Here is a 63719-nt window from a genome sequence, read left to right as displayed (position 1 = left end):
AAACAAAACAAATTCCCACATAGGCCATGTCCAACAAACAAATGCTTCAGTCTGTACCCTGAATCCATCGCTTCTCTGTCAGGAGGTTTGTAGCATCCTTCATCATGAGATTCTCTGGAATCATAGTTGGATAATGAGTTGATAAGAACTTCTGAGGGAGACAAAAGTCTCTGGGTATGTCCATGGCTCAGGAAAAGATTTTGTTCCTTTGTCCTCAGCATAGGCCAATTCCATTATATAGGGGGAACCTACTGTTTTTGGAGATGGTCAAGACTATGACATCACTGGCTTACTCCACCTGGTGGGGGGAGCAACCTCAGTATCCCATGCAAGATTTTGACCAAATGAAAAGTAACAGGTGCTCCTCAACTTGACTTTACTTCTCAAATCTGGGGTTTTTATTCTCATTTTTGGAGGCTCAGGAATTCGATTTATCAACCACCTCATGCATAATTTGGTTCTGGGGAAAGTAGTCATGCTAACCAAAATTACAAGATATTGTTTTATAAGCTAACAAGAGAAGAAATATATTTTACTTATTGTTACTCTCAATTATAACTTCTAAGCTGTCAATATTCAATCAATAAGCACTTATTAATTATTTACAATGGACTAATGCTAGGCATTGTCAGCATAATCTTCTGCCATGAAGAAAGGCTTATTAGAAAACCAAATTACTAGTGAAATGGTGCTTGATGAAAATAGATCAGAACAAAATAAGCTACAGGAAGATGAGGGGTATTTTTCTCCAGTGGTACTAGTCCAAGGCATTCTTCTTCACCAGAAATAGATTTGTTGAGGAAATTGGAATACTTGGGTTGAATGGTCAGGGTGGTCTTCTCCCAGTGCAGTGATGGGTCTACAAAGACCCTACAGTAAATAAAAAATAATTAGAAGATTGGATGGAGACAATGCTAGAATTAGGGTTCATGAGAGATATGTGATCATCAAAAAATGTTTCTCAAGCAAAGAGAAATATGAATAGTCAAACAAAACAAATTCCCACATGTCCAACAAATAAATCTCTCATTCTGTACCCTGAGCCTATCACCTCTTTGTCAGTAGGTGGGTAGCATGCTTCATCCTGAGTCCTCTGGAATCATGGTTAATTACTAAGTTGATAAGAGTTCTTAAAAAACCATCCTTGTCTGAGGAAGACAAAAGTCTCTGGGTGTGTCCATGGTCTACAAAAAGGTTTTGTTGCTCTGCCCTCAGTAGAGGCCATAGATGACCCTACTGTCTTTGGTGGTAGTGAAGATTGTGATATCATTGACTAACTCCACCTGGGGGTGGGTTCAACCTCAGTGTTAAAGGCAAGAGGGAATTTGTGGCCCCATTCTGATGTGATGGACAATGCATGGACAGATGACTGCTCCATGCAAAACACTGGAAAATAAATGCAAATATGACTGTCTGAACACAAAGATCATGTCTTTCTGAAGGAGGCAACCATTTCTGGGTGTAGCTCTGGCCTAGGAAAACATCTCTGCTCCCGTGCACACAGTGCAGACCAGTCTCTCAGCTAAGAAGACCCTAGTATTTTTGGAGCTGGTCAATTGTGACATCATAGATTTACTCCTCCTAGGGCTGGGCACAACCTCAGAGTTCTTGGTTCTCAGCCTATTCTAGAGTCAAGAATCCTGCATTCAAGAGAGAGCACTCTCTCCCATGACCACCATGAGCACTAGGTTCCTCTACTATGTGACCTTTTGTCTCCTGAGGGCAAGTGAGGCTGCTTGGGCATTGAGTAAGACACAATCCTGCTCTTGATGGGCTTAGATCCTAGTTTTTCCATTGCACTTTGAATCTCAGACTAATTCTCAACATCTGTATCCCATCTTTTTCTTTTTCTTCTCCACAGTCCCCTTGCATGCTGGAGTCACCCAGACCCCATGACACAAGATCACAAGGATTGGACACAAGGCAAACCTGGGATGTGAGCAGGATATGGGCCATGACACTCTGGACTGGTATCAACAGGACTCTAGGATGGGACTTCAGACGACAATAAAGTACTTATTGAGAAGGCTTCTATTTCCAATCACTTCAGATCAGAGTCTCCAGAAAATTCTCCCTTGTATTTTTACATCGAGTCACTCCAACTGGAGGATACAGCCACATATCTGTGCAGCAGCAGCTCAGCCACACACAGCATTGTAAAGTCATGTGCTTTCTGTGCACAAACTTCCCTAGACTCCAGCACAAGAAGCAAGTGGAGGTGAAATGAGAAAAAAAATATTAATAAAGGAAGCCACAACTCCTCAATCGAGGTCTCACACACAGGAAATGTCCAAGTTGGGTTACATAAGATACAGTGTTTGCATCTTCATTTTGTAGGCTCAGAAATTTGACTCTACTATGGTAAGTAGTCACACTAACTTAAAAGGGACTGATTTTTAAACAAGAAAAAGTCTTTATTAACTGATAATTAGCAATACAGTGAGATAAGATGAGTCTCCTGTTTACTCCAAATGTTATCTCTTCCCAAGAAGTAGGTCTATCAGAACACCAAATTGCTAATGAACAGGTGTTCAATTAGAAGAGATCAAAACAAAGAATGCTGCATGACCATGAGGGCTTTTTGTTTTCGAATGTACTCAAGCAAGACTTTCTTCTCCCCTAGAAATATACCTGTTGAGATAACTGGGGTATTCATTTTCAGGTCAGAGTACTTACTTTTTGATAGAGAAAGACCATCTTTGTTTTTCTGTTTTTGGCAGTTGTCAGTTATTTCCATAGCCATCAGATTGTGAACTCCTCGAGGGCAGGGACAGGGTTTTGCCTCTTTTTGTATCTCTTCTGCTTAGCCCGGGTCATGGCACATAGTAGGTGCTCAATAAATATTTATTTATTGACTGTGCATAGTGAATGTGACAGTACCATAAGCTCACACATTTAGAACTAGATGGAAGGAACTGATAAATATTAGGAGGCATGGAGAATGAGAATTGTTCTTGGTGTGCCAGATACTACCCTGGCTAGAGTAGCCAGTATAAGTACTTTAATAGGTTTAATAAATCCATCCCAGCTGAAGATTAATGTCTTGATTTAGGACAGACTGGAGAAAAATACTCATGGTTATGTCATTTTCCTAGTTCTGACCTATTGTTTCCAAGAAAATGTTTTACTACAAATTTGGCTTTTTGAGTTTGTTTTCTTGGAGATCATCTAATATAAAAGGGAGAAAGAGAGAGAGAGAGAGAGAGAGAGAGAGAGAGAGAGAGAGAGAGAGAGAGAGGGATGGAGGGAGGGAGACTTAATGAAGATTTGGGGGTAAATTATAGCTCAAAAGAAACATGCAAATCTATCTAAAGGAAATTCTATATATTGGGGATATTATTATTAACAATAATCTTTAAACACACTGATGTATAAATGTTCTTGAAAACAGGATAGAAATTGATTCCAGAAAGAAAAGACAAAGGAAAGAACCAAATATTACAGCTGCTGCTCCTCTGTGCTTCAGAATCTGTGCATAGGCAGGTATATGGATCTATCATTTCTGGAGTCTATTCCATCACCTTTGGGGAAGGAGAGCTAACAGAGAGAAATACTGTCTATACTTCTTTCTATCATTCTTGCTATCACAACTTTGAAATTGCTCAAAAGCAATCCCAGACTGCCATTAAAATTCTGTTGATTATACTTAGCATGGATTTCTTCTGTACTTGATAAGGTAAAGTCTCTCTTCCTGACTTCATCTTCTTAAGTGAAATTGACATTACTTCACAATGTATAGGTTCTGAGGAGTTCAAGTACAAGCATGGAGTTATACTGTCGTTGCTGATTCAAAGAGACAGTTTAAATACTGTAGATCTTTCTGACTTTGTGTGTATTGGTTGTTTACTTCTGCTTAGCAGATAAGGCTCAAGGAAGCATTAGCAACCAACATAACAAAAGTCTGTTTACCCCTTTTAGACTATTTACAACAAAACTGAGCACAGAAGGGCATGGAAGAAAAGGATGGAAAGAAAAAGACATCCTAGAAAGTCACAAGCCATGGAGCTATTTGGGTATGAGACAAGGAAATGAAATAAATAGAAAAAGAAGAGAGGGGTCAGTAGGGACCATTTGGAAATACACAATCCTATGACTAGCTTCTTAAGTCTCTAAAGATAGTTTCCAGTGAAAACCCAAGTGGAGTGGCACAGGATAAAATCTTTCTATGTAAAGAAGTATCTCAATGAGGGTTTTATCTGTAAATCTATCTGGAAATTTACACACATACTGATACATATAATTTCCAGATAACAGTAAGATATGTGTGTATATACATTTATGCATATGTATATATATATTTATATATATAGACATATATGTGTGTGGGTATATGTATGTGAACTGCTGAGGGGTGTGTAAGGGTGTGTGCACATGCTCATTTGAGATAGTAAGAAAGCTTTAGACAATGTAGTAAACTAATGCTGTCACTTTTAGCCTGTTATCCAATCCAAATGTGAGAACCACTGGGCCACTAAGAAACTCACATTCTGGTCTTAGAAAGGGGCTTTCCTTCCTGTTCATCTGAGGTGTTCCTATCCTATTTAAGAAAGTTACCCTTGGGCTGGGAGTCTCTGGAGAGAGTTATAGCACAGATCAAGGCATCTTAAAAGGGAGACAGAAGATTCTAAGAAGAAAAATATAGTTTATTAACAGGTGGTAAGAGTTAAGAGTAGTTCAGACCTGTTATATGTGATTCCACATTCTGTGAACACATCATGAGGAGCCGGTTCTTTTGCTACACGGCCATTCTTCTTTTGAAGACAGGTAAATTCTGGGTACAGATGAGAAATCGTCACTGAATTTGTTAAGCCCTAGCGGCAAACCTTTCTCTATAACAGAAGTCCCCCTTGAATTCAGCCTTTCTCATTCTCTCTCTCTCCCCACAGGCCTACTGGATGCTGTAATTACCCAGACCCCAAGACACCAGGTCAAAAGGAAAGGAGCAAATGTGACATTTAGCTGTGACCCTATCAAAGGACATAGTGTGGTTTATTGGTATCAACAGCTTTTAGAAAAAGAGGTTACATTCTTGATTTATTTCCAGGGTGGCTCTCCCCTGGATGAATCGGGGATGCAGAAACATCGATTCTCAGCTAAATGTCCCCAAAGCTTACCCTGTGAGTTTTCAATCAAAAACACAGAGTCTGGGGACTCAGGCGTCTATTTCTGTGCAAGCAGTGCCACCACAGTGCTGCAAAGTCTTCTCATGTCTGTGCAGAAACCTCCAGCAGTACCACACAGGAAACAGCAGTTTTTAACATGGAGTCCATGAACTTGGTTTTTCTGTTTCAAAATATATTTTGTCAACTGTATTTCAGCATAATCAGATTTCCGTTGTAATCCTATATATTTTATTTTATGCATTTAAAAACATTATTCTGAGAAGGGACCCATAGGATTCACTAGACAGCCAAAGGAGTCCATCACACACACACACACACACACACACACACACACACACACACACACACACACAGAGAAACATTTACATTCAAGGTTAAGAACTCTTAAGGTAGAGGGTCACTTGAGGAGACACAGGAGTTAAGGCAAGCACTGGACACAGAAACCAATCCTATATTCCACAGTACATACAGAAGTAAAGGAATTTTGTGGAATAACAAAAATAAGCTCCTGTCAGTTCTCCATCTTTGCATGATCCTCTAGTGGAGCTGTGATTTCACCCATGTGAGTCCTTCTAGCCAAGCAGATTGAAACCTACCCTTGCCGTCCCTGCTGCAGGAGGGTGCAGAGGGGAAGAGAAACTGGAGACATCAGGACCCATCAATATCAGTGAAATACACAAGGGCTATCACTCACAGCACAAGAAAGTCAATCGTATTTATTTCTTTTTTATTATTTATTTAACAATTTATTTTAGTTTTCAGCATTGATATCCACAAGATTTTCAATTACAAATTTTCTCCCCAATACTACCCTCGCCCCCACTCCAAAACGGCATATATTCTTATTGCCCTGTTCCCCAGTGAGCCCTCCCTTCTGTCACCCTATTCCCCCCCATCCAATTTTCCCTTACTTTCTTGTGAGTAAAGATAGATTTCTATGCCCTATTTCTTGTATCTTATTTCACAGTTGCATGCAAAAGCAACTTTTTTTTAAACATCTGCTTTTAAAACTTTCAGTTCCAAATTTTCTCCTCTCTTCCCTCCCCATCCACCCTCCATAAGGGGGCAAGCAATTCAACATAGGCCACATGTGTATCATTGTGCAAAACCCTTCCACAATACTCTGTTGCGAAGGACTAAGTATATTTTTCTCCCTCCTATCCTGTCCCCTTTTATTCAATTTTCTCCCTTGACTCTGTCCCTTTTCCAAAGTGTTTGCTTTTGATTACCTCCTCCCATCTGCCCTCCCTTCTATCGTCCTCCCTTTTTTATCCCCTTCCCCCTTTTTCATATAGGGTAAGAGACCCCATTGAGTGTGTCTGTTATTCCCTCCTCAAGTGAAATCTGATGAGAGCAAGATTCATTCATCCCCCCTCACCTGCCCCCTCTTCCCTTCCAATGAAGTGCTTTTTCTTGCCACTTTTATGTGAGATAATTTAGCCCATTCTATCTCTCCCTTTCTCCTTCTCTCAATATATTCCTCTCTCATCCCTTAATTTGATTTTATTTTTTTAGATATCATCCCTTCATATTCAACTCAACCTGTGCCGTCTGTCTCTCTCTCTATATATGTGTGTGTGTGTGTGTGTGTGTGTGTGTGTGTGTGTGTGTGTGTATGTATAATCCCTTCAGCTACCCTAATACTGAGGTCTCATGAATTACACACATCAACTTTCCACGTAAACAAAATAGTTCAACTTTAGTAAGTCCCTTATGATTTCTCTTTCTTGTTTACCTTTTCATGTTTCTCTTGACTCTTATATTTGAAAATCAAACTTTCTGTTCAACTCTGGTTTTTTCACAGAGAAAGCTTGAATATCCTCTATTTTATTGAAAATGCATATTTTGCCTTGGAGCATTATACTCAGTTTTGCTGGGTAGTCGATTTTAGGTTTTAATCCTAGCTCCATTGACCTCCGGAATATCATATTCCAAGCCCTTAGATCCCTTAATGTAGAAGCTGCTAGATCTTGTGCTATCCTGATTGTGTTTCCACAATACTCAAATTGTTTCTTTCTGCCTGCTTGCAGTATTTTCTCCTTCATCCTGCAGCTCTGGAATTTGCCAACAATATTCCTAAGAGTTCTCTTCATGGGATCTTTTTGAGGAGGCAATCGGTGGATTTTTTCAATTTCCATTTTACCCTCTGATTCTAGAATACCAAGCCATTTCTCCTTGATAATTTCTTGAAAGATGATATCTAGGCTCTTTTTTTGATCATGGCTTTCAGGTAGTCCAATAACTTTTAAATTATCCCTCCTGGATCTATTTTCCAGGTCAGTGGTTTTTCCAATGAGATATTTCACATTGTCTTCCATTTTTTCATTCCTTTGTTTCTGTTTTATAATATTTTGATTTCTCATAAAGGCACTGGCATCCACTCGCTGTAATCTAATTTTTAAGGTAGTATTTTCTTCTGTAGTCTTTTGGACTTCCTTTTCCATTTGGGTAATTCTGTCTTTCAAGGCATTCTTCTCCTCATTGGCTTTTTGGAGCTCTTTTGCCATTTGAGTTAGGCTAGTTTTTTAAGGTGTTATTTTCTTCAGTATTTTTTTGGGCCTCCTTTGGTAAGTTGTTGACTTGTTTTTCATGGTTTTCTCACATCACTCTCATTTCTATTCCCAATTTTTCCTCTACTTCTTTTACTTGCCTTTCGAAATCTTTTTTGAGCTCTTCCATGGCCAGAGACCAATTCATATTTTTCTTGGAGGCTTTTGATGTAGGCTCTTTGACTTTGTTGACTTCTTCTGGCTGTATGTTTTGGTCTTCTTTGTCAACAAAAAAAAGGATTCCAAAGTCTGAGTCTGAATCTGAGTCCTTTTTCACTGCCTGTTCATGTTCCTAGTCAACTACTTGACCCTTGAGCTTTTTGTAAAGGTATGACTGCTTGTAGAGTACAGAGTACTTTGTCCCAAGCCTGAGGTTCTGTGCTGCTGCTTTCAGAGCTACTTCTACACAGCAAGCTCTGCCACAGCAGTGCTTTTTCTCCCCCAAGAACCACCAACCAGGATTGCAGCCCAGATCTAGGCAGGGCAAAGCAGGCTTTGCACTCCCACTCTCATCTGTCACTTAATTCCTCCCACCAGGGGGGCCTAGGGCTGGAAACAACTCTGGAAGCTCTGGAAGCAGCCTGAAAGTTGCACCACCTCCACCACCCCCAGAGCTGTGGCCAACTGCGAACTCCTTTCACTCTGTCCCAGTAGTTATTCCTACTAACCTGCTCTGTTGTCTTTGGCATATGTGGATTGAGAATCTGGTAAATGCCACAGCTCCATGATTCAGGGCCCTATGGCCTGTTCTGCCTGGCTCCCGGTCTGTTTGGTCCTGGTGTGGTCCACACTGAGGTCTGCTCTGCTCCACTCCCACCTCCACTCAATAGACCCTTCCCAGGGACAATCCAGGCTGTCCTTGGCTGAAGCCCTGCTTCCCTCTGCTATTTTGTGGGTTCTGAAGCTCTAGAATTTGTTCAGAGCCATTTTTTATTGGTATTTGGAGGGGCCTGGGGGAGAGCTTAAGCAAGTCCCTGCTTTACAGCCGGCATCTTGGCTCCACCCTCAATGATATTTATTTCAAAAAAATCGAATTTTAGAATTTTGTTCTTGGAGGCAAAAGGACCTCAGTTGCAACCACACCTCAATCCCACAAGGGCTACCTATGTGACCCATTAGCAAGTATCTTAAGGTGTTCTGTGCATTTAAATACAACTCTTTTGGGGGGATAGAGTCATTCTGGTACAATGGAAAGAATACTGGGTTTGGAGTCAAAGGATTCAAATCTTAGCTCTGCCACTTCCTGCTTATGTGGTCTTGGGCAAGTCACTTATTTCTCTGAGCTTCAATTTCATCAACTGTAAAATGGGTAATGTTGGAGCAGATGAACTCAAAGGTCCTTTTCATCTGTAAATCTATGGTTTCCTGACTAATCTCTGTGCTCCAGAGAGACAGTCAGAAAGAGACAGAGAGATTGACTAATGTAAGAATACAGACACTACATTCACTGTCATTTGAAGTTTGGAGCATAGAAAGGTAATACAAAGGACATAACTTGGTCACTTTTCATGGAATGTTGGGAGTGGTCTCTGGATTCTTCAGATCATTCAGAACATTTACTTATACCCATAAAGAGAACAACCTTGGGCAACCCATTTAACCTCTTGAAGTTTTAATTTTTTTTTCTTCCAGAAAATGTGGAGAGTAATCCCTAGAGTACATTTACTAATCCTTTTTTTCAATCTTCTACTTATACAACTAGAGATAACTTTTTGGCAATCATTTCAAGTTTAGCCATTTCAGATTTTTCCCCTTCTTTGCTCATGTCTCAACCAGAATTAACTATAATATATTCTATGTTGGTAAAAGGGGCATGTGGGAAGAACAGCATAATTTTTAGCCTATTCACTTATTGTCTTCAGTGATTAGAAAAGTAGAAAAATAATTACCCCAAGTAACAAATTATCTTATTTTATGTGAGTCTGAGGATTCCTCTGTGGATTTTTTTTTCCAAATCACTGAATCAATGATTAGAAAAAATTCTGCTATTGGCACTTCATGTCAAGCAATGATTAGACCACTTCCAGGTAAGTATCCCCTCAATTATAGTCATTAAAAATAAACACGCATAATTAACACCCCTTTTCAGCATCTCAGGGTTCTATAATATTGCCTAGCATTAGCCTGGGTAGTCCAAGTGAATGTTGGGACAGCCTTGGTGAAGTTGTCATGGTGCTCCACCAGAGGGCAAACTGATATTTCCCTGGGATAATTTAGAAATACACCATTCTTCTACAGAAATGGAGTAATGAAAAGTTGAGAAGTTTTGGGACTGTTGATCTCAGTCTCCAAATCGAGGATGCTAAGCCATCTGTTGTTCCTGGGGCCCAGTATGCGCCATACATCCTAGGGAGCTGGGAGGAAATACTGATGATGCTAAACAGAGGAGTGGAGAAGAAACATCCTCAGCAACATTCCTAATAGTTGGTGAGTGCTGGGTGCAAATGATAATCCCTGATCTATTCTGACCAGGCCTCAGCTCCAAACATGTTCCCCAAGCTTCAGTTTCCAGAGGCTTCCCAGGATAAGTATTCTATCTTCTCTCTCCTATCTAATAGGCTCAATGGATGGCAAAATCTCTCAGACCCCGACTGGTTGTAGGAACAGGATGGGTGGCGACCTTGAGATTTGACTAGGATCAAGGAGATGACATTATGTCCTGGTCCCAAAAAGGCCTAGATCAAAAATCCAAAAGGCTTCTCTATTTCTACAACAGATACATTACAAAGGATAAAGACATCCACACTAACTTCCGTTCTAGCCACCAAACGCCTCCCTCCATTACCTTCACATCAGCTCCCTGGCTTTGGGGGACTCAGCAACACATCTCTGTGCCAGCATAAAATTCACAACCACACCCCTGTAGAGGAACTTCCTCTCTATGGATGAACTCTCTTAATTCCTACACATACCCACTAATTTTCAGGATCCCTGTGCATGGCATTTTCCAGGTTTCATGCTTTCCTACACTCCAGGGAAGGGAAGTAGCCTTGAGCCTTCAGCCAGTCTACTTTGTTTCAAGGGATTGAAAGGTTTGAGACTGAACAAAAAAGTAAATAGAAAGCAGTTGTCAATTGACCTTCACTGTCCCAGGGAGTGGCCACAGTACTCACTTTACTGACATCAATCCCCCAGCTCTGAAGAATTGTAGAAGAGTTATTCAAGAAACAGAACCTGGTCACTCTTTGTAGAAGTCTGAGAATACGAGATCTCTGTCTCCCTTTAGTCATTTAGGGTTTAAAAATTTTAATTCAAGGGTTCTTAGCCAGAGATCAATGTATACATTTCATAGAGTTTGTGGCCCTAGACGGGGAAAATTATCACATTTTCATTGTCAGTAACCTCTAACTAAAATTTAGAATTTCCTCCAATTGTGATTAAAAGACCATTATTCTGATATGTCCCTAGGTTTCACCAGACTGCCAAAAGTGTATATGATACAAAGAAGGGATAAGGAGTATATATTTCATAGATTACATGAATTGTGATGGGACAAATATTCCATATTTATTTTCAGTGACTTCTAGCTGAAATTGTGATTTAAAGCACAAACAACAATCCATTATTCTGATGAGTATCCACTGGTTGCACTAGACTGTCTGAGGAGTGTATAACAGACAAAATGATTAAGAACCTCTGTATTATATCCATGATAGGAATAATCTTGGGCACCTCATTTGTCCTCTCAGGGGTATTATTTCCTCATCTGAAAAATGAGGATTGTGATCTCTGGGGTCTTTTCCTCTTGGGTGTCTTTCTATGATATAGCCTGTCTTGGAATAGGTAGTACTAGTGAGTGGAAATCTTAGGGGAAGAGATGCACCAGCAGCCAAAGAGGTGCTTCCTTGGGATAAAATGGAAAATCTCCATTATCCAAGTAAAAAAGAGGACCAAAGATCAAGGATTTCTAGTGTCTTTGGGATATCCTCTCAGGGAAGAAATGAAGATAGAAGGTGCCGGGCTTCTAATTGCTCCTGGGGTCCAGCATACACTATGGGTCCTGGAAAGCTAAGAGAAAAATATAATGGTACTGAGCAAAGCAAAGTTAATCTCATGGTCTCTGGATGATGCAAAAGGACATCAAGAGGTCTCAGAGACACATTGTGATCGGTGCTGATGGATTTGTGTGGGGAAAGATTGGAGAAATGGTGGGTGTGTGAGGATAGGTATTGAAAATTTCAAGTGTAGCAAGAATTATGGAATCTGGTATGGAATATACTCATTTGCACACAGTCCCTAGGTTTGCTACTTAATACTGCCTACATTTAATCTTATCAGCCTGAGCTCTAGAGTAATCCAAGGGTATCTCTGTATATCTTTTAATTAATTAATAAGATTTCAACTTATGTCTCAATTATTTCTCAAGTAACTAAATACAGAACCCCCACTAGCTGATAAAATGTTTATTTAATAAATTGCAGAAAATTTTTTTCTCAATATTACATACTCACATTTTCCTAAATATTTAATATCATCTCCTAGGATTTAATAATTACTAAAGTTACTGAATATACAATTCAAAAACAACAAAAGCAATGGTAACATAAAAACATAAATTTTGTTGCTGTTCAGTGATGGTCAGTCATATCTGACTTGTGACCCCATTTAGGATTTTCTTAGCAAAGATACTGCAATGGTTTCCCATTTCCTTCTCCAGCTCTGAGGCAAATGGGGTTAAGTGACTTGCCCAGAGTCACAAAGCTAATAAGTATCTGAGGCCAGATTTGAACTCATGGAGATGAGTATTAAGGTCTAGCACTCTATCCACTGTGCCACCCTGCTCCCCCACCCCCCCAAAAATGCCAAGTACAGCTAGTAAGTGTTTGAGAGTAGATTTGAAATCAGGTCTTTCTAACTCTAGGTCTGGTGCTCTATCCGCTGTGCCACCTTGCTGCTTTTAAAATACAAATATTTGCAATGATTTAGCTCTGAGAAATGTCAGTTGATCAAACATTTATTAAGTGCCTACTATGTGCTGAGCATTTTGCCATGTTGAGAGTCACTTCAAATTATCACTGAAATTGCAGGTGACTTGTCTTCATTTATGAAAACACAATTCCTCACCTGAAAAATTGTCTTAGCAAAATAAAGCTTAAAAAAGCTTCATCAGAAAACAGATCCTTCCTCTTTTCTCTCTCTCTTCTCCAGCTTTTCCTCAGGTAGGACAAGACTCATTCCTCATTAAATTATCTTTAGAAAATTTCTTCGCAACATGAATTAAAACAATTCTCACAAAAAATTTTACCTCATCCCCTTTCTCTCTGTCTTCTCTAATTTTTCCTGTCACCGACATTACAGGTTTTCTCAGTCTCCTCACTGGATCCTCAGGTCTTTCCAGAAAGACAGCTAAGAGACTCGAAATTAACTATACTGCAGGATTCTATTATGTCTTAAGATATAGTAACAGTATTTGGCATCTCTAGGGGAATGGCTGGTAAAACAGGTCTTTGACTAGGGTAGAGAATTGCCCTACTCTCTGTACTCATTGTTCCACAGGCTCCTTAGTTTCATGCTCTCATCTCTGAAAGGGCACACAGAGGAATCTGGAGGAGTGGGACTGAAATATAGAACAGTTATCAGATGAGTGGTGGATTAACACTTCCTCATGAAATGCTACCATTAGCTTTCATAGCAATCATTTATTAAGAGCTTAATATGTGGCAGGTCAGATCCTGTAAGTAAAGCAGACTTGAAAAAAAGGTGAAAGGCTTAGGCTCGTGGCCATATTCCAAGGAAAAGTAATGACCTTTGCCTGGGGCCATCAGGAAATAACCAGGAAGCTTTTACGGAAGTAGCTTTAAAATGTGGTCCTAAAACAGGATGCTAGAGCACAACATTAACTGAGGTAAGGAGATCTATTTCTCTGCTTAGCTAAAACAAGTGAAGGGAAAAATTCAAGAGAGGAATGTTTTTCCTTATCTCTAGGGATTTGTTGGTGTCTGCTAGTAGGACCAGAAGGAGAGATTGGTTTTCTCTCTTCAATACTCTCATCTTTTCCAAGAGCTCTCCGTGGAACATTGGAAACAAGATAATTCTACCCCATTGGCCACTAGGGGCACTATAATTCCACTGAAAACCAGAGGTCTTTGACGGGGGCAGAAAGAATTGATTGAGGAGGGGAAAATAAAAATTTGATTAAGAGATTATTTACCTATTTCTGACTCCCCATTCATGTGTAGGTTGTGAGGATTTAAACTGAAGCAATTCAGTCATCTAAACCTAGACAATTTTGGGCAGCTATACAGAGTAGTATAAACCACCATTACAACTTAGAAAATTGTATGTGTTTTGGGAAGCCAGTTTAATGAGGAAAAGGAAGTAGGAAACAAAACTTACTTCGGGTGACAGCCCATTAGACACTAGACTGTACTGTAGTTCCATTGAAATCTAGAAGCCACTAGGAATGGGAAAAGAGATTAGATCTGGGTGGGCAAGGGCAAAATACATGTCCATCAAGTTGTAGAACAGGTGTGTGTGTGTGTGTATGTGTGTGTGTGTGTGTGTGTGTGTGTGTGTGTGTGTGTGTAGATATTTCTGTCTTATCAAACAGCTCCAAACCTGTCATGTCCAAAAGATTTCTTTTGAAAGAGAGAAGAGTTTGTAGGAAGAGAACTGAGTGGTCATATGGTTGATGCAGGAAGAGGGATCATCCATCTCAGATAAGTATATGTGAAAGTATTAATGAGTAGACCTACTCCTCATAGCCATCCCACCTCTCTCCAACCCATTCTAGCTATCATTGTAGAAGACTGGTTAGAATATGGAATAAAAAGGAAGAGTCCAGTTAGAGGATGCTTTGGGCTTCAGGGCAGGGAGACATGATGTCACATACAGACATATCTCAATGGTGATAGGAGATTCCCTAGAGCTCCAACCCTCCAATTTCTGAACAGCCTCTGAGTTAAGCATGTCCTGTTGCATTACCACGATGGGAATAAAGATATTCTGCTGTGTGATCATTAATCTCCTGGGAATGGATGAGTCTAGGGATCATATGGGAATTTCCTGACCTAGACTTGGAGGACTCCAGCTCCAAACCTTTTCTTCAGGGTTCCAGCATGAAGTTCCTTCATAAGATAGTTTCCGGCTGGCGGCTGGTAAGCAGGAACTAGTGCGAGCTCCATACCGAGTGCCTCCAAAAACCTATAAAAAATGGCTCTGAACCAATTCTAGAACGGCAGAACCCACAAAACAGCAGAGGGAAGCAGGGCTCCAGCCCAGGACAGCCTGGATGGTCTCTGGGTGAGGTCTATCCCACACGGAGCTGGGAGCTGGGAGCTGGGAACGGAGTGGAGCAGAACCCAGCCTGAACGGCGTGGACCATCCAGACCAGAAGCCAGGCGGAGGGGGCCCTAGCGCCCTGAATCAGTGAGCTGCGGCAGTTACCAGACTCCTTAACCCACAAACACCAAAGACTGAGGAGAAGGTTAGTGGGAAAAGCTGTGGGAGTAGAAGGAGTTCGAGGTTCGGCTTCCAGCCCCGGGGGCAGTGGAGGTGGGGCAGCTACGGCTGCTGCTGCTTCCGGCTCCAGGCCCACCTGGTGGGAGGAATTAAGTGGCGGATCAGAGCAGGGGTGCACAGCCTGCCGAAGATCTGAGCCCAGTTCGGGTTGGGGGTCCTTGGGGAAGGAGCAGTGCTGGTGTGGCAGAGCTGGCACCTCCCCCCCAAACGTGGAACATAGAACTCTCTAGTCTACAAGCAGTCATACCCCACTGAAAAACTCAAAGGTCAAGTTAGTTGGCTGGGAATATGGCCAGGCAGCGAAAACACAACCAGATTCAGTCTCAGACTTTGGATTCTTTCTTTGGTGACAAAGAAGACCAAAACATACAGCCTAAAGAAGTCAATAAAGTGGAAGATCCTACACCAACAGCCTCCAAGAAAAACATGAACTGGTCCCAGGCCATGGAAGAGCTCAAAAAGGATTTGGAAAAGCAAGTTAGAGAAGTAGAGGAAAAATAGGGAAGAGAAATGAGAGGGATGCAAGAAAACCATGAAAAACAAGTCAATGACTTGCTAAAGGAGACCCCCAAAAATACTGAAAAGTACACTGAAGGAAACAACACCTTAAAAAACAGACTAACTCAAATGGCAAAAGAGCTCCAAAAAGCCAATGAGGAGAAGAATGCCTTGAAAGGCAGAATCGCCCAAATGGAAAAGGAGGTCCAAAAGACCACTGAAGAAAATACTACTTTAAAAATTAGATTGGAGCAAGTGGAAGCTAGTGACTTGATGAGAATTCAAGATATTATAAAACAGAACCAAAGGAATGAAAAAATGGAAGATAATGTGAAATATCTCATTGGAAAAACCACTGACCTGGAAAATAGATCCAGGAGAGATAATTTAAAAATTATTGGACTATCTGAAAGCCATGATCAAAAAAAGAACCTAGATATCATCTTTCAAGCAATTATCAAGGAGAACTGCCCTGATATTCTAGAGCCACAGGGCAAAATAGAAATTGAAAGAATCCATCGATTGCCTCTTCAAATAGATCCCAAAAAGAAATCTCCCAGGAATATTGTCACCAAATTCCAGAGCTCCCAGATCAAGGAGAAAATACTGCAAGCAGCCAGAAAGAAACAATTTGAGTATTGTGGAAACACAATCAGAATAACCCAAGATCTGGCAGCCTCTACATTAAGAGATCGAAGGGCTTGGAATACGATATTCCGGAGGTCAATGGAGCTAGGATTAAAACCTAGAATCACCTACCCAGCAAAACTGAGTATCATGCTCCAAGGCAAAATATGGATTTTCAATAAAATAGAGGACTTTCAAGCTTTCTCAGTGAAAAGACCAGAACTGAATAGAAAATTTGACTTTCAAACACAAGAATCAAGAGAAGCATGAAAAGGTAATCAACAAAAAGAACAAGAAAAAGAAATTGCAAGGGACTTACTAAAGGTGAACTGTTTTGTTGACATTCCTACATGGAAAGATGATGTGTATGATTCATGAGACCTAAGTATTAGGGTAGCTGAAGGGAATATGCTTACATATATGTTTATGTATATATATGGGTGAATGTGTATGTATGTGTGTATGTATATATATATATATATATATATATATATATATATATATATATATATATACAGAGAGAGAGAGAGAGGGAGGGAGGGAGAGAGCAGACACAGGGTGAGTTGAAGATGAAGGGAAGATATCTAAAAGAAATAAAATCAAATTAAGGGATGAGAGAGGAACATACTGAGAGAGGGAGATAAGGAGAGATAGAATGGGATGGATTATCTCCCATAAAGGTGGCAAGAGGAAGCAGTTCTGTGGGAGGAGGGGAGAGGGCAGATGAGGGGGTGAATGAGTGAACATTGCTCTCATCAGATTTGGCCTAAGGAGGGAATACCATACATACCCAATTGGGAATCTTACCCCACAGGAAAGAAGAGGGAAGAAGATAAAAAAATGGGGGGGGATGATGGAGGGGAGGGCAGATGGGGGTGGAGGTAGTCAAAAACAAACACTTTCGAAAGGGGACAGGGTTAAGGGAGAAAACTCAATAAAGGGGGATGGGTTGGGAAGGAGCAAAATATAGTTAGTCTTTCACAACATGAGTATTGTGGAAGGGTTATACATAATGATACACATGTGGCCTATGTTGAATTGCTTGACTTCTTAGGGAGGGTGGGTGGGAAGGGAAGAAGGGAGAGAATTTGGAACTCAAAGTTTTAAAAACAGATGTTCAAAAACAAACAAAAATGTTTTTGCATGCAACAAGAAAATAAGATACACAGGCAATGGGGCGTAAAAATTTATCTTGCCCTACAAGAAAGTAAGGGAAAAGGGGATGGGAGGGGAGTGGGGTGACAAAGGGGAGTGCTGACTGGGGAACAGGGCAACCAGAATATATGCCATCTTGGAGTGGGGGGGAGAGTAGAAATGGGGAGAAAATTTGTAATCCAAACTCTTGTGAAAATCAATGCTGAAAACTAAATATGTTAAATAAATTTAAAAAAAATTCCTTAAGAAAAAAAAATAAATGATGTGCAGTGATAAAAAAAAAGAATGTAAGATAGTTTCCCAAATTCTGCATCCTTCCTTTACACATTCTGCTAACAATGAAATCATGAAATCTCCAAGATATCTGGTTAGAGGGACAGGGCAGAAAGTAACAATGAGATGTGACCAGGATCAATACCAATATATTTTATACTTCTACTGATGGGACCTGAAGCAGGAACCAAAATTGATTCTTTATTACTATAACAGTGATCTCCAAAAAGGAAAAAAGCATTTCAGAAAACATCCAAACTAAACAAACAGGCACTTACCTCTGTTATCTTCATATGAGTTCTCTGAATTTGGGGCACTGGGCCATATTTCTCCATGTTAACAACAAATACATAGCACTGCAGAGTCATCCTCACCCACCAATCTCTGTTGTCAAGAGCCTCACACATGACCACTAGCTTGCGCAATCATCTTCCAGGATTTGTTGTTGTTATTGTTGTTTAGTCATTTCAATTGTGTCTTACTCTTTGTGACTCTCATTTAGGATTTTCTTGGGAAAGATTCTGGAGTGTTTTGCCATGTCCTTCTCCAGCTCATCGTACAGATAAGGAAACTGAGGCAAACAAGGTTAAGTGACTTGTCTAGGGTTACACAGCTAGTAGCTGTCTGACACCAGATTTGAACTCAGCAAGATGAGTCTTCCTGACTCCTTCCAGGTCCAGCACTCTACCTACTTTACCATCTAACTGTCCTTCCACAGGTAGGATGTGGTTTTGATGTATTACTGCTCTATTTATATGGGGTAGTCAGGGAACAGCCTTGAAAGGTTTGGTGTGAACATGCTAGCTGGGACTATTATAGAATCAGTGATGATCAGACCTGATTCTCCCAGTTGTCCTCCTGCCCCCATCTATCAGTGTGGCTAGCTATGACTTAAAGATGCCTAAGGTCTCCTTTGGCTAACTATTTCTAAGTAATTTTGTCAGGGGCATGATAGAACTAAAGACAATACCTGGATATAAAGCTAGAGAGCTGAAAGGCTCTTCTCTTTTAGAATTGTAGATGAGGTGCAGCAGATGGTAGCAGAGACCAGCAACAAGAGAGATATCTAGTAGATACACCCTCATAAAAAAAGGAACTTACCCAGTGGCATCATTGGAAGACCTAATAAATTCTGAATTTGGAAGTTGTGCAGCATTAGAGGTATGTACCTAGATGTGTATGTAATGTGGCCATATGAACCTTCTGTTGCTAAAATGAGTGTGCCATGCTATGCTCCCTGCATTGTCATCCCACAACATTGGTAGCAAGTTAACATATGGTAAAGTACAAGATAATTTGAGGAAGGAGAAGGGGAATTAAGAAGATTGCAACTGACTTGATTCTTGAAGGAAGCGAAGAATCCCAAGAAGTAAAAAGATATTCTAAAAATATATAAGGGACAGGCTGTGCTAAAGTAGGAGGCGGGAAATAGAATCACAGGATGATTGGCTTTAAGTCCCAAGAAGAGAAGTTAGAAGCAGAATGAAAGGCTTTTAATTTTAAATTTGGAAGTTTTTATTTTATTTTATAGGTAATCCAAAACCCCATGGACAAGGGACAAACAGGACAGTGACATGGAGAGACATGTGCTGCAAAATCACTTTAGTATTTAATTGGAGAATCAGTTTGAGAAGAGAGAAGCTGGGCAAATGCAGAACAATTTAGAAGGCTTTTATAATTGCCCAGTCAAGAGGTACTGAACACTTCTATCAGAGTGGCTGTTCAGTTGTTTTTCAATCGTGTCTGACTCTTTGGGACCCTGTTTGGGGTTTTCTTTTTTTTAAATAATTTTTTTTAGTTTTAGTTTATTTTTGGTTTTAGTGTATTTTTAAATTTTATATATTATATATGAATATATATTTATATATACTAATACAATATAATACATACTATGTAGATATTATTTTATTTATATTTATTTTAGTTTTAGTTTTAGCTTACAACACTCAGTTCCACAAGCTCCTGAGTTCCTAATTTTCTCTCTCTCTCCTCCCCCCTCTCCTCCAAGATGGCATGCAATCCAATGTAGATTCTACATATACCTTCACATTGAACCTATTAACACAAGAGTCCAGTTGTAAAGAAGAATCACAACCAACGGAATGAATCATGAGGAAGAAGAAACAAAACCAAAAACAAGGGAAAAACAAAGAGAGCCAATTGTCTACCTCAATCTGCATACAGACTCCAAAATTCTCTTTCTGGATGTGCACAGCCCTCTCCATCATGACTCCCCTGGAGCTGTCCTTGAACCTTACATTGATGGGAAGAACCAAGTCTATCAAAGGCAGTCCCCACAGATACTGTGTGTCTTTATTCGTGTACAGTAATCTCCTGGTTCTGCTTCTCTCAGTCAGCATCAGTTCATGTAAGTTCCTCCATGTCACACTGAAGTCTGTCTGCTCCTCATTTCTTATAGCACAATAGTATTCCATTCCATTCATATACCACAATTTGTTTAGCCATTCCCCAACTGATGGTCATCCCCTCGATTTCCCGTTCTTTGCCACCACAAAAAGAGCTGCTATTAATATTTTTGTACATCCCGGTCCATTTCCCACTTGTGTGATCTCTTTGGGATACATCCCTAGAAGTGGTATTGATGGGTCAAAAGGTATGCATATTTACATAGCCCTTTGGGCATAGTTTGTTTGGGGTTTTCCTGGCAAAGAAGCTGAAGCCATTTCCTTCTCCAGCTCATTTTACCGATGAGGAAACTGAGGCAAACAGGGTTAAGTAACTTGCCCAGGACTACATAACTAGCAAGCATCTAAAGCCTGTGACTAATGAAAAACCCTAGAGACAGAGTTTCTGGGTAATTAATAATCAATGTATTAATTATGCTAGCTAATAATCAATACATTTTTGGGCAGTGGCTTCTCTCAGAAAACCAAAGACTCCCAATGTAGACACTGAATGCTTTAAATACCTTTGTAAAAGGGGATGCCCTTGGTAAGTGAAAAGCATCTCTGATGGGTGGACACTTAATTGGTGGGTTAGGCATGTTCAGCTTCTCCTGCTGAGAATATGGCTTGATCATGAAACTCATCTTCCCCCAGTAATCTAGACAGAGGAATCTATTTCTAGCCAGAGCACTCTGATTGGTTTTCTCCTTCATGAGCTGGGTCACCCTAAACTCTAATGGAGGATTACAAGGGCAGGGACTCATTACCTTTGGTCAGGAGCTCACCTAGACTAGACTCTGCTTATACTCTAAACACTCCTGTTTACATTCTAAACTGAAATATGGTCTCCTACCTGGGTAGGATCTAGTCCAAGATTGAAAAGCATGTTCCTTGAGGGTGAGGAACATCTCATCAATCAATCATGTTTCTCAGAGACTAACTGACCCTCTGTAGCTGTTGAGCCTTAAATAAGGAAATAAAAGGCCTGGATTCTAACTTAATAGTAGGTTTTTAAAGTAATAGAAAAACAGTAATTTCTCTCAAGCCACATTTGAACGCAGAAAGATGAGTCGTCCTGAGTCCAGGTCCAGAACTCTATCCACTGGGCTACTATCTGCCATTTCTATTAAGGTTATGACCATGTAAATGAAAAGACATCCTTGGAGAAAAGCTCTCTGCCTTCTTCCTTTTCTCCCAAGGAATAGTCTCAGCCTTTATTCTCAGGTTGGAATAGGTGGAGGTTCATGATCTGAACATCCATGGATTAATCTGTTCAAGGAACCAAATCTGGTTGTTCTGAGTAAAAGGGTGAGTGGGTGAGAGCTCTCTCTCTGTTCAATAAGCCATCCAGGACACTACCTTAGACTCATAAAAGGAATGACCTTGAGCAAATGACCAAACCTTTAAGGGCTCAATTTTTCTAATCCAAAATGGGTCCATTCCTATTCCAACATTCTAGGGTTCTATAGAGATACATGGGATGGGATAGGTAGAGAGGTCTTGTGAATGAGGCTGTTTTCTAGGTGCAATGGTCACAAAATTCCACTAGAGGTCATACCATAGCTTCCTCTTGTTTCTATAGGAAATATATTTGTAGGGGACCGAAGAGGAGAGGAGAGAAGAAAAGAGGAGAACAGAAAAATACTCAGACTCCTCTTCATCTCAGCCTCTTCAAAAAACAAAAGAGTGAAGCCAAGATCAGAAAATGTTGTACCTCCTCTTGCTCTTGGGGCCTAGTATGTTCTATGAAATCTACTGATTTGGGGGTCAGGATGATGGTGAAGGTGCTAGAGTAAGAAGGGGGAGAGTAGGTGCATGTTCTTTAGAGGGTATGAAGGGGTACCAAAGGGTATTAAGGCCCTGGCTCAAGTAGGTGAAGTATAGGGTGGAGGAGACTCCATTCTACCCTCCAGGGAGAAAGTTCTAGAAAGGTAATATGACAGTGTTTGGTTCCCACAGAAGTAGCAGTTGGAGAAAGGCAAAAATAACATATAATTCCCCAGTTATGACTTTGTCGCAGTCCAGAACTGGCTGCTTTCTCTCACCTCTCCATTCTCTGTTCTATTAGGTGCTGGTCTTGGGGTGCTCATCACTCAGAAGCCGAGCAGAGGAATCTGGAGGAGTGGAGCCTCAGTGAAAATTCATTGTGAACAGGGAGGTCAACTCTCTACCATCTGGTACCTCCAGCTTCAGCAGCAGGGCTTGGAACTTATTGGGACTGTCAACCAGGGCTACCCAGCCACCCACGAGAAGGGATTTAATGAGACCAAGTTCCCTATTACTCGAGCAGATTTAAAATCCTCCACTCTGACAATGACTGTTGTGAGTCCTGGAGATAATGGCATCTATTTCTGTAGTGCGAGTGACACAGTGAGAGAAGTGGATCGAAGTCTGCAACAAGAACCTTTGCTTTTTCTCTCCTAGTCACATCTGGAGAGGTTAAGGGATTCTGAGAAGAGGGAAACCACAGCTATGGCTCAGACAGCAGGGTGTTGGGCAACCAGTGAAACAGTGGTGGAGGTGGGTGGGAAGAAGAGACAGAGGATGTATGGCCTGGGGCATCTAAGTAGTAGGAGATGCAATCATATAACGCAATATGAAAGACTGATTTAATATATTGGTCACCATAACACTAAGTTATTCCATTTATAAAGAGGATGTCGTCAGGGACAATGGGGGTCAAGACCTTAGAGAGGAGAAAATAAAAGAGAGATCTGATGTGATTTTGTGTCCCATTATATAATGAAACCAGTATGCCAGCTGTCCCAAATCCATATTCTCCTCTCCTTGCTAGCCCTGCCACTGTGAAAACAAATAACCCCTTCCACAGTTAATCACGGGATTAATCAATATATATAATTTATATAATTAAATTAATAATACATAATTAATTATAATTTAACTTTTCCAATATGGATAGGTATTGGACCTGTGATTTCATTTGTATAGAAAATTCCTAAGTGAGTAAATACCCTCTACAATTTAAACCAGCACCTTCCATATAACAAAGAGTTGTAGAGAGCTAGTGATAATACTGAGAGCTAAGTGACTTGCCCAGGATGACTGAAGAAGTCTGTAGCAGAAACCAGGGTTTCCAGGCTTTTTGACCGGCTTGCTTACCCACTAAATCAAAGGTGTCAAACCCCAACATTCTTGAGTTGCATTGAACAAGAAGAAAATGTAATTGGGAAATACTTAAAATAAATAAAAATACAATAAAATATGATACAACATTTAAAAACTAAATTAATACACAGACCACAGGAACCCCTAATGCAAGTTCTTGTTCAGTCATTTTCAATGTCTGACTCTTCATGACATTATTTGGGGTTTTCTTAGCAGACATACTGGAGTAATTTTCTATTTCCTTCTCCAGCTCATTTTACAGGTAAAGAAACTGAGGCAAACAGGGTTAAGTGACTTGCCTGGAGTCACACTGCTACTAAGTGCGTGAAGCCAAATGTGAACTCAGGAAGATGAGCCTTCCTGATTTCAGTCCCCGTGCTCTATCTATTGTGACACCAGCTGCCCATGATTGGTGGCCCCTGTTTCGTTTTGAATTCGATACCACAGCACTATGTCACCCTGCCTCTCAAGACGTGAGGGGAAAAAAAATACAAAGGAAGCTTTAGAAAGGTGGATGTCAAACCTGATTAATATATAAAAATGTTGGAGTTATAACTGCATTATATAAATCATAATACTAGGTTGGAATTATAAGTGTAATAAATAAATCTGCTAAACTAATTCAAACTGGATTCTGGATTCTAGGGTTCAAATTTTCTACCAGCATATCATTTGTATCTTCTAAATCCTACATCCTATAGTAGAGGGCTTTTCTTTTTTACCAGCTTATGGTTGAGCATGAAGGATTGTAGATCCACTATGGAGAAGGAACCCTGAAGAGAATAAGATGTTCAGAGGTCAGGCTCAAGGTCAGTATCTAAGGCAGGGATGGTGAACCTGCAGCCTTGAGGCCACGTCTGGCCCTCTAGGTCCTAAAGTGTGGCCCTTTGACTGACTCCAAACATCAGAGAACAAATCCCCTTTAAAAAAGGGTTAGTTTTGTAAAGCTTGGACTCAGTTGAAAGGCTGCAACTTAGACTCTAAGGAGACCATCTCTGATCATTTTTTGGATCCACAGGAAATTACTAGGGTGGCTTAATTCAGGCTGGTATTTGAGAGGGAGTAATTCAGTTCACAGTTTTATCTAAGTTTCTACATTCCTTAAGATAAGACATTAGAACACGCAATGAGGGAAAACAGGAAGTTTTTCTTTCTTGTGCAAACAATACAATTCAATAGAAGAAGGAAAAACGATAGCATGAGTCTATGGCCCTTGCTCTAGAACTTCAGATTCTTGTTGTCATTGTTTAGTCATTTTTCAGTTGTCTGACTCTTTCTTACACAATTTAGGGTGTTCTTGGCATAACTACTAGAGTGGGTTGAAATTTCCTTCTCCAGCTAATTTTACAGATGAAGAAACTGAGGCAAACAGGGTAAGTGACTTGACCCAGGGAGACACAGCTAGGAAATGTCTAAGGTCAGATTTGAACTCAGGAAGATGAGTCTTGTTGTTAGCAACACAAAAAGAAGCTATTTGACCTTTAAGAAGTGGTTTCCAATCTCTTTTCTTTCTTCTCCTAAAGCTAAGGGCAGCATATTGTACAGTGGAAAGAACCTTGAATTTGGAGTCAAAGGTACTGAGCTTAAATCTTGAATCTACTATTTATTTATTAATATCAGAGTGGCCCAGGGCAAGTTTATTTAGTTTCTATGAATCTCAATTTCTTCATATGTAAAATGAAGGGTTATATTAGATTTCCTCTGATGTTCCTCCCAACTCTATATATTATGAACCAAGGGCTATGAATACTTCCTTCCTGGGTTACCTTGCAACAAGGGGAGCAGAAGTCTTGGCAGCTAGCAGTCACTGTGGTTCCACTGAAAATCAGGTGGTCTCTTAGGAAGGTAAAGAAATCTGGTCAGAATTAGGAGAGGAAAACCAGATGTGCAACTCTTTCTAGAGAAGAACTCTTTGTGCTCAATCAATCAACTCTCATGTACTATTACATATGACAGAGGTTTCGGTTGGATGTTCTTGAGATATCAAGGGATGTGGGAGCTCATCCATCTAATTGTCCAAGTAGTCAACATGGAGCAACCATTTCAGAGAAATATATATGAAGATATTAGGGAGTCTGAATTTTTTGGCAATCAGTTCAGATCAGCCCAGCCCAGTCCATGCCTTCCCAGTCCGACTCTGCTTTACCAACATGACAGTGTAGACATCTGTGGAGAACATGATATTTCTTTTAATGGCAAAGTCAACTCTGTCCTTTTTAAAGAAAATACTCTTGGGTACGGAGACCAGTAGGGTAAGTGACATACAGGCAGGCATTATCTAGTGGTCATGAGACATTCCACCTCTCTCACTTCAGATGACAACAGTCCTGAAGTCCAGAACCCACTATGGTAATAGCTGTGTCACCATTTGTCTCTTAGAAGCTAGTGAGTCCTAGGCATAGGTGGGAAGTCTCTAAATGAGGCTACAGGTTTAACCTTTAACTCACAAGCCCTCATCTGAGGATCAGCCTCCTAGCTTCTCTCCCCCTCTTCATGGGCTTTGTTGCCAATGAAATCAACCCAATCCCAAAATGTCTAGTTGCAGGAACAGTCCAGACAGTGACCCTGTGATGTGACCAGGATTAAAAATACGATATTATGGACCAAAATCAACAGTACCTAGGGAAGGAATCAAGGCAGCTTCTCTATTTCTATGATCCTGATAATTCCTGATCCTTCTCTGATGGATTATGCATGTAGAGACCAAGAGAATTAGAACTCAACTCCCTCCTAACTCCTAAACCCCAGCATCTGAAGCTAATGTAAGAAATTCTTTAATGGAATGGTCCATTTCTCCCTAGATCTTGCCAGGAGCATCAGATTCCTCACTGGGTGACTGTTATTTCTGCTGAAAGCAGATATGGTCTGAGCCCATAAGAATTCCTCATCTTGACTTTGCTGAAGGCTGTCTCTAAACCTTATCTTCATTCAGTGATATTCCTGTCTTTTTAAGAGGCCCTATAGATGCTGAAGTCCCTCAGCTTCCCAGAGAAAAGGGGAAAAAAGAAAGTTCCATGATAACTTTATTATATATCTAAAAGGAATAGCTAGTTTTACACAATGGATTTGCAGTTCCATGTATGAGCATCCTTTTTTCTCTTCTACTATGTTTTGGAAATCTTTTTTTTTAATTTCATTAAATTCCAAATAAAATAAATAGAAATTTGAAAAAGAGTAGATTTAAACAATGAAGTTCAAGGCAGCTAGGGGGCATAGTGAGTAGAGCACCTGTTGCATCAATCCGGCTAGCAGCTGCTGTGGGGGTGAAAAATCAACACAAGCCCAACAACAAGAACGCTGCAAGCATGGGTTCCTTTGCTCTGCTTTACTAAGAAAAGCAACGTCAAGGGGTTAACAGTTTTATTTCAATCCAACATACAAATATCATTCACTAGTTCAGGGGGAAAAGCCAGCACCCTGAACTTCAGAGCAAATACAAAGAAACTACAAACATCAACAGACAAACCCAATACAGTGCATGGTCACCAAGAAGCCAGGAGGCCCTTAGAGCCCTTAGAGTGGCTACCCAGAGTCCCACACCTCCAGGAGTGAGAGCCTCTCCCAAATAGCTCTGTTCTTGCTTTTTATACACTCTTTAGCCATCAACAAATGTCATCTGAGCAACCAGAACTCAGTCTCCTACTATTGGCTCTGGTCTTAGCAACTCCTCTTAGGACTCTGGGGGCTTCATGCCCACATAGGCTTAAGCACCTAGTAGATTGGGGTTTGGGCCTGGGGCTTTGCACCAAGTAGGGCTCAATCAAAGACACTTAATTAATCTATCATTCTAAAACAGTAAAAAGTCCCAATTTAATTGCCTTCCCTTCTCCCCTCCAAAAAAAAAAAAACAACGTAAACCCCAAATAAACAATGAAGCTCTGTGTAGATGAGTTGTTTCTTGAATTATTGCTTATTTTGGGAAAGTAAGATCCTCTATCCTAAGAATACCTTTATTCTGGAAATTTAAAAAAAATATTAAATGAGCCAAAAAGGTGTTTATAACTCATTTCTAAGAGCAAGGAAATATATCATTAATGGAAATATTTGCTTAATTAAGAAATCTGTTAAGATGATGTTAATAAATCTAGTAAATTTTCAATTTTTTTTTAAAAAGAGGGGCTTAGATCGGATGGCCTCTGCAGTAGAGCTATGACCCAATGACCTTAACTAGGACTAGGCTCCTGCTTCACTCAGACTTGTCTGCTACTTTACTCATCTTTTTCCTTCATTTGTCTTAAGTACTTTCTATAATGAAACCTTGACTTAGTATTTGTATTGGTGCCTGTATCTCCTGGACTCAAGCTCACTTTCCAATTGAAGTAGTGCTTTTGCATTTCCTTCTGTTTTGTCTGCATGTGCTGTCTTGATATTTAGCTATTGATATTACAGCTCAGAGATCTTTTGTGCCCTTTTCTTTACATGGCATGTTGGGAGAAGGAAAAGAGAGATGATTTCATGTTGTACAAACGCACTTTGACTCTTGATTTTCTAAGGTATGTTAGAGGTGGTTTGACCTTTTCAAATACACATCCAATTTCAAATCCACTGGATTTTTTCCATGATGATAACTTTTGAAAACTCTAACATTTTCCAAACTTATAAAGAACTTTTAAAAAGTTTTCGGCTTTTCCAAAACTTGCTTTATTTCAAAATTCAACCTTTATCACTTACCCTTCTCTAGTGAGACAAAGGATCAGATTTTGAAAAGGTCTTTAAACATTGTAAGATATTTCTTTGGAGTTCATCTAATTTGTTTCCTTTTTCTGGAAGAGAAGTTTACTCAAGTCATCTCTGAATGACGTGTGTCTAGATGTTGGCCTAAGAAATCACCAGAGAATTAGTTCCATGGGGTTCAGAAAGTGTTGGGTTGGAAGTGAATTTCATAGTAATAGTTGGACAGAAGCTATAAATTCTCTATTTTGTCTCCCAGAATGTGTCCCAAGCATTTACTTTCAGAGGATGGAGTTGAATAACCAACTCTGAAAGATCGTGACCTAAGGCAGATAATTTTGGATTCATTGAGTCATCTAGAGGAGAGAGTACTAGATTTGGAGTCTAAAGACATGTTTGATTATCAAGTCTATTATTTCCTACTTGTGTGGACAAGTCATTTGACCAGTCTAGGCTTCAATTGCTGTTGTTGTTTGTCCTTCATTTTCGAAGAGGACCAACGACATCATGAGGATGATGTCTTGATTTGCAAGTGAATTGGATTTTAGTGAGGCAGAGCTGTGCAAAATCATCAGCCTCACTGTCTCCTCCAGAGTCATTAGAGTCTAATAACAACACAAAAGTCAAGATGACTGGTGATGGTCCAGGGTTTCAACTACCTCATCCATAAAAGGAGAGGATGATTACACATGTAGTATAATACTGCCAAATAAGAATAATGACCTTGCATTTAACTTCTCATAGTGTTCCACCAGAGGGCAGACTGGTACCTCCCTGTGATTTTGTAGAAAGCCACCATATTGCTAGAGAAAGAGGAGGAGCAAGGAAGAAAGAAGAGCTGAACAGAAAATAACTCAGCTGCCTCATCCACAATCTTTTCTTTAATAAAAATGAGAGAACAAGGGAGACCAATAATAGAGATGCTGACGTTGTTGCTTCTTGGGCCAAGTAAGTCCACAGAACTTGGAGAACTGGTAGGGTAAGAGGGAAGAAGACCTATGTGTTGTAGAGTATACAAGGGGTCCCTGAGAAGACTATACTCACTAGCCAGGAGAGAAGCAGAAGTATAGGAAAGATCTGATAGGGAAAACACCCCCTGAAGCTAAGATTGAATCATGGCCCTAAGTTCTTAGAAGACAATTTGGTGATGGGAGAAGAGTGAGGAATACAGGGAGGAAGGAGAATATAGAGGTTTTAAGATCTAGATTTGTTTGACTCCAGACCAACTATGCTTATTGACCTCTTCTTCACCAGGTTTTGGGTTTGGAGCTCTTGTCTCACAAAAGCCACACCAAGGGATATGGAGTAGTGGAGATTCAGTGCAGATCCAATGTCATCTGATTGGCTTCAACGTTCCAGTCACTATGTGGTATCAGCAGCTTCCAGGGCAGAGCCTGGTACTGATTGCTCTTGTCAATCCAGGCTCTCTCGCAGACTATGAGAAGGGCTTTGATTCAGCCAAGTTCCCCATCAAGCAAGAAGGTTCAGAATCCTTCCTAAACGTGACTGGTGTAAATTCTAGTGACAGCGGCCTCTATTTCTGCAGTGCCAGGGACACAGTGAGGAACCTGGCTCAAATGCCAAAGCAAAAACATTAGCTTCTTCTCTCCCAGCCACCTGAATAAAATTGCAGAGGAAGGCAAACCACAACTATGGCTAAGATAGTTCTGTATGCTGGGACATGGGCTTAGGCAAAGATAGAGTCTGGTGCCTATAAGGAGAAAGAAGTGCAATCAGACAATAGAAAGCAGGGACCTCAAGGGAGTTTGGGATAAGGTTTCTTCTCACACAATATCTTAGAAACATTGCTCAACTCCCAGAATATTTCAAACACATGAGAAAGAGACTTATGCCTTCATCATAGGACTAATCCATATAACTCTAAATATACTACTAGAATTAAATTTATATCTACAAGATTCTTTCACATTGCAGTATGTGCCTTTCCACTCTAATCATTAAATATGTTATCAGCACACCATTTCAGCACAGCTGATACATGTCAGAGGCAGGATTTCAACCCAGCTCTGATTCTTCCTCTAGTATTTTGTCTATTACATCTCACAATCTTTAAAAAACTGAATCTTAGAAAGTTTTCCATTGTTACACAGTTGCTAAGTATCTGAATGCTGCATTCTATCCAGTATGTAACACTTCCTCTGCCATCTTGTAACATTACATGTTATAACCTAGACTGCCATCTGCTTTGTCAAACACTACTCCAGGCTCTTCCTTAAACTCTTCCAAACAAAGAGTCTGGAAATAATTTCTTAAGTGCTCCCTCCTGTGACAGACGGCAAGTAGCCCAGTGTTTATTGGTGAGAGGAGCTGAGCAAACACACCTAGCAACTTAGGTGAATGTAAGGCTTCCAGGTGAGGGAAGCTCTCTATATCATTCCCCTGATGGGAAGAGAATAAGATTGAGAAGTATAAATTCACCCTTAAGTATCAAGCTTAACTGTGCCAAGAGTGTCCTTACTCAGAGAGAACTAAGGGATGTTTGAAAGCATTATGCTTTCTAAACTTTTTAACATGAAAATGTATCTTTTGGTATTTTGATATTCAGACTCATAACATGGGAACACTGGAGCTTTGTTTGAGAGCATTGAATTTTAGAGGTCTGTTATTCCTTTTGAAGGGCAAAAAACCCCCTGTTCAGCACTTATTTAGTAAAAGCAGTTAGTGAAAACTGGAAGCTACCACATGGCATTCTTCTGTACCTCATATGAGTTTCTCTCCAGCTTGGTGCCTTTTATACCTTCTGCCTGGGTGGGAAATTCCCAAGCAGCCGCATGGTGTCCCAGGGTATCCAACTCTCTGACTTAGGGTCATTTCCCTAGGACTCTTGCTGCATTGGTCTTTTGTGCCCTGAGACCTGAGGTCTCCCTTATTTAGCTGAACCTTCTTAAAAAGGTGGTTTAAGGGTGCCTTTCATGCTTTTTGCCTACTGATGGGTTTTGAGGTACTTGCCCCAGGAACCAGAATTGTTAGTCATGGTTTCATTCATTCATTCATTCCACAAATGAGAACTTATTAGATAAAGATATTGGATAAAAGGCTTTAACTATGGTGATAGCAGTGAAAATAAAGAGGGGAAGGTTATTAATATTATGGAAAGAAGATAAGGGAGGGACATGAAAAAATTTTCTGCATTTTGAAGTCAAAGGCCCTGGATTAAAATCCTATCCTTTTCCTTATCATTTGGGTGACTATGGGTGAGTCATTCAACCACTTTAGAATTCAGTGTGAGGAGGTTGGAGTAGATCCCAGGTGTCAAACAAATGGCCCAGGGGTGTCCTGGGGTACACAAGCCTTCCAAGGGCTGCCTGAACCAGATTAAAAGGTAATAGGGAAATATTTAACAAAATAAATAAAAATAAAATAAAATTTATATAATATTATGTGTGGTTGTCTAAGGCATTATGCAGATAATGGAGATCCTTTCGTAGGGATTATTGGCCCCTGTTTCTATTTGAGTTGAACATGCCAGGTTAGATACCTCTAAGGTCCCTTCCAGCTCTGAGCAGGGCTCCGAAGAGTCTTACCCTACACAACTCTCTTGGGGAACATTTTAGTGACAGTTTCTCACTTTACCGAGTGCTGAGAGGTCAAGATATGCCAGTTCTTATCCATGGAAGGGGAAGAAAATGATAAAGGAAGAGAAGTTGTGAAATCATAAAAAGAATGTGTTGGGGAGATTTTTGGTTTGGAGGCGGCTAGAAGATGAACAGCTGAGCCAGAGGTGACTGTGGGAGTGGGAATATGGGTAGTGTTGGGAGAGTCCGACAAAACTAATACGGCATGCTGAGGTAGCTCAGATGGCCATGGAGGAAAGGCTGGCATAAAAGGATTCAGGCGAGTCTAAATGATGTGGTTTAGGAGTGCAAGAACCCCAAAACTATCGAGGTATAGGGCAGAGTCACCTGCAAAGAATTCTCGGCCTCAAGCAGTCTTCCAGTAAAGTGACAAAAAGTTTATTGTAATACTACATAGTGGGCAGAGTTCCTTAGGGACCTTGCAACTTAATATATGCTAGGGTAATGCTTGTGTTTATATAGAAAAAGTTCTGTGAGTGGTAAGCCAAGTATGCTAATTAGACAGTGAAACTAAAGTTTCTATACCTCGAGCACTGTGACCTGAGTGTGGTGGGGTGCTTCTGAGAGGTGTGTCTTTGGTCTGTTAGATTTGTTATGAGATAGGCTCAAGAACTGAACTCTATAGCTTGACCTGTGGATTGTATACAGTATCTGTGGGAATCAGTACATGATACTTCTGCTGGCATAAGATAGTCCTGTTCATACAAAGGAGATCACAAAGGCCCACTCATGAGTTATTTCTAGAGGTAGGGTCTTTGGGCTTGGGAGAGATATAGTCCTAGCCCTAGGGTCCAAGCACAAGTACCCCATCAAAAGGTGGAGTGTTCTGTCAAAAGGTGTTCTGTCCCTGGAGACACAGCTAGTACAGAGCAAGAAACAGACTAGTCCTTGGTGACTCTGCCCTGCTGGCCACTAGGAGGCTCTATGGTTCCACTGAAAATGCCGAGGGAACTGGGAATGTCCCCCAGGGGAGATAGCAGTGTGATGTGGGACAGGGAGATTAGGTCTGGGTGAAGGAATTAAAAAAGGACCCTTAGTAGTAAAGGCCTAATCATGTTTTAGGAATTCTAAAGTCAATTCCAGGATGGGAGAAATAAATACAATCAATACAAAGGACAAACACCCATTACTGAAGGGGCCTGGCAGAGAACAGTAAATGACTCTTTGTGGGAGATAAAGTCAATGGTGGGTAGTGACAGAACTTGTAAGTAAAGAGAGAGTTGAGTCCCATTTGCTTCTGGAATCCACAGAATTCTGAGAAAGAGCAAAGAAAGGAGCTTTGGATAATGAAGGGGAAAACACATGTGTGTTGGTTGGGAGTAACTCTGGGGACTTGTCCCTGAAAGGAACCCTAAACTTCAGTCATGAATGACAAGGGTGTCCATGGAATCTACACAGAATCCTGAGTGACAGGGGAGATGATCCCTCTTGGTTATGGTGATTTCCATTTCTTAATTATTTCCTATTTATCCTGTATACAGCATGTTTCTATATCTTTGCAGATTGTCTTTTCCATTAGATTGTGAGCTCCTTGAGGGGAGGGATTGTCTTTTGCCTCTTTTTGTATCCTCACTTAATAAATGCTTATTAAATTAATGAGTCAATCAACAATCCTTTAATTAAACTCTTACTATGTGCCAGGTGCTGTAAAGACTAGTTTAATTCCATATTGCTCTGTAAAAGGCAGTGAAGAGAATGACACAAGAAAGATGGTTAACAAGGCCAGTGACATCACAGGTAGATACCACCCAATAGAGACAAGAGATTCCCAGTGCTCCAGCCTTCACACAAGCAATGTCAAATGACTGGCCATAGTCCACGCAGGCATGCCCCTATTGCAGCTCTGATCCTACCATGGGCTCCAGTCTTTTCTGCCGTGTGGTTGTTTGTCTCCTCAGAGTAGGTAAGTCTGGGCCAATGAGAGAAAATCCCTGACCTTAACTGGCCAGGACCCAGTTTGAAAGCTTTTCCTCATGGTTTACTGTTAGTCTCCTCGCTTCTGTCTCTTTCCATCACAGATTTCACAGATGACAAAGTTACCCAAACCCCCAAATACCTGGTTACAGTGGCCAGTCAGCCTGTGGTCCTGAGATGTGAGCAGGATCAAGAAGAAGACAATATGTATTGGTACCAACAGGAAATGGGACAAGAACCAAAATTAATCTTCTACTATTATAACCAGTATGAAACACGGGGAAACAACACTCCTCATAACTTCCATGGCAGTCGACCAAGTGCTTCCCTCTCTTACCTTCACATCACATCTGCAGGTGTTGGGGACTCAGCCACATACTTCTGTGCTGGTGGCAGCATAACACAGCACTGCAGAGTCACCTCCTTTCTTGGCCCAAACCTTCTGTATCTCCAACAATCAACGGCTACTCTCAGGGACCTTAAATGTGGCTTTTGAGGAGCTCAATCAATCTCTAGAACAAGTCTGTGGCTGCACCTACTCCACTTGGAGGGGAAGAGGGAAGATGGGCATGAACTCTTAAAAAACTGGCATGAGCATAATAAGGACTATGGAGGGCTCCCAGTTGAGCCACTGAACAATATTGGATAAAGTACTGAGGTCAGGGAGTTCTGTGGGTCTGAGCAAGAGAGGCAGAAAGGGTTAATGGAAATATTAAATGAGAGAGTGAATCACTCTATGAATATTTCCGGAAAATTCACAGATCAAAGGGAGGACACCAGATGGGATGAAAGGATTAGAGAAATGAAGGTGCGGAAGAATTGAAGCAATCCGGTGGAAGGGGTGGGACAGAGTTCGACCTTTTTTAAAAAGAAAACCAGAAGAGAATAAAGAACACTGGGTGCCCAGGTGGGCCAAGGAATCTGCTGGTGATTTTGAAATCTTAGGCAAGAAAGGAAAGACCTTAGGGAGACCAGGTACCCCACAGTGTCTCCCCTCCCCTTCCAGCTTCCTTTTATGTATTGTCTTGCCCCATTAGATTGTAAGCTCTTTGAGGGCAAGAACAGTCTTTCTTTTTCTTATTCATGTCTCCAGCACTTAGCACAGTTCTTGCCACAAAGTAGGCACTTAATAAATGTTTATTCAATTGAATTGAGTTGGTAAGGAGTAAGTTAGGATCTTTTTAGATGGAGAGATTTGGAAATGATGCCTTCAGTTTCAACATACTCTTCATTCTAGATTTCCTGTTTTTCTCTAACACATGCCTCTCTTCTGTCTCCTTATGCCTAGGCTTCCAACAACATCCGATTATCCAATCCCACTGCTTAAAGCTCCAACTTTTCATACTGACTCCCTCTCTTTGGTCCCTTACAAATGTCCTCTCACCCATTCTCACTCCACACCTGTGCTTCCGGTGATATCTTCATCTTTCTCTTACTGCTTCTTTCTACTGTTCTTTGTGGCATACTACACTTTTGGTTTTGTTATATTTTGTGGGCAAACTGCCTTACATCTTCATCCAATTTCTCCTATTTTCTGTCTGCTGTCACTTCGTTGCTTTAACTGCAACATGGCTCTATGATGAAGAGAACACATCTTCTCTTGGGCTATTCCTTTGAAAGTTTTCCTTTCTCCCTCTCCCCTAGACTCTATGAAAAAAGACAGGGAATGGGCCTTTTTGGACACTCTAATGAAAGATTTGAATTCTCTCCCTGGTCCCCATCTTTTGAATCCTAGGCTCTTTTTGCCTATCTTCTCTTACAATGACTGAAAGTATCCATTGCCCCCTCCTGCCATTGACCCTGGTTTTATCTTCCCAGATGACTAAGACCAGGTTCATATTTCTCTACAACCTGTCTCCCACCATCATCCTCACTGGTTCCAACTTTGTCATTGGTAGCCCATCTGATGACCCAATGTCATCACTCCTTGGATGGCTTATTTTGTTGACTTGACAGACCTTTGTCTCTACTCCGCCTCAGGTGTACTTCAAGAAGATCCCATACTGGACTATGTTACAGGACACTGCTTTACTGCCAGTATTTCAACTCTCTCCCCTCACCACCCCACCTGATCATAGCACCCTTACTTTCCAGCTTTCCTTCATCCCCATCACTCCCTAAACCAGTTCTTTACTGATACTGGGACACTTTTAGGCACTCAATCTTTCGCAATTTACTCCATCCACTAAACCCCTTCTAGGCAGATTTAAATCCTTATTCATCATGGATTCCAAGGTGAGCCATTTTAGTGGTGCTCTGGCCAATGCAGACTCCATCACCTATCTGACTTGCCATCATAATACAAACAGACAACATATATAATGCTATATGCCCATAACATGTACTTAGTAATTATTAATTGAATAATGATGAATACTAAAAAATTAGATTAAAATATGATTTTATTGATGTAGGAAGATACTAGGGGATACTTTGTTGATGGTACTAAAATAGTTTCCTGGAAGCATAAGAGGTGAAGTGATTTTTCGTAGGGTCAGCCTACGTGTGTACACAGACAGGCACACATTCACATATGCACACACACATAGAGTTGTCCCTCAACTTTTACCAGGGTTAGGGTTATAGGACCCCTGTGAATGTGAAAAATCATGAATAACTCTAGGCCCCCCTCAAAACACTTAATTTTAAAAAACAATTCTGATCATATTTATTTAACATACAAAACAAATAAAGTGATACATTAAACCCATAATAGTTGCCCTTTCTACATGATATTAGTATCTTGCACAGCATACAGAGTCTTATAAGTCTCAGGTGTAGCTGTAGCAACTTCTTCATGGTTTTCTGTCTCCTGTGAAAAACACAAGGTACAGCCATCACTGATGGATAACTGAGTCCGGATGATAGCAAGACAAAGAGGAGGTGTTTCTGAAGAGAGTATGTAGCCCATGTTTCCTTTGTGCACTGAAACTTTTAAGAAAATTTACCTGTTAAATGTAGGTGTTTTATGTAAATTTTGGTAATAAATGATAAACTTTATGAAAAATATACATTTATGACTTATTCATTTGGGGTTTTTTGTTGGTATGTTGCACATCTCCAAAAGTTCCCATTTATTTATTGATGGCCAACAGAGGCATAACCAAATCTGTGAATGTGAAGCCCTGGAACTTTGAGGGATGACTCTGTGTGTGTATGTGTATGCAAACACATACATACATACATATATATATATTGTATATACATATACACATGTATCTATAAACATGGAAACACACATATATAAGCATAGATGAAAATGTTATTTTCTCTCTCTCTCTCTCTCACACACACACACACACACACACACACACACACAGCTAGGTGGAACAGTGAGTGGAGTAGAGGACTGTGCCTGAAGTCAGGAAGACCCAAATTCAAATCCAGCCTCAGACATTTATTAGCGATATGACCCTGGGCGAGTCACTTAACCCTGTTTGCTTCAGTTTCCTCAGCTATAAAATGAGCTGGAGAAGGAAATGGCAAACCACTCCGGTATCCGTGCCAAGAAAACCTCTAATGGGGTCACAAGGCGTCAGATGTCACTGAAATGATTGAATAGCAACAATAACATAAACATACACACACACATACACACACACACACACATATATATATGTATATATATATATATATATACATACATACATACAAACATGCATGCATGCATGCATAGCATGGTTGTTTGTTTGTTGTCCTTGGTTCTTGAAGACGACTGAAATGACATCACTATGTTAAAGTCAAGCTATGGTGCATCTGACTGTGGCTGATCAGACCAACATGACCTCAGCATGCTCTACCACAGGGCATGCACAAATAGTCTATGTTTGAACATTTGGCGGGGTTCTCTCAGTTTCTGCCTTTTGCATTTCTTTTGAGCTGTTTTACTTCTACTTTGGTCATAGAGCACAGCACCTTCTCTGATGAGGGCATGCCATGCTGAGCTGACCTGTGCCTGCATCTCCTATGTCCCACAATCAATGCCAGAGTTTTTAAGAGAGACCTTGGGAGTGTCCTTCTATCGTTTTTTTCTGACCACCATGTGAGGACCTTCCTTGTGTGAGTTGTCTGTAAAATAATCTTTTAGGGAAGTGTACGTTTGTCATTTGAACAACATGGCCACTGCCTGGCAGTGTAGCTTGAGAAAGGACCTCAGTGTCTGGTCCTTTATCTTGCCAGACAAGAGTTCAAATGCAATTTACTGGCATGGTGCTGGTAGACTGTTCAGGTTTCACAGGCATGCAACCATGAGGTCAGCACAACAGCTCTGTAGACCTTCAGTTTAGTAGTCAGTCTAATACCTCTTCTCTCCCACACTTTCCTTCAGGCCTCCCAAACACTGAGCTAGCTCTGGCAATGCACACTTCAACCTCATTATCAGTGTGTACATCCCCGAAAAGTATACTGCCAAGGTAAGTGAACTTATCCACAGTATTCAAAACTTTTCCTTTTGCTGTAATCAGTAATTTCATGGTGAATGGTGTGGTGCTGGCTGAAGGAGCACATGGGGATTTTTTTTGGGGGGGGGGTTCATTGTTAGGCCAAATTTATCACAAGCAGCAGAGAATCAATCTATACTTTGTTGTATCTCCACTTCAGAGGCTACACTGAGTGCACAATCATCTGGGAACAAAAAAAAAATCACGCGGCAACTCTCGCTCTACTTTAGTCTTGGTTTGTAGCCTTTCCAAGTTACCTAAGTTATCATTGGTGTGACAGCTGCCTTCAACTGGAAGAAACTCATCTGACAACATTGTTGGGAACATCATGTTAAAAAGCTTGGGAGCAGCACACAGCCTTGTTTCACTTTATTGATGACTGGGAAAGCATGAAAGCATTGTTCACTATCTAGAAACACACACACACACACACACACACACGCACATACATATGGACATATATAATATATACACACACATAAAGTCCATATATATGTATATGTGCATTTATGTACATGTAACAGAAATGGGACCCAGTCTTCCTGACTCAGAGTAAAGCTTCTGTCTTTCCTGTACAGAGTGCTATGCTACTCATATGCATTATAGAACTCCTTGAGGGCAGAGATTGTCTTTTGCCTCTTTTTGTATCTTCAGTGATTATCATGGTGCCTGGCACATAATAGGTACTTAATGAATGTTTATTGATTAAGTAACCAGTCAATCAATGAACGATCATTTAATTAAGCTCTTACCACGTACCAGGTGTTGTAAGACCAGTTTAGCTCCATGCTGCTCTGTAAAAGGCAATGAAGAAAATGACACAAAAAAGAGGAGTGACCGCTAGTGCATTTCCAAGGTGGGTGGGGTTGAGGGAGGGGAGACTGCAAGGCCAGTGACATCGTAGGTAGATACCACTCAGTGAAGACAAGAGATTCCAGGTGCCCCAGCCTTCACACATGAAATGCCTCATGACCAAGCATAGCGCATAGAGGCACACCCCAATTGCAGCTCTGATCCCACCATGGGCTGCAGTCTTTTCTGTTGTCTGGTTGTTTGTCTCCTCAGAGTAGGTGAGTCTGGGCAAGTGAGAGAAAATCCCTAACCTTTACTGTCCAGGACCCAGTTTAAAAGCTTTCCTTCATGGTTTACTGTTTATCTCCTAAGTTCTGTCTTCTTCCATCACAGATTTCACAGATGGCAAAGTTATCCAAACCCCCAAGTATGTGGTTTCAGCGGCCAGACAGCCTGTGGTGCTGAGATGTGAGCAGGATCAGAAAGAAGACAATATGTATTGGTACCGACAGGAAATGGGGCAAGAACCAAAGATAATCTTCTTCTTTTTTAATGAGTTTATTGCTCAGATAAACACTCCTGGCAACTTCAATGGCAGTAGACCAAGTGTTTTCATCTGTTATCTTAATATCGCATCCTCACGTTTGGGGGACTCAGCCACGTATCTCTGTGCTATCGGCAGCGCGCCACAGCACTGCAGAGCCACCTCTTCTCTTGGCACAAACCTTCTGTACCACCAACAACCTACTTTTACTCTCAGGGACCTTGGTATGTGCTTTTAAGTAGTTCAACCCATCACCTGGGTAGGTTTGTGGCTATAGGAGAGGGGAGGATAGAGAGAGAGAGAGAGAGAGAGAGAGAGAGAGAGAGAGAGAGAGAGAGAGAGAGAGAGAGAGAGTGGGGAGGAGAGAGAGGAGAGAGGAGAGAGGAGAAGGAGAGATGGAAAGGATGAGCATTATCCCTTAAAGATTGGCATAAGCGTACTAGCTAGGACTAAGGTAGGCTCCCTGTTGAGCCACTGAATAATATTAAGCAAAGTACTGAGGTTAGGGAGTTCTGTGGATCTCAGCAGGAGAGGCAGAAAGAATTGATGGAAATATTAAATGATAGTGTGGATCACTCTGTGAATACTTCAGGAAAATTCAGAGGTCAAAGGGAGGACAACAGGATGGGATGAGAGGATTAGAGAAGTGATGATGCTGAAAAATTGAAGCAATCCAGTGGCTTTTGACAGGAAGGGGTGGAGGTGGTGGGGCAGAGTTCTACTTTCAGTATTTTTTAAGAAAGCCAAAACAGGTTAAAGAACACTGTGTGCCTAGGTGGGCCAAGGAATCTGCTTGTGATTATGAAATCTGTGTCAAGAAAGGAAAAACCTTAGAGACAACAGGAATCCACGCCCCCCCCCCCCGCCCCCATGTCTCCCCTCCCCTTCCAGCTTCCTTTTATGTATTGTCTTCCTCCATTAGATTGTAACCGCTTTGAGGGCAGGAACAGTCTTTATTTTTCTTATTTGTTTCTCTAGAACTTAACACAATTCCTGGCACATAGTAAACTCATACTTAGACACACACACACACACACACACACACACACACACACACACACAGTTGTCCCTTGACATTAGACAGGTTAAGGGTTCAAAACCCCTGCGAATCTGAAAAAAGATGATTAACTCTAGGTCCCAAACCCTTATTTTTAATACTTTTTATCGTACTTATTTAAGAAACAAAACAAAACAACACACTGCACCCTATAAAAAGATGCAGTTTTATGCAAGATTAGTGTTTCACAGAACATGAAAAGTCTTTGCAGTCGTAGTATAGTCGTAGAAACTTCATGTATCTCCTTCTTTTTGAAAAGCACAAGGTACAACCACAACTTATGGAGAAAATCATGTGATTGAGTCTTAATTGTAGAGAAACAAAGAGATGTTCCCAAAGACAGTGCATAGCCCATAGTTCTCTAGCATACTGAAACTTTTAACTGAATTGAACTGTTCACAATAAATTTACATATGGATAAAGAACACTGGGCACCTAGGTGGCCCAAGGAATCTGCTAGTGATTATGAAATCTTAGGCAAGAAAGGAAAGACCTTAGGGAGACCATGTAACTGCCCCCCCATCCCCTCCCCTTCCAGCTTCCTTTTATGCATTGTCTTCCCCCACTAGATTGTAAGCTCCTTGATGGCAGGAACAGTCTTCTTTTTTCTTATTTATGTCTCCAGCACTTGCACACCTCTTGGTACATAGTAGGCACTTAATAAATGTTTATTGAATTGAATTGGTAGGGTGTTGTTTGGATTTTTCAGGATGGGGAGATTTGGGAGCAGTCCCTTCAGTTTCAACATACTCCTCATTCTAGATTTTCTCTTGTTCTCTAACACATGCCTCTTTTCTGTTCCCTATGCCTAGACTTCCAACAGCACTCAATTATCCAATCCCACTGCTTAAAACTCCAACCTTTCATACTGACTCCCTCTCTCTGAAGCTTTACAAAGATCCTCTCACCCATTCCCACTCTACACCTGTGCTTCCTGTGATAACTTCATCTTTCTGCTACTATTTCTTTCTACTGTTCTTTGTGGCATACTAAATTTTTGGTTCTGTTATGTTTTGTGGGCAAACTCTGCCCTATATCTTAATCTAATTTCTCCTATTTTCTTTCTGTCTTCACTTCCTTGCTTTAACTGAAATATGGTTCTCTATGATGAAGACAACACATCTTCTCTTTGGCTATTCCTTTGGAAGTTTTACCTTCTCACTCTCCCCTTGACTCTATGAAAAAAGGACAGGGAATAGGCCTCTTTTTAATAATCTAATGCAAGATCTGGATTCTCTCCCTGGTCCTCATCTTTTGAATCCTAGGCTCTTTCTGTCTATCTTGTCTTACAATGCCTCAAGCTATCCGTTGCCCCCTCTTGACACTGACCCTCATTTTATCTTCCCAGATGACTTTGACACCAGGTTCATATTTCTTCTCTACAACCTGTCTCCCGCCATCATCCTCACTGGTTCCAACATTGTCATTGGCAACCCGTCTCATGATCCAATCTCATCCCTCCTTGGATGGCTTATTTTGTTGACTTGACAGACCTTTGTCTCTACTCCACCTCAGGTGTACTTCAAGAAGATGCTATACTGGGCTGCTACAGGGCACTGCTTCACTTCCAGTATTTCAACTCTCTCCCCTCACCACCTCATCTGATCTTGGCACCCTTACTTTCCAACTTTCATTCAACCCCATCATGCACTAAACCAGTTCTTTACTGATACTGAGACATGTTTAAGTACTCAACTTTTGCAATTACTCCATCTACTAAACTCTTTCCAGGCACATTTGAATACTTGTTCATTGTGGATTCCAAGGTGAGCCATTAATGGTGCCCTAGCCAACACTTTGACTCCATTACCTATCTGACTTGTCAGCATAATGCACACACATACAAGATGTATAACAGTACATCACACATAGCATGTGTTTAATAAATATTTGTTGAATTATAATAACGCATGCTTTAATGTAGCGAGGTACTAGTGGGGACTTTCTTTAACAATATAGATTACAATTTATGGTATTGAGAGAGTTACCTGGAAGCACAAGAGGTGAAGTGATTTTTCCTAGAGTCATCCTACGCACATGAATAGACTCATACACACTCACATACACACACACATACAGAAACACAGAAACACACAGAACACACACCCAGTTGTCCCTTGTCATTCACTGTGGTTAGGAGTACAGGACCCATGCAAATGTGAAAAACCATGAATAACTCTAGGCCCCACCAAACCTTTATTTTTAATAATTCTGATATTTATTTAACACAGAAAACAAATAAAACAATACCTTGCACCTATAAAAAGTACAGCAGCACTTAGAGTCTTCAAAGTATTGGATGTAGCTGCAGCAACTTCTTCATGGCTTTCCTTTTATGAAAAGCACATGATACAATCACCACTGATTGACAAAGTCATGTGCCTGGGTCTGGAGGGTAGAGAGACAAAAAATATGTGTCTCCAAAGATCATGATTCTTTAGTACAATGAAATTATTAACAATATTTAACTATTTATAAGAAATTTATATATTGATACTTATGTAGTAAATGATAAAATAGATTAAAAACAAACAGTATTTATGCATTTATAACTTATTAAATTTTCATTTTAGTTTTCTGTCATATGCTGAAAATGCCCCAAAATTCCCATTTAATTATCGTTGGCCAACCCAATGAATAACCAAAATCACAAATGTGAAACCTGGGAATATTAAGGCGTAACTGTGTGTGCGTGTGTGTGTATGTGTGTGTGTTTGTGTTTTTGCACACCCACTACTGAAGGAAGCTGGCAGAGGACAGCAAATGATTCTTTTGGGGAGATAAAGTGAATGGTGGGTAGGAGAAAGAACTAAATGGTGATAGAACTAGCACAGATAGAGACTTGGGTCCCATTTGCCTTTGTATTGCACAGATTTCTGAGAAAAAGAGCAAGGGGAAAACCGATGTATATCTGATGCTGGGAGAGGGTAACCCTGGTGACTTGTTCCTGCAATCATGGATTAATTTCAGCCACGGATGACAAGGATGTCCATGGAATCTATGTAGAATCCTGAGTGAGAGGGGAGATGATAAAGGAAGATCTGATTGGCCGCATTCTAGAGGGGACTAAAATGGAATCTGTGATGAGCTATTAAAGAATATTAGATAAAGTGCTGAATTCAGGAAACTCTGTAATTCTTTAGTAGGAAATATGAACAAGGATGGTGGGAAGATGAAATGGAAGGGTCATGTGAAACCATGCAGACATGTCTGTGTTTGTCATGATGCAGACAGATGGAGTCAACCCATTAGATATTTGGGAATGGGACCTTTCTCACACTGACCACAACTCAGTCCAAATTTGGATTCCTTTAATTTCCAACAGAAATCTCATCTTCTACAAAAAGATTTTCTCAATTCCTCATGGTTATAGTGACTACCTTTTCTTAATTATTTCCTATTCATCCTGTATATAGCTTGTTTGTATATCTGTTCCTATGTTGTCTCTCTCTTTAGATTGTGAGCTCCTGGAGGGCAGGGATTGTCTTTTGCCTCTTTTTGTATCTTCAGTGATTATTACAGTGCCTGGCACATAGTAGGTACTTAATAAATGTCAGTCAATGAACAATCATTTAATTAAGCTCTTACTAGGTACCAGGTACTGTGAAGACTAGTTTAGCTCCATGTTGCTCTATAAAAGGCTAAGAAGAGAATAACACACAAAAAAGAGGAATGACAGCTAGTGCATTTCCAAGGATTGCTTAGGTGGGTGGGGTTGGGGGGAAGGGAGACTAATAAGGGCAGTGACATCACAGGTAAATACCACTCAGTGAAAACAAGAGATTCCCAGTGCCCTAGCCTTCACACATGAAATGCCTCATGATCAACCACAGTTCACACAGGCATGCCCCAATTGCAGCTCTGATCCCATCATGGGCTCCAGTCTTTTCTACTGTGTGGTTGTTTGTCTCCTTGGGATGGGTGAGTCTGGGTCAATGAGAGAAAATCCTTGACCTTCACTTGCCAGGACCCAATTCAAAAGCTTTTCTTCGTGGTTTCCTGTTTATCTCCCAACTTCTGTCTCCTTCCATCACAGATTTCACAGATGGCAAAATTACCCAAACCCCCAAATACCTGGTTACAGTAGCCAGGTAGCCTGTGGTACTGAGATGTAAGCAGGATCAGGAAGAAGACAATATGTATTGGTATCAACAGGAAATGGGACAAGAACCAAAGTTAATGTTATTCTATCATAATAAGTATATGGTACAGATAAACAACAGTTTTGACAACTATCATAGTAATTCCCTCCGTTACCTTGACATCATATCTGCAGACCTTGGGGACTCAGTTACATATATCTGTTCCTGTGGCAGCATAACACAGCACTGCAGAGTCACCTCTTCTCTTGGCACAGACCTTCTGCAACCCCAACAACCCAACTCTACTATCAGGGAACTTGTACGTGGCTTTTAAGAAGTTCAGCCTATTTCCAGGGCATGTTTGTGGCTGCAGCTACGAGAGAGAAAGAGAGAGAGAGAGAGACAGGGACAGAGAGACAGAGAGGGAGACAGAGAGAGATAGAGAGACAGGGAGAGAGAAAAAGAGAGAGAGAGAGAGAGAGAGAGAGAGAGAGAGAGAGACAGAGACAGAGAGATAGACAGAGACAGAGAGAGACAGAGACAAAGACAGAGAGACAGACAGAGAGACAGAGAGGGAGACAGAGACAGAGAGGGAGACAAAGGGAGACAGAGAGACAAAGAGACAGAGAGACAGAGAGAGACACAGAGGGAGAGAGAGACACACACAGAGAAAGAGAGAGAGAGAGACAGAGAGATAGAGAGAGAGGGGGGAGAGAGAGAGAGAGAGAGAGAGAGAGAAACAGAAACAGAAACAGACATAAAGAGAACACAGAGAGAGAGACAGAGAGAAAGAGAAGGAGACAGAGAGAGACAGAGAGACAGAGACAGAGACAAAGACAGAGAGACAGAGAGACAGAGAGGAAGACAGAGACAGACAGACAGAGAGGGAGACAGAGAGAGACACAGGGGGAGAGAGAGAAACAGAGATACAGAGAGGGGGAGAGAGAGAGAGAGAGAGAGAGAGAGAGAGAGAGAGAGAGAGAGAGAGAGAGAGAGAGAGAGAGAGAGAGGATGAGAGGACGGGCATTAACCCCATAAACCCTTAATGAATTGGCATGAGCATGATAGGCACTTGATACATGATTATTTCCTCCCTGCAAAGAAAAGCTTTTTTTCAAAGGATAGAGAAGACATATTCTCATTTGTAGGCAGCAAAGAAAAAACTAGTAGATGGAAAGAATGAGATTAGAGAGAGAGAAAGTTAGGGGAAGATAGAGGAGGCAATCTTGTGTAGAAGATGGGCTCTGTGCAACCATTCAAGTTTGAGTTTATACTTTACAACTAAGCTTATACTTTAGAGTGCCAATTCTATTTCCTTTCTGAGGTTGCCTGAGCCATTTCTAGGGGAGTCCCCAGTCTCCACAAATGGATTCTTAACCAATTTGAGCCTGATTACTCTAGCACGGCTGTGTTAGACACGGATTACTCCAGATCTTAAGAAACAATTAAAGGGTCAATACAAGTTTCCAAAGCTTTTGCATCAGAATGTTATTGGAATATGTTCTCTGCCACAAATGAAGGCAAACATCTTTCTCTTTGGTCAGGGGAACTTTCATTTTTGATGCTCCTGAGCCAGAGGATTTTCCATGGCTGCTTTTTTTTTTTAAACTCCACTCTGTGCATTTAAATTCTTACCAGGAACAGCTTAAGTTTTGTTGTCGTTGCTGATGTTTTAACTTTCAGTTCTGTAGCATTCTTTGATCCTTCCTTTCCCCCATTTTTTACTGTCCTGTGCTATGATATAGGAAATTTCCAATGAAAAAACTTTTTTGCCAATTCAGATTAGCACCTGACCTACATTTCTAGTCCTAGTGGATTGTTTGGGGACACCAAGAGGTGAAGTACCTTGTGAAGGGCCACACAAGGGGCAAGTGTCAGAGGTTAGACTTGAACCCAAGGCTTTCTGACTCCCAGGACTGGCTCTCTAGCCACTAGCCCACCCAGCCTTTCTTCTTCTCTCTTGTAGCCGAGAAAATGTATTTTGTTTTTGGCTTTCCCTGCCAGCCTTATCTTGCATTTTAGTGACATTATTCTGTACCAAGCCCAAAAATTTCCCCCATTACTTTAAAATAGGTTATTTCTTCAGGAAGCCTCAGTCTTTGTAAATTGTAAAGAATTTTACAATTAACTCCCCACTCCTTTGCCCAAGAGTGTGTTTTTGGGCAGTGGTGGCATAAAACATTGTATATAATGGCACATTTTTGCTTGTGTTTTGCATGTTAAGTTTTACTGATTTTTTTTCTTTCTGTTTTTGTTTTTATTTTTTTTAAATTCTTTGTTGTAAGGAAAGGCTCTCTGGGAGCAGGAAGGAAAGGAATATAGAGGGAAATTTAGATGTCAATAGATACCCACAATGGGCTTTGGATGTTTTCATGAATATTTCTACAAAGCAACTAAGTGGCACAGTGGGTAGAGTGCAAACCTGAAGTCAGGAAGACTCATCTTCCTGAGTTCAAATCTGGCCTCAGACACTTTCTAGCTTTGTGACCCTGGGCAAGTCACTTAACCCGGTTTGCCTCATTTTCCTCATCTGTAAAATGAGCTGGAGAAAGAAATGGCAAACCACTCCAGTATCTTTGCCAAGAAAACTCCAAATGGGGTCAGAAAGAGTCGGACACAACTAAACAACAACAGATTTGTACAAAAAATGAAACGAGTTATGCAGACAAAAACTCAGCCATGAAACCTTTGTTCAAAGATCTAAAGCTAGAAAGGACCTAGAAAGGATAGAAGGAAACACATATTAATTAAGTGCTCACTATGTGCCAGGGACCTTCAAATACAAGCAAAAGAAAACCAGCCCTTGACCTCAAAGAGCTTATGTTCTAATGGGAAAAGGCAATTTCCAAAAGGGAGTTGAGAAGTGGGGCAGGGAGGAGGGACAGTTTATCCGGAAGCCAGGAACAGGGCTCGAAGAAGAAGGAGGACCAGACAAGTCCCTCCACAAAACAAAGGCTTCAGAAGGAACCTGCTGTTAAGTAGAGCTCAGATTTCACTCAATCAAAGCCCTCATTTTGCAGATGAGGAAGCTGAGGCCTTGGACAGCTAAGTGACTTGTCCAGGGTCACATAGAGAGTAAACATCACAGGCAGGGTTTGAACCCAGGCCCTCTGATCCCAGGGGCAGTACTTTCTATAGTATGATGCTACCTCTGACTTTGTTGTTTGCTGAGCACGTCCCATAAATGCAACCCCATACATCCATGGCTGATTGAGGGGACTGCTCCCCTTCATATCTCAGATGCTTCACCCTTGTTCTGGGTAGTAGGCCAATCCCTCCCTGTGTACTGAGGTAGAGAAAGACCTTAAGTCTTTCTCAACAGACAAGCCACACCTAGTGTGCAGGAGGAACCCAAGAGCCCTGAGTCCTACAGACACTTGAGCCCAACAAACCAGAGCCCTGGCCAGCGGAGATGTCTCACCCCTGCCCTGATGCCACCATGGAAACCAGACTTCTCAGCTGTATAGCCATTTGCCTCCTGGGAGCAGGTAAGTCCTCAGCCCAGAAGAACAGGTCAGGCCTGAGTTTTGAACTCTTCTCTTTTGGCTGCAACATCAGATTTCCTCCTGAACTGAGTCTCTGAGCTTCTTTCTCTTCCCCTCACAGGTCTGACAGATGGCATCGTTCTCCAGACCCCAAGATACCTGGTCAAAGGCACAGGACAACCAGTGGAACTGAGATGTGACCAGGACCAGAATTATGATACGGTGTACTGGTACCAACAGAAACTAGGACAGGAGCCAAAGCAACTTCTCTATTCCTATAAGTTGTCAGATATTACCAAGGAAAAGGGCACCTCTGATAACTTCCAAGCCAGCCGGCCAAACATTAATCTCTGTTACCTTAATGTCAGTTCCCTGAGTTTGGGAGACTCAGCTGCCTACCTCTGTGCTGTCAGCATACACAGTGCAGTAGAGTCCCCTCCTCTCTGAGCATAAACCCCACTCTTAATCCATGCCCAATAACCAAGTCTTGTAAGGAGTCTGCTCCATGCTACTTGGATAGGAAGTTGGTTTGTGGTTACAGCAGCCTCTTTTATAAAAAGCAGTTGGGCATTAACCCTTAAAAGCATGGGTGAGTCATGTGGAGCACAATCGATAGAGTTCCAGGCATGAAGTCAACATTGGCTACTGGTGAGGTCACTCTAAGCTTTGGTATCCCTGAGTATAGTGATCGAGAATTGCTGTGGGTCTGGGCTGGGCAGCTAGGTGGTACCGTGGTTAGAATGCCAGGTCTGGAGTCAGGAGAACTCATCATTCTCAGTTCAAATCTGGCCACAGATACTTACTATCTCTGTGACCCTGGGCAAGTCACTTAAACCCTTTTTGCCTCAGTTTTCTCATTTGTAAAATGAGTTAGAACAGGAAATGGCAAACCATTCCAGTATCTTTGTAGAAAAAAAAACACCAAATGGGATCAGGAAGTCAGACACGACTGAAAAAATGACTGAATCAGTTGGGTAGACAGTGAGTACTGGATGAAAGTGCTAAGGGAGGCCAGAATCTGATATCAAATCAAGCAAAACAGGAGGGCAGAGTTTGTGAATCTCAGAACTAGAGAACATCAGAGACAAAAGAGCCCTAGTAGATCACAGATTTAGAGCTGTTCAGTACCTTAAATGTCATCCATGGGGCAGCTAGGTGGCACAGTGAGTAGAGTACCAGCCCTGGAGTCAGGAGGACATTAGTTCAAATCTGGTCTCAGACACTTGACACATGTACTAGCTGTGTGACCTTGGACAAGTCACTTAACCCCAATAGCCCTGCCAAAAAGCAAAAAAAAATGTCATCCACCTATTGCAACCTGTTCCATTTACAAATGTGCAAAATGGAAGCCCCCAAAGATACTAAAATGTCTAAGATCACAAAAAAAGCTATTTATTGTCAGGATTAGGGTGAGGACCTACATGTTTCTATTCCCAGTGTGGAGGGACCTTTCCATTCCTTTCCATTCCCACTCAAGATGGAGTGGGGCAGGGACTGGAGAGGAGGGAAGAAGAGTTACAGTTTATCTCTGCAAAGGAAGCCAGGGAAAAGAAATGAGTGCTTTAGTGGAGGAACACACAGGAAAATGTTTCTCAGTTAATACGTTTTGGGAAACTGTAGGGAGAGCCTTCTCTCTCTTGTGCAGTACACTGTAGACAAGGTTATAAGGAATATGGTTAAGGTAAGGGCAATGCAAAAAAGTCAGGAAATGAAACCTGGTATAGACATGGAGAGGCAGGCTGGGACCAAAATTGGGGTCAGATAACTGCCTGTCAGAGAGTTTAAAGTTTATCCTCCTAGGCACAGGAAGGCCACTAAAATATTTATTAGCATAGAAATGGGGAGGGGTGTGTCTCAGGGAGAGGAACATTTCAGAAAAGATGAGAAGAGATCAAGCCCACAGTATCAGTCTGTTTCCCTACCAAACACAAGAACCAGTAAGAACCCTTATAATGTGTGTTTTAACTGGTAAAGTATCTCCCCTCCATTTTCCTGTGAGATACAAAGCATCTAAATGGACATGGGAGTCTATAGGAAGTGTCATGTCACAGAGAGATGCAGCCAATTGCAGACTAGGAAGCCTCAGACAATAGTTATAGTCTAGAAACTGGGAGATACCTCACTCCTTTCTTGCCAGCACCATGGATGCCAAGCTCCTCTGTCATGTGGCCATTTGTCTCCTGGGGGTAGGTGAGTCTTGGGCACAAGTGGGAAATCTTTGTCTTGGACTTGCCAGACTTGGCTTCTAGGTGACGTCTATGATTTACTCCTTACTCCACAGGCCTTGGAGATGCTGGAGTCTTCCAGACCCCAAGAAGCCTGGTCACAGAGAGGAAAAAAGTTGTAGTGCTAAGATGCGACCCAATCAAAGGACATAATTATGTTTATTGGTATCAACAGCTCCCAGGACAAGAATTGAGATTGTTGGAATATCGTGACAACAATCAAGTCATCCATAGTTCAGGGATGTCCAAGCCCCTATTCTCTGCTGACTGGCCCAGAGGCTCACTCTCCAGTCTGAAAATCCAACCTGTAGAATTAGAGGATTCGGCCCTCTATTTCTGTGCCAGCAGTTTACCCACAGTGCTGCGAATTAGCCCATCTCTATGCATAAATCTTCCCCAACTCAGAAAAGGGAGAAGTGTGGATTGGGCATGTGGATGGGGATGAATCACTAAGAAAAAATTCTAGGTATCTAAACTAGTCTTGGGCTACTGGGTCCTGGAGGAGACAGAGAGGGAAGTTGAGGAAATGGGAAGGTTTGGGATTCAGTACAGTGTTAGGTGCTCAGTGTTAGTGGTAGTGGAGCAGCTAGGTGGCAAAGTGGATAGAGTGCTGACCCTAGAGTCAGGAAGACTCATCCTCCTGATATCAAATCTGGACTCAGACACTTCCTATCGGTGTGACCCTGGGCAAGCCACTTAACCTTGTTTGCCTCAGTTTCCACATCTGTAAAATTAGCTGGAGAAGGGAATGGCAAACCACTTTACTATTTCTGCCAAGAAAACCCAATATGGGGTCATAATGGTTTGAAAATGACTGACTAAATGCCAACAATAACAATTATTGTGATAAGGGATTCAATATTGGGGTTCCGTATTCAGGACTGTTATTAGGAGATATGCACCAAGGATTGCAAAATTTTCACATTGATGGTGGAAGCCCCAGATATCTTCACCCTCAAATGCCTGAAAGCATGACATCCAACTAAGCAGATGCTTCTCTTTTGATGCTATTGACCAGAGCAAAGAGCTCCCCTCTCTTCCCCACCCCATAACTCTGAGTCAGGGGCACACAAGTCAGAGCCAGCTCCTTGGCTCGATCCCTTCAGTGACTTATTCATTTCTTTCTCCACATGGGGGCAGCAGAACATTTTTAAATGAATTGTCTCACTATATCAAAACTCTTACATTTCCATTTTTATAGATCATGTATTGTTTCCAGCTAGAAGGAACATCAGACACCATCTGGTACAACTTTTTAATTTTATAGATGAGGAAACTGAGTCCTCGACATCTAGTGACTACAATCCCTTGCTTCCAAATGGTCTTCTCCACACTACTCAAGACAGTCAGTTTGCATATTTCACTCTCAACGAGATCCTGGCTGTTCAATCATTTTTCTTTGTCAAGTCATCCCTCCTTCGGCCGAACCCAAAACAACTTTATTTCAGTTGAAATCTACTTCCTCCAATCTTGGTAATCAGTAAAGACATCTCTTTGTTAGGCAGATTCTCCTGAATTATTTGCTAACAAGAAAAGAAAGGCAAGAGATTCCTTACTATTCTTCCTCTTAATTCTGCCTATGAGACTGGCATTGCTTTGAGTTCTGGAACTTCATACAATTTCTCTGTCAATCAATCAATGAGCATTTGTTGCAGTGTCTGTGATAAGTGCTGGTGAGAAAAATACAAGAATGATATATTTGAATGCAAGGATCTTACATATGATCAGGAGAGACAAACTAAATTAGCACAAGGTCATTGCAGAGAGGGCACTATGTAACTTGGCGGAATCAGCTGAAAACTTCAGGGGTATATTACAACTGTCTTTAAGTATTTGAGGGGATGTCATATAGAAGAAGGAAAATGTATATTTGCTTGACATAGAAAGTAGAACGAGGGGGGCAGCTTGGCGGTAGCAGTAAGCAGAGCACCAGCCCTGGAGTTAGGAGGACCTGAGTTCAAATCCGGTCTCAGACACTTGACACACTTACTAGCTGTGTGACCTTGGGCAAGTCACTTAACCCTAATTACCCTGCCTTCCCCCCTCCAGAAAAAAAGAAAAACTCTGTGACTCTGGCAAAGATAACTTTCTCCCTCTGGGACTGAGTTTCCTCCCCTATAAAGGTGGTGGTGATGGTGGTGGTAGTAGTCTTGGATTAAGTGATCTTGAAGGTATCTTTAGGGTTTAAGTCCTTTGATCTCTTTGAGTGTGCTCCTAACAATGTTGGTTATGGCCAAGAGGCAGATATTGGAGGGATACCCAGAAACTTTCTGTTCTGTAAGTAAATATATAACAACAACAACAACAACAACAAAATAAATGCAAAGTGATTTAGAAAGGCAATACCATAGAATGAATTAGGAAAGTCTTGAAGGAGATGGAATGAGTTGAGCCTTGATGAAGTTCCAATGACTACCACAGATCCCACAGCTGATACCATTTATGTTTACAAAGGGACTGAAGTTTCCCTACCTTGTTCCATAGAGTGTGTGTGCTGTTCTCTGGAGATGTTTGTAAGACTGTGGGAGTTGACAGAGTTAGTGACATCAAAGATAGATCATGCTTATTCAGGCCAGGTGATCTCAGATCTCTACTTCCAGATACCAGAGCCCTGAGCTGGTGAGACGATCCACTCCTGCCTTGTCCCTGACATGGGTGTCAGATTTCTTCACTGGTTTTCCATTTTTCTACTGGGAGCAGGTGAGGTATGAGATCACTGGAAACCCTATGCTTATCAGACGTTGGCTCTCCTTTTCCTGACTCAATGCTTCTATCTCCTTCTCAAGCAGGATTTACAGATGCTGGCATTGTCCAGGTCCCCAAGCATCTTATCACAGAAACAAGAAAGAGAGTGGAACTGACATGTCACCCCAGTTCTGGACATGTTAGCCTTTGCTGGTACCGACAGATCCCATGGGAGGGAATACAGTCTCTGGCATGCCTCCAGAACAATGTGGCTTTTGATACCACTGGATTGCCAAAAGATCGATTCTCTGTTGAGTGGCCTAAAACATCACCATCAACCTTGAAGATCCAAACCACAGAGCACAGTGATTCTGCTCTCTATCTCTGTGCTAGCAGCCCAACCACAGCACTGCAGAGTCATCTCCTTTCTGTACGCAAATCCTCTTTCTTTTCCTTCCATGCTCTTCTCTAGCCCTGGGCAGGGCACCTCCTACTTCCTCCCTCCCTGGAGGAGGAAATGGGGTTGTAGCTTCAGCTGTGCCCCAGCCTCTTGCAGAGGCTGGTAGAGCACTGACTCTTACAGAGTTTCCTCATCTGTAAAATGAGGTGGACTGTTTGTTACATGGCAACAGAGGTGCCTACCAACTCTAAATCTCTGGTTCCATGAAGCCTTGGTATCATGCTCCACAAAAGGGACAGCGAGCTTTTAAGTGTTGAGATTGTGGGTTACCCTGTCAGGGGTGGCACAGCTGACTCCCAGTACTTATTAACCCCCAAAGGTTTAGGCCTTTTTTTATTTGTGATTAGGATTTAAGAACATCTCCTCTTGCATCCTCTCCTTCTCCACTCTCCCCCTCATCCCAACCTCTTTACACAAAGCTATTTATGACACATTCTTAGGTCAGTCTTCCCAAGGCTACTAAATAAATGTCCCTCACCACACCCAAAGCCACAATTGGGGAGAGCTGACTCTGTCTCTGACCCAACAAGGGATATTTAGAAGATGCCTGCCAATACTGACCATGGCTTTGCCCACCTAGCCCACCTCTATGTCATTGGCAACCGAGGAACTCATTCCTCTTGAGCAGTTAAGGAACCTGGTTAGGTTTCATCCTCCTCGTGGCCAAACCCCAGTTAAGCCTATAATCTCCCCTAACTCCTCTCCCAGCCACTGCTACTTGCCCTAGGTGCAATAAAAGGTCTGACTATGGATTATTAGCTAGGATTATTCAATTAACGAATGATAATTAACTTCTTGCTATGAACAAGGGACTCTGCTGGGCATTTAAATGCCACAAATGACTAGAGACAGAAATAATGGAAGATAGAAAGGCTGATAGGTGACACACTGGATTGAGTGTTGGAGCTAGCCAGGATGACCTGAGTTAAAATCTAGTCTCAGACGCTGACTGGCTATGTAACTCTGGGCAAGTCATTTAGCTTTTATCTGCCTCAGTTTCCTTACTTGTACAATGAGGATAATGACAGCATCTACCACTCAGGCTTGTTGTGTGGATGAAATAACACCGTATTTTTAAAGTACTTTGCAAACCTTAAAGTGCCATATAAATTCTAGCATATAATGAATACAAATTCTCTCTCTCTGATGCTAGGGAGAGTTCTCTAACAGAGGTACCTATTATCCCTGGGACATGGGCACATTATGATAATCAACAAACACTTAGTACATGCACTGGGAATACAAAGACCGAGAAAAACAGCTCCCGTCCTTAAGGATGTTACATTATAAAAGTGTGAAAAAGACATGATATATTTATATTTCATAAATACTATGTGTCATTTGATTGCCACAACAATTTAATGAGATATGTAGTGTTTGAAGAAGGGGAAGTGATTCTGCATTTGTGAAGAAAATACTGACCTTCCTGACCCTGAATAACTGTGATAAGGGGAAGAGTTGGTAAAAGCTGAGTTATAATAATGACAAGGCTAAGTGAAGTGATACAGAGTTCCACTAGAGGGCAGAAGAGAGCTTCTTCAGCATTCTATAGAATGCATTGAAAGAAAAGAACTGGCATTTCACTTGACTCTCAGTCTCTCCTTAGGGGAAGGAGTGCAGCCAGTTCCAGAAGATGCTGAGTCTTCTATTGCTTCTAGGACCCAGTATGTGCCAGAAATCCTCAGGAATTGGGGAAGAAATCATGATGGTGTGAAGCACATGCTCTGTATGAGAGTGAGAGCATTGAGGAAGGGGAATTGTGTGATAAGGAAGATTTGGACAGCAAGAGAGAGAAATGGGGTCTGAGGGATACTAGAGAAAAGAAAAGGATAGAGAAAAGAAAAAAAATCCCATCAAGGATATTTGACTGACAGCTAGCTTAGCTGCTCCGGCTAACCGATGTTGTTCTTTACCTCTCCAGGTTCTGGGCTTGGGGCTCTCATCTCTCAGCAACCAAGCAGAGCTATCTGGAAGAAAGGATCATCTGCACTGGTCCACTGTCATCAAATTGATAGCCAATTAACCTTCATGTACTGGTACTGTCAGCTTCCCCAACAGAGCTTGGTACTGATTGGCACTGCGAATGAGGGCACCTCAGGCACCAATGAGAAGGGTTTTGATGAGTCCAAGTTCCCCATCAGTCGTCCAGTTAAAAAATTCTCTACTCTGGAAGTAATTGATTTGAGTCCTAAAGACAGTGGCATTTATTTCTGCAGTGCCAGTGACACAGAATGTGACTTGAATCAGAGACTAGAACAAGAACCATTCCTCTTTCTGTTCCCACAGGTGGCTTATCTGGGGGCCTTGAAGAAGGAGGCAAACTACAGTTTTGGGTGAGACAACAAAGTACATTGGAGAATCAGCAGATGAGGTGGGTGTAGGCAATCTTAATTCATCTAATGAAAAGAGTGCAAAATACTCTTGGGAAGACCATGAAGGAGTCCTAGGGATTTGACATAAAAATATCTCCCAGAAGAAGGCTAAGAAACAAACAGTATACAATTCCCCAATAAACAAATGGTAAAAAGATATGAACAATTTCCAAAAGAATAATTGCAAACTACCAGGAACTTTGTGAAATATTTCTCCAAATCTGTACTAATAAAATTAATGCAAAATTAAACAACTCTGAAATTCTATCTCAGGCTCAACAAACGAGCAAAGATGACAGAAGATAGAAATAGTGTTAGAGAGGCTATAGGAATACAGATGCAGGAATACTATTGATAGAGCTGTCAATTAGCCCATCTTTTCTAGAAAATAATTTTGAATTTTGTGAGAAAAATCAAGAAAGTCTTCATATACTCTGACCTAGAGATCCACTGAAGAAAAACTTATATCTTAACATAGGCAAGAAATGACTTCATAGGTATCATGAAATATGATGGGATAAGCCACATAACTAGTTTGTGACTCGGAAAGGATATATTTGGTTCAAAGGGGATATAGTAACACTGAATCTTTTTTTATATTTTTAAAGAAACACATGTCTAACAAAGTAGCAAAACTACTCTTCTGATTTCCAGCTTGCCATGAAGTATGGTTGGAGCAAGGGTAAGTTCTAATGATTCTGGTATATTGGACACTAGGAGGTACTATTCTTCTACTCAACTCCAGGGTACTTTGTAGAGGAACAGGAAAATGATACTGGCTCTGGTCTAAGCAAAAGTCAGACTCCTCTCAACTGGACCTTGTATCCATGTTTGCATTCAACTACTCAATTAAATGGAAAGATCCCTGAGAACTTTACACAAACAGTTCTCTGCCTCATAAACAAGAATCAATGTCTACAACTGGTTCCCCAATCAGATCTAAATTTATTTGGGAACTAGTGAATAATTAAAAGTGATTGTAGTAGATCCTTTATTTGGTAAATCTTTCACTTCTCAAGATCCAATACATTTTTTTTGTAAAAAAATGAGGAGTTTGGAGAAACTTGCAATGATTTTTACAAATTGTTACAGAGCAAAATAAAGCAGAGTCAAAATAAAAATAAGCACCTTGACTACCAAAATATAAATGAAATAATCAGTAAAAAGGATTTTGATTGCTTGGTAATTGAAAATTCAATACAGATCTCACAAATATTGAAATATCCCCTTTCAAGGCAGAAAAGTGGGGGGCTACTATTAAGGAATTGTGTCAACTTCTGGTGAAAGATAGACTATTGCCAAAATATTGTCAAATCTGGTCACTTTATTCAATGTTTTTGTTTAATATTTTTATTCTGAGTTCTATTTCACAAAGGAGTGTTTAAACCAAAGCCAGGGAAGTTTTTTTTTAAATGGCTGTGATAAAAAGAGAAAGGATGCCAAATAAACTATTTTTTAAAGAGACAATCAACTTGTTTTGCCTGGACCCAGAGGATAGAAGTAAGAATATTGGATGTAGTTGCAAGAAATCGAATTTGGGCTTGAAGAGGAATGTGCTGCCTTTGGAGGTTCCCCCTCACTGTAGACTTTTGAGAAAAATCTGAATAGCAACTTGCCACACACAGAGGAGATTTTTGTTGTTGTTCTGATATGGTTTGGACTAGACCTCTGATACATCCTCCAAGTCTTAGATTCTATGACTCTGCGATGCACTTAAGCCCACGGACAATCAAAATAAATTTTTTCTCTGAAAGACCTTCACCTTCCACAGAGATCATACATTGTCAGATTTATAGTATTATGCCAGCCTACCTCCCCTTTCCCCCCCACCAGGAGAATTCTCTAAGCATTTCTAGAGGAAAACAACAGCAAATGCAATATTCCCTTTATGTGATGAGAATTACACTATAGAGGACAAAGAGCCCACCTGGGAGCTGGGTTCAAGTACCTTGGAGTTTCCAAAACATACTGGCCATGTGATCCTTGACAAGCCATATAAAGTTTCAGTGTTCTACTGTTAGGTGCAAAGAAGGTGACAGCCTGTATTGGCAGAGAGAGTTTCATCATAAAGTTCCTTATACAAATGGCATATTCAGCTTTAGTTCCTGTCCCTATGCCTCTGGTTAACTCCACCTCTCCTAGGGACTTCAAAGTCCTCCAGATTTATAGTGTTACCTTAGGGTTGAAAGTACTTGGGATCACTAGAGAGGAAACCCATTCTCCTTGATGTGTACAATTCACAGAATTCCCAACAAGATTAAAGGTCAAAGTCAAGGTCAAAATCAAGGTCTAGATTTACTCCTTCTTGACATGACTACCATTCTGCTCCTCAGCTTCCACTGCTCTTGTCTTTAGGAATTCAGCATTGTTTAAGAGCTCCTTCTTTGGGGAAGCTAGGGGGTACAGTGAGTAGAGCACCGGTCCTGACTGAAGTCAGGAGGACCTGAGTTCAAATCCTGCCTTAGACACTTGACATGCTTACTTAGCTTTGTGACTTTGGACAAGTCACTTAACCCCAATTGCCTTGCCTTCCTCCCTCAAAAAAAGAAGAGTTCCTTCTTTGTGTCTAGAAGGCTTGGTCCTAAAAATCTTCCCTCGTTCTGCTCCTCCCATTCAACTAATTCTGACTTGGGTGCTCAGTATAGAACTTTTCATTGCTCCACTCTCCACTCTGTCTACTGCCATTTCTGAGGATCCATCATGCTCTACTCTCTTTGGTCCCCTGTGTTTCCAGATGCTTAGGGAACAGGGCTCACAAGCTTTCTCTCTAGGGAGACTGAATCTTTGTGTGTCTAATCACATTCTCTATGGTCATCTCAGTTCCAGATCTCCTCATTTTTTACGTTCTGTGACTTCCCCTTTTAAAGTCCAATGCCAAGGATCCAGGGCAGGTTTTAATTTTGTCAGCAGTGATATGTTAAAGGCCAGGGGAGTATCTAGGAGCAGTTGAGTTTGTGGTTAATCAGAAAGCTAAACTTGTGAAGGTAATTTAACACCTTTTTAAGGATATGGGTTGGAAAAGTTCTCACTGGTGTTACCCTATTGATCCATCAAATTAAGGAGACCCATAAGATCCCATGTATAGGGAAGGCAGAGAGACAGTTTGAAAGATACTGGCATTTCTTGGAACACCCTCTAAATGTAGTGTAGTCTTTGCAGGCTAGTTAACAAAGTTCAAGGTTCAGAAAAAAATTAAAAGCCTAAGAGATATTGTGATTGGAGAAAACACTGAGGTCAGAAAGAAATATTCCTGTTTTCAACAGACAAGTTCGCATCCACAGGTCTGAACAGGAAAGACTATCTCTGAAGATAGGTCTATTTTAAGCCATTCCCTTATCCTTTAAAAGACACACCCCCTTCTACTCAGGGTATTCAGTGAGAGCTTTCAGGGACAGTGACATCACAGACAGATTATTTGTCATATGCCACATGATCCTAGGCCATTCACATGCCCTGCCCCAAAGGAAAATAGATCTGAGCTAGAAAGATGCCCAATTCCTGGCATGATTCCATAGTGGACACTGGGCTTCTCTGCTGTGTGGCCATTTGTCTCATGGGTGTAGGTAAGTCCCTGACACGGATGGGCAAATCTGTTTTGAACTTGCTATAGCCCAGAGCCAAACTTTTTCCTGATGTCTATATCAGTTTCTCTCTTACCTCCTGTCTCCTTTCTCCATAGGCCACATGGATACTGGAGTCATCCAGAACCCAAATTTCTTAGTCAAAGGAAGCGGAGAAACTGTGGTGCTGAGTTGTGACCCCATCAAAGGACACGTTTATATTTACTGGTATCAACAACTCAAGAATAAAGAATTCAAATTCCTAGTTTACCGAACAACTGATAGAATCCTGGATGATTCAGAGATGCCCAAGGACAGATACTCAACTGAATGGTCGACAGGGTTACCTAGCACCCTGAAGATTCAACATCTAGAACCTGAAGACTCAGCCCTGTATCTCTGTGCCAGTAGTTTAGACACAGAGCTACAGATTCAGTTCTTCTCTATACACAAACAGTCCCCTAGTCAGGAAATAGGAAAAAAAAAACCCAAGATGTCAGGGGAATCAGGGAGGGGTTAAGGTTGAATTCAGGCTCCAAGGTCTTTGTGGAGGTGGGGAAATGAAAAAGTGGGGAGGTTAAGAAGGACAGGGATGTTTTCAGGATGAGCCACCCGTAAAGGTGGCTTTTTTAAGTGGTTAAACACAGGCACAGTAGCACATTTTGGAAATACAAGAAACCCCCTCTAATTCACAGAGGAAGAGGTTCTCAGAATTCAAGGCAGCAAGCATTCATTTATTGTTGTTGTTCAGTCATTGCTGAGTCTTCTTGACCCCATTTGGGGGTTTTCTCAGCAAAGATCCTGGAGTGTTTTGCCATCTCCTTCTCCAGATCATTTTTACAAATGAGGAAACTGAGGCAAACATGGTTAAATGACTTGCCCAAGATAGTAAGCAAGTATCTGAGGCCAGATTTGAACTCAGGCATTCTATCCACTGTACGCCTCACTGCCCTATTAGGCATTTATTACTTGCCTACTATGTGCCAGCAGGGATGGAGAAACTGAGACCTTGAGCCCATATGTGGCCTTCTAGATCCTGAAGTGCGGCCTTTTGACTAAATTTGTTCTGTAAAATTTGGATCCAGTCAAGAGGCCTCACTTCAGGATCTAGAAGGCCACATGAGGGCTCAAGATCACAGATTCCTCACTCTCATGCCAGAAACTATACTAAGTGCTGGGAATAAACATAAAAACAGCCTCTGCCCTCTAGAAATTCAATATTCTAATGAAGAGAGACAGCATGTAAAAATGTGTGGACAATATGAAGAACTAGATATAAATAATATATATACATATGTGTGAATATATGCATATATACATACACACAATAAAAACAGTATAACATACACATATATGTATAAAACACGTTTACATACATAAATACATATACATATGAATGATACATATAAACACATTTAAATATATAAATATATAAAACATATACACTCACACGAATATTCTCACAAAAACACACAATATGTATGTACAATATAACACACATGCATATATAAATACATATATCTACATATGAATACGCACATATATAAATGTTTTATTTCTACCTGTTTTTCTCTATCTCCATCTATCTATCTATCTATCTAAATATTCTCTCATTAAGGTGATGTCAGAGTCCTTTCCAGGCTCTTTTTCTTTCCTCCTATCCCAAACATTTTCTCCCTCTTCGTGTCTTGTACTCCATCCCTACCACTACCACCCTCCAATTGTAGGTGGCTGTGCAGATGCTTAAGCCAGTCAGATATCTAGGGTCACAGGATTGGTGTTAAAACTAAGCTGAGAATGGGACTAGAATATATTGGTATCAGCAGGACTCTAAGAAGGGAGTCCAGATAATGCTTTAGTATAATAATAAAGATCTCGTTCAAAAGAGAACCATTTTTCATCAGTTCAGACAAGTCTCCAGACAAGGCTCAGATGGACTTCCCGCATACCGCCTAAAGTTAGAATTGGCAGAATATTGGTTTGCCAGCAGCAGATACAGTTTTGCAGAGGCATTTACTTTCCATGCACAAACCTCTCATGCCCCAGCACAGGAGAAAGCTGAAGGTGAGATGGACCACAGGGCAGGAAGATTCAGCTTAGGTTCAGGAGCCTAGAGACTCCAGAAATGTTCACCCTAGACAATATTCAGTGTTTTAGGCCACACTCCATTTGTATTACATTTTATAGCCATACATTCCATACCCATATAACAATAATGGCTATCAGGCACATGCAAGGTCTGCTCTTCTCCATCCAAAATATCCTCAGTTTTTTCTTTCAACTGATCTTCATATGGCATAACTGTGGGGACCTCCATAACCTTATTCATCTTCCCCAGGGGGAGGGCAACAGAGGCATTTGGTAGTGCAGTGAATACAGCACTGGGCCTGGAGTCAGGAAGACCTGAGTTCAAATCCAGCCTCAGATACTTTTTACCTGTGTGACTCTGGGCAAGTCACTTAATCTCTGTTTGCATCAGTTCCCTCAACAATAAAATAGAGAGAGTAAGACACTTGCCTCCCAAGGTTGTTATGAGGATCAAATGAGATAACATTTGCAAAAAGTACCTGGTACATAGTAAATATTATATAAATGCTTATTCTCTTCCCTTTCCCCTCTGAATAATCTTTAGCTTATAAATCACCTTTCAAAAATATTGCCCAGAAGTGAATACAGAATTTTAGTTATGTCTGGGCCACTGTAGAATTCATTAAGCCCATCGCCTCCCTAACTCTAGACAACCTATTTCTCTCAATGCAACCCAAAACCACAATCAGACTTTTTAGATGCCATAAAATATTGCTTGGAGTTTACTAAGACTCCCAGCTCTTTTCCAAATGAATTGTTGTCTAGCTACACCTTCTCCATTTTAGCCACTGCAGTTTTTTTTAAACCTGAGTACTTGGGTTACGTTTACGACATTAAATTTCATTTTTCAGAAGCAGCCCAGTGTTCGAACTGTTCAGAATCTTTTTGAGCCTTGGCTCTGTCATCCAACGTGCCAGCTGCCCGTCTTAGCTTTGTGCCATCTGCCCACTTGATATAAATCTCATCTATACCTTTATCCAAGTCATTGGTGAAACATATCAAAAAGCACTGACCCAAGGAAAGAATCCTAAGGCATTCTAACAGAGACCTCTCTCTTTGCCTCAGCTTTCTCTTCTGTAAAATGGGGATCATGGTGATAGTGTCTACCTCACAAAATTATTGTGAGAAACAAATGAGATTTAAGGTAATATAATTTGCAAATTGTAAAGTAACGTACAGAGACTAGCTATTATAGGATGGTAAATTTCTTTGCCAGATGCAGTGGCAGTACTAGGTACAGAGAGACTCTCCTAGCCTTCATCATACCTTTTACATTGCCTTGAACAATCCAACACATGGAATGATCTCTGGTCTAACAGGCATTGATGGTTTGACATCCACTCATGAAGAGGTCTCTGTTGGAATTCCCTGGGATTCTGTTCTTGGGTCTGTGTTTTTTGACATTTTCATCATACCTTGGATAAAGGTATAGATGACATTTGTATCAATCATCTTTATGTATTCATGCAGTGGGTGTGGAGCTAGGTGGGGAATGGGGGAACCTGCAGGACTTTCAACACCATAGTCTTATGAATGACGTAGAATGGAGAAGTAGAAGACACCAGACAAGTTTCCAGGCACAGGTCCATTACAATAACATTTATGTTAGCACTATGATGCTCTCAGCTGTGTTCCTTTAGTGAATCACAAACAGACCCCAGAGCCTAATGGGTTCACATATCAGCACTGAGGATAAGGCCTCCTGCCCTGAGCATGAAGTGTACCTCTTCAGACATGGAGGGTGTTCCTTAGCCTGTGGGTGTTGGCAAGACAGAGTGATGTCACTGAAATACCTGATCAGGGAGAAAAAGTTAGCTACACAACTTATTCTCTTCCATTTCCTGAAGACTTGATGTTTGAGCTGGTGAGATGGTCATGTCCTGCCATGACCTTTCCATGAACATCAGATTCCTCTACTGGGCAGCCATTAGCCTAATGGGAATGGGTAAGTCCCAAGGGGTGAGAAGTCCTTATCCTGGACTTGTCTCTAAGTCGGTTCTAACTGGATTCTATCTCAGGGGCTCTGTCTCTTCCCACAGGCCTTACAGCTACAAGAGTTACCCAGATCCCCAGGCATCTGGTCAAAGAGAAAGGACAGAATGTGACATTGAGATGTGATCCCATTTCTTCACACACTGCCCTGTTCTGGTACCATCAGACACAAGGGCAAGAACTGAAGCTTCTGATTTACTTCCAGAACAATGCAGAAATGGAGAAGTCAGAGTTGTTTTTCCTGAAGAGAAATTCAGCTAGATGGCCCAGAGGATCATTCTCCAGCCTGAAAATTCACTCTCTAGAGCCAGGGGACTCAGCCTTGTTCCTCTGTGCAAGCAGTGTATCCACAGCATTATAGAGGCAACTGATCTCTGAGCACAAACCCTGATACTTCTGGCTGTTTTCCCAGCCAACCAACGGTCCTACCAGGGGTCCTCAACTCCCCTGTTCTTACAGGAAGATGCAAGGTTGCAGCTGTAAATGCTTACTTTGAATGAGGGTGCTAGTTGTTAGTTTTTTTTTAATTAATTTATGGAA

At 41.2% G+C, this 63719-nt stretch overlaps 3 gene segments (V, D, J or C); all 3 read left to right on the top strand.

Moving 5' to 3' along the window:
* The first annotated feature begins 21755 nt into the window (after window positions 1-21755).
* Window positions 21756-22515, top strand: LOC118851003. The segment is given in 2 exon segments: window positions 21756-21827; window positions 22160-22515. Coding segments are annotated over 2 exon segments (387 nt in total).
* Window positions 22516-47724: 25209 nt separating this feature from the next.
* On the top strand, window positions 47725-48244 carry LOC118851002. The segment is given in 2 exon segments: window positions 47725-47800; window positions 47919-48244. Coding segments are annotated over 2 exon segments (402 nt in total).
* A 6822-nt stretch (window positions 48245-55066) lies between these two features.
* Window positions 55067-55504, top strand: LOC118851001. The segment is given in 1 exon segment: window positions 55067-55504. A coding segment is annotated over 1 exon segment (438 nt).
* Window positions 55505-63719: the final 8215 nt, after the last annotated feature.

This window comes from Trichosurus vulpecula, chromosome 5, assembly GCF_011100635.1.
Source record: "Trichosurus vulpecula isolate mTriVul1 chromosome 5, mTriVul1.pri, whole genome shotgun sequence".
Taxonomy (NCBI): domain Eukaryota; kingdom Metazoa; phylum Chordata; class Mammalia; order Diprotodontia; family Phalangeridae; genus Trichosurus; species Trichosurus vulpecula.
This window is presented reverse-complemented; position numbering and strand designations above follow the sequence as displayed.